General features: G+C 53.2%; 1 protein-coding gene across 1 annotated transcript; it reads right to left on the bottom strand.

The window, feature by feature from the left end:
* Nucleotides 1-15229: 15229 nt before the first annotated feature.
* TBX3 (T-box transcription factor 3) lies at nucleotides 15230-28778 on the bottom strand. The gene is made up of 7 exons (XM_051633618.1): nucleotides 27214-28778; nucleotides 25061-25328; nucleotides 23527-23673; nucleotides 21307-21383; nucleotides 19779-19936; nucleotides 17711-18414; nucleotides 15230-16939 (listed from the first exon to the last, which is right to left on the bottom strand). Exons 1-7 carry the CDS (start codon nucleotides 27606-27608, stop codon nucleotides 16493-16495), a joined length of 2196 nt encoding a protein of 731 aa, XP_051489578.1. The 5' UTR covers nucleotides 27609-28778; the 3' UTR covers nucleotides 15230-16492.
* Between the last annotated feature and the right edge of the window lie 41292 nt (nucleotides 28779-70070).

Raw genomic sequence — 70070 nt, 5'->3', positions numbered from 1 at the left:
CCCGCAGCCCGAACCGGCTTCTTCCTGGGGCCATCTAGCGGCACATTTTAATATCGGTCCTCACAGCAACCGCGTTCACCCGGGGTTCGTGCAAACACGGCTCTGGGAGAGCCTGATCTGTGTCCTCCTGCAGCTGAGCTGTCCCCTCCGGCCCTGGCTCCTGCCTCCCCCCAGCCCCTACCTCCTTCCAGCCCCCCCAAGCCCCTGCCTCTCTCCCAGCACCCCCACAGCCCCTGCCTCCCCCAAGCCCCTGCCTCCCCCCAAGCTCCCCAAAGCCCCTGCCTCCCCCCCAGCACCCCCAAAGCCCCCGCCTCACCCCCAAAGCCCCCACCTCTCTCCCAGCACCCCCAGAGCCCCTGCCTCCCCCTAAGCTCCCCAAAGCCCCTGCCTCCCCCCAAGCCCCTGCCTCCCCCCCAAAGCCCCCGCCTCTCTCCCAGCACCCCCAAAGCCCCCGCCTCTCTCCCAGCACCCCCAAAGCCCCCGCCTCTCTCCCAGCACCCCCAAAGCCCCCGCCTCCCCCCACGCCCCTGCCTCCAACACACCAGGAGAGGCACATGCTCCGTGTTCTCCTCTATTTACCATCCTTCTGTCCAGAGCAGAAGAGCTTCCTTAGTGCAAAAAGGCGCTTTCAAACCGAGGCAGCAGGCAGGTGACTCCTGAGGAAGCCACCTGGACCACCAAGCCTGGCACCTCACCAGGGCAGAAGGATCAGGGCTACTAACAAACACCACAGGGTTGTTCTCCTTCACAACTTCACCACCTATGCCCCTTCACCCATTCTTCTCCTCAGGCAGGCATTCTCCAAGCTACATTTCACATAACATGGATACAGTCATTTCTGTGCATTGTTAAGCCCTGGGTCAAAAAGAACCTCCTGACTCAAGTGATGGAAAGGCAACAGTTTCCTACAAATCCCACCCAAAGCTGGACAGCACATTCCTCCATCTAGATGAGGCTTCACACCAGTATCAGTGAAACATCAGTGGTTTTCCTCCACACAGCAGTGAAGCCAAGCCCTGATGATACCTGCAAACCCCAGGCCCAACAGGTGAAGTCACTGACTTGATGGCCTGAAGCAGGAGGACAAGGGCAGCCCCAGGCCTGCACACAGGTTGCAGCTGTGCAAAACTGGGCTCAGACCAGCTCTTCCCTTCATGTGCAGGAAGAGACACCAGCAGAGACTGGGGAAAAGAGAGTTCTTTGCAGAGTGCTGCTGGGGTCACCAGGGAAACACCACCATTTCTCTGGGCACCATCCCTCACAGAGCAAAGGAGGTTGATTTCTGAGCCCAAGAACAGCCAGGCCCATGGTCTTCTCCCCTTGCTCTGTTCCCTCAGTGCAGAGGTCTTGAGTCTATTTACCCATAAGAACCCAGCAACTGGCTCTTCAGCCCTCAGCTTTAAGACATGTCCATGAAGAACTCCCTCCTCCTCCTCTGAGATTGAGTGGCCATCAATAGGTCACCAGGAGGCCAACATTTACACACTGCACTGGGGGCAGGAGTGGTGTCCCCCACCTCACCCCCTTCTGGAAGGAAAACGGGCTCCCAACATGAAGGTAACATGTTATACTCCTAGTTTTCACTCACATTTATGCAGATGTAGACTCTTGGGAACATGACACAGCCTAGAAGGTTGTGGTGGAACCCATTCTTTAGTGCTCTGCAGCCCTTCCCACAAGTCTTATGCTATCCCCCCCCCCATAAACATTGGATCACCCCCACTTGTTTCTACAGTCAAGGAGGCCCAGGAGCCTCTGGAGTCAATGAGCACAGAAGATCATGGACACTTTGAACTCTGCCTCAGGAAGGCACCTCCTCCCATCACAGCCCAGATCAAGCAGGCTCTTGCTCAGAAATTGCAGCTAAAGCCAGTACCAAGCCCTAGGATCTTCAGGAAAATGCAGATTTCAGAAATGTGGCAAGAACAAGGCTGCTTTTCAGTAAAACAGACAAAACCAGGAGCTTTCCTCATGCAGAGCCTCATTTAGGACACCTCAAGGTTACATCCCCATATTCTGCAGAGGCAGGACATGGAGCTGAACTGCCCAGCTCCCTTTTGCAGGGCACTGAGCAGATGAGAAAGGGGGAAACTGAGGCCACCAAGCACATCAACAACCAGTGTAGGGAGAACACAAACTGAGCAGCCCAGGTTTCAGGCCAGCTTTGGAGACCACGATTCAAACCTCTACTCAGGCACAGCACAAGTCACTGACTCAGTTCCCAACCCATTTTGAAGTTACATCTCCCATCATAGGAGGCCCAGCCAGCCAAGCTGGGCACAGGGAAACCCACTTAGAGACACATAAGGTTATTCACCCAAAGCTGCAAGCTACAAACCAGCCAGGGTTAACAAGAGGAGACACCAGAAGTAAGATTACTTCATCCACCTTCCCCTCCACACCCTTCCAAGCTTTTTTCATGTTGCTACAGAGGCTACACCAGGTTGCTTTAAAGCCAAAAGGTCTCAGTTCCTTCAAAAAAAATCCCTGGTAGTTCCCACTCCACTTCAGAACACAGTGTTGAGCCAATGCCCAGCAGCTCCTAGCAGAGCTCCTACCATCTTCCAACATGCTGGTTACTGGGAGCACTTGCCCCACAGCACCCTCAGCCCCCCTGGGGCAATTGCTATCAGCAGGTGGCTGCCCCAGATTTACTGGGGTGTGCCCTGCCACAGAATGGGAAATTACACATAGGTGCTTTACCTGACTGAGGTCCTCAAAAGTAAAAAGCACCCTAAGTAGGCTGGGGACTTCTCACAGAAGAAAGCAGGTGTTGAACAGACCAGCCAGGCTGGCAGATGAATGCAGGATGACAAAAGGCTGCCAGGCCAGCTGGAGGCAGAGTGTCACTTGTTCATCAAGTTCCTTCCCTCCCAGCTATGCTCCTGATTCCAGAGCAGAATCTTTGCCACCCTCAGCCCCGAGTTTCAACATCCTCCCCCCAAATCCAAGCCACCTCCTTTGTTCTCCAGCCAAGGAACTCCAGAAATCAAAGAGCACAAGAGACTGATGCCACAGGACCCCATGTATAACCCAAATCATCTCACATCCACTTTCAGGTGCAGAACAGATTGGCTACAAGCTCCCTGCAAGGACACACTAGCACCTGGGGACCAAAAACCAGGTTGGGCTTGCTCAGCTCCAGGTTGAGTCCCACAGGCAAGCAAGGGTAAGTCTGGAAGAGCCTCAACAGGGAAAGAAACCAGCTAGATATCTGCACAGGCACCATGGAAAAACCTGGAGCCCCTTCTGCTCTGTAGCACTGCCTGCCTGGCACCCACAGGCAGGAGATGGGGGGCAGGAGATGCAGCATCAGCTGCAGGACACAAGAAATCCAGCAGCTCAGGGAGGAGAAACAGCACCACCAAGGAGCCTCTACCAGCCCCCACCACAACCACCCCCTCAGGTTTGCACAGACTGCAGATTTGCACAGAGCAGCTTTCTCCTCCACACCTCAGTTCCACATGAGTCCCATTCCTTGTATCTCCACTCCCCAAAGAAGCAAAAATCAGAAGCTCCAAGTCCCTGAAGCCCCCTGAGCCACCAGGAAGGCACAACCAACACAACAGGACTCCCTCCCACAAAGCACCCACCTCCCACCTCTCGAGAATAGCAAAGAAATCACACAACAACCATTTCCAGCATCAGCCCAACACCAAATCCCCTTCATGTTGCAACACAGTGTCCTACCTCCAGAGCAAATCCAGAGCTCCTCAGGGCAGCCATGGAGGTCCTCCCAACAGCCTTTCCCAAACCCTGCAATGCTGTAACCAGCTGGAAAAGCCCCTTCCTTGGCCTGAAACAAGTTTATAAAGACTCAGGACCCCCTTCCACACCCTGCAGCTAGCCCACACTTTAATTTTAACTCTATTAATTGCAGCTGGTTCCCTCTGCTCCTCCTGACTAACAGCTTGCACCTGTGCTGAGCCTGAGGACCATGGGGTGGTACAGGTGCAGACCAAGAGGTCTGTGGAGCCAGGGATGGGTGGCACTGGTGCAGAGTCCAAGGTCCACAGAGCTAGGGGTGGCACCAATGTAAAGCCTGAGGTCCCCAGAGCCAGGGGTGACACCAATGCAGAGCCTGAGGCCCCTGGAACCAGAGGTGCTACCAGTGCAGGGCCTAAGCTCCACAGAGCCAGGAGTGGCACTAGAGCAGAGCCTGGGGTCCATGGAAGCAGGGGTGACACTGATGAAGAACCTGGGATCCATGGAAACAGGGGTGACACTGATCCAGAACCTGGGGTCCATGGAACCAGGGGTGACACTGATGCAGATCCTGGGGTCCATGGAACCAGGGCTGACACTGATGCAGAACCTGGGATCCATGGAACCAGGGGTGACACTGGTGTAGATCCTGGGATCCATGGAACCGGGGGTGACACTGATGCAGAATCTGGGGTCCATGGAAGCAGGGGTGACACTGATGCAGAGCCTGAGGCCCATGGAACCAGGGGTGACACCAGAGCAGATCCCGGGGTCCATGGAAGCAGGGGTGACACTGGAGCAGAGCCTGAGACCCATGGAGCCAACATGCTGAGCAGGCAGCCAGAGGCCTGGCAGACACCAGCACTACAGTGAAGGTCCCCAGGGTGAAGCTCTGCATGGACTCACAACCAGAAATATGTCGGGTCCCACTCAAGGGTGGGGAGGAATTTGGGGGGGGGGGGGTTGTTCAAGTGATGTGCTAGGAATAAAGGGCAGCCTTCACTGCCCTTGCTCTCTGACCTTACAGAACGTGCTCCCCACCCTGTATTTTAAAATGAAAAATAGGGTTTAGCCCCCAAATGTGTGTCATTTCTGTCACAGCTCATTTCAACATAGAAGAACAGGGTGAGCTCAGTGTGCACAGTGCTCAGAGAAGAGCTGGGCAAAGCACCAAGGTCCCCAAGCCTTGAAAGCAGGTTAGAAACATCACTTCATCACTGTGTCCTCAGGGCAGGGGCTGAATCAGTCCCTGGCTGTTACTTCTTCCATCAGTTTGCTCAAATTAGCACCCAAATACCTGATGGAAACACTTTCTGAAGGGAAACCTCTGTGCACTTGGAGTGGTCTCACCCTCTGGTTGCACCGGGGTGATGTGATTCAAGTGGAGGCTGAAGAAAGCAGCAATTGATTACCCGTAAAACAGGGTTATAATCCAATAAATAAATGATAAATCAGCGTGTCTCCTCTTAGTGAGGAGCTGGAGACACAAAGTTCCCCTCAAAGGAGCTGAACAGAATATCCATTATCCCACCCAATCGCAGCTACCCAAGTGGAAAGAGCAGCTGTGCCTTCATGTTTCCTGACACTCCTGCTCTTTACACCACCCTCGCTGAAAACCAAGGGCTTTGGACTTGAGATAGCTCATGATGGAGAGGCTGGAAGGGCTGTTTTCCAGGTTACCTAAACCCTGTCAACGTGGAGCAGACCCTGACACCCGAGGGGCAAAGTGGGGTTACTTGGCTGCATCTCAAATTCATCCTTCTGTTCCCAGAGAAGTGGTTGTGAACACCCTCCTCCCAAGGCTCTGCTCATGCAGCTTCACCGACCGTTCAGATTCAACACCACGACCACCATCCTGCCTCCCCTACCCCCCCATTCCTGGGCTTTGACTCCTGGAAAAACTTTTCAGGCTGCTGGAACCCAGGAATTACCTTCCACACCCTCCCTGCCAAGCAGCTCTGCCGCCCTCCTGCACACACACAATCCAGGGGCCCTAATGAGAGCACGCACCAGAGACAATGGGCACTTCTCATCCCTCATCAGAGGCAGTGGGAAAGTAGGACAGCACTTTATTTGGAAGCTCTGCTGGACGTAGAAAGCCACTTCCCTACAGGAACCTTGGGATAATGTGTCCCCCCCCTGCACTGGGCTAGAAATTTCTCTCAAACTTGTGTCTCCTACCAGTTTCTTACCCAGGGTGAGTGTCTTTTTTTTTCCCCTGGGAAGCCTTTCTTCCCCATTGTGTGACCACTACACATTAAAAGGCAATCAATATCATTCCCATTGTTTACCCTGAAGTTTGATGCATGTCTTCCTGCTTTTACGTCCTTGTTCTCACATTTTTTGTGCCCCCCCCAGTTCCACCAAAGCGAGTTGATCTCTGGCCTGGGGCAAAGGATTTCATGGAAAAAAAATAATAAATGGCAGTTTCTGGTGAGGAATGGTTTTCTAATGAGGGAAGAGACAGAAAACAGAAGTAAGGATGGAAGACAAACTGCTTAGGAAGAATGGGTGGGTGTGTGAGTGAGAGAGAGAGCAAAAAGACAAATAGGAAGAGTATGAATGTAACGATGAAACAAAGTGTAAAGGCTGAGTTGTGTGTGCATTTGCACGTGTGTAGGAGTGAGCAGGTGTGAGGAGGCAAGCACAGGAGAAAAGATGGAAGCACAGAAAATAGCTCAGTAGATGTGGGGGTATGAGAGGGAGAGCAACAGAAACCCAAGGAGACAGAGCAAATCAGACCTTGTGCCACACAAACCAGCCGGCAGGGGCAGCCAGGGAGGGCCAGGGTTCCTTTTAAGAGCTCCCTGCCTCAGGGCAGCTCCAGGAGCAGCTCCGCACACCTGCAAAACTCGAGGAGGTTTCCTGCAAAAGCACCGGGCCCAGTCCCTGGGAATGCTGGGGTCCCGTTTGGAGCCTGCTGACATCCCCAGGAGCTGTCACATCAGTGCCGGTGACAACCTTGCTCACATGCTCTCCGCCCCAACCCCCGCCCTGTTTTCAGAGGGTGGGCACGTAGGTTTTCCAGAAGAGACCCTCCTTGTTCACACTCTGGAGAAGAAACACTTCCATTTCGTGTCTTTCCCTTTGGAATGCTGCTCCTTTCTCACTCCCAGCCACTTGGGGGTCACCTCCATCCCTCCATCCCCCCCCCCCCCCCCAGCCCCGCCGCTGTCCCCTCCCCTGCCAAACCTGGGGAGATGCTACCTGGGGAGGGGGAGCCGGCCGGCTGGTAGGGACCCCCGGAGCAGGGCCCTGCCGGTGCTGCCAGGCTGTCCCCACCAGGTGGCACTCCAGGAGCGGCTGAACTCGGCCACACGGCCCCGGGAATGGCACCGGGAACGGCGACTTGGGTCCCAGGGGCACCCCAAGCAGCAAAGCATCCTTCTCTCCTCCTCCTAAAAACGCGGGTGGCTGGTACGGGGCACCCAGGTCCTGCCTGCTGCCAGGAGTTCTGAATCCCTCGAGATCATTATTTCGTCATTTCGGGACGGCATGAGAGGTAGGGAGAGGATGGAGCCCCCTCCCCACACGGCTCCCCCAAGCCAGGGGCTACGCTCGGGGACAAGCCGGGAAGAAGGGAAACCCTCTCCCACCCTGGGTCCATCCCCCTACCAGCAGAAATTTGGAACCTCGGGATGCCGAGTCGGGGTGGGGAAAAAGAAGGATGAAATCTAGGTTTTATCTCCCTTCCCCACCCCGCCCCTGGTGAAATATTTGGCAGAGGGAACAAACCAGAAAGCCGGTTGGAAAAGGGGTGTGAACACAAGCAGCCGGGCTCCGGGCCGGCAGCCGAGCGGGGAGACTCCCGCATATTCCCCATCCCCAAAGGGGCGACCAGCAGGGACCCCCCTATAGCTGCCCCGGGGGTGGCGAGAGAGCATTGGAGCCTGCTGGCCGAGCAGAATTGACCCACACGGCAGCCAAAAGAAGGCAAAGCTGACAGAGACACAGCAAATACACCAGTTAGAGTCTCCCGGCCCCAACCTGGCTGTGCTCGGCCAGCAGGAGCAGAGCCTGGGAAAGCCGGGGAAGGGGTTTGCGGGGGCTGCGGGGGATGGAACCCCCCGTGCCGGGTGTCTTACACCGAGCACCTCTTGTGCAGAGGGGAAAAAAAAAGCGTTCACAGACTCATCTGTTTGCGTTGCCTTTATATAACGACCCCCCCACACACGTATTGGAACTTTATCAATACTTGAAATCCATCGAGCCGCTCAGCGCTTTCTGTACGGAGGGAGCTGTGCCTAAATCGGGTAAACCACAGCTAAGGAAAAGCTGTGGAGCTGTGGCCACGGTGTGGCTGGGACCGCAGAACAGCCTGCTTGTACCCACAGCTTCTCGGGGGGGTGTCGGGATCCTCCCCTTGCTCCCCGCCGGCAGCTCAACCGGGGCTGCTCCCGGACTCGGGCTGCTGCTCTTGCAATTGGGCTTTTTCTTTTGCCTCCCTTCTGTCGTTGTTTAAAAAAAATCGACATTAAAAATGGACCCCAAAAAAATCACCGTGTTCATGAAATAAAATCTCTGCTGGCTCGAGCTGCTGCTTTTCCCAAGAGCGAACCTTTCGGGGTGCAAAGCTAAGCCCCGTTTTCTCCCACCGAACCAGCAGTTTTTTCGGAGGGATCGTGGCTCGTTGTGCTCCCCACACGTGTTTTTTCCCCCCCGCCCCCCCCAATTCCGTGTTTCACCAAGCAGCGCTTCCCCGGGACAGGTTCTTCCTCCGCTTCCAGACAGCTTCCTGAGGAGAAATCGTATTTAAAACAAACCAAAGAGCCACAAGACCACCACCAGCCCCTGGTGCGGCTCTGGGGTTAACCCCCCCCCACCCCACTAATGACTGACGGCTGGTGCCACTGAGACAAATAAATACATCGTAAGGAGGGCAATGGGTCGCGAGTCGTTTTGGCCCTAAGGTGAGATTTAGCAATGACCGCCCATTAAAACAAGCTTTTCACTTTTCCAAGGGGCAGCCCGTACCCCCCACCCCCTCCGACAAGCGGAGCGGGGGAGCCTCTTGCCCTGTCTTAGGTTTGTATTTCAAGCTTGGGGTTGTTTTTTTCCCCTTCTTTTTCGGGCTCCGAGTCGGTAGAAACGGAAAACGGCTGAAACAGGACGCGGGAGCGAGGGGGAGTTAAAAAGCATCCCTTAAAAACCCACGGGGAAGGCCCCGAATTTCCAGCAAGGGAAAGATGGGGGGGGGGGAAATTAATTTTTGAGACCCCCGTGAAACATAAATGCGAGAACGCTTAGGAAAACTTGCGCGGCGGAAGGGAACCAACCCTGCCCAGCAGATCGCGGTGACAAACGTGCCCAGGAGCGCGATGGGGCAGCGCGGTGGCGGGGGGGGGGGGGGGATGCGGTGCGGAGCCCCTTCCCTGCGGAGCCACCAGCACCGCGACTTGCACAAAAGCTTGGAGCAAACCCTTCCAGCTCCCCTCCCTGCCCCCTCCTCCTGCCCCAAGAGCGGCTCCTTATTTCACCCATCCTTCGGTCCAGTCGCTGGGATGTCCCAACACGGATCCCTTCTTCCTCGGCCTCCTTTCCTTCCCCAGAGCCGCTCGTACCTTCCCTGGAAGGAGCAGGTCCAGGGGGGGTGAAGCACCCACTGGTTTCTTCTGTCGAGCTATTTTCCTTGATAACTTTATTTTGTCGGTGGTGCTTGGGCGGCTTGCAAGGAAATCAAGGTTGAAAGGATTTTGGAAAGGGGTGAAGCCAGTCCCAGAGGGGGCTGCCCAGGGAGGGGGCGGGGGGGTCGCGGTGTCCGTGGGGTCGGGCTCGGCACAGCCCGCTTGCCATCAGGGTTGGGGTTTGGTTGTTGTTGGGTTTGGTCGGTTGGGTTTGTTTGTGGGTTTTTTTTCAATTCTTACTCTAGGAAGGGCTTTATCGTGGAAGGGAAGCCGAGTTGAGTGAGCCCAACGTGAAATTCAGTGGGAATGGTGGCCGCGGTTACCTGTGCTAGAGCTCCCACAGTGTTTGGGCTGAGAACGTTTAAATAATTAAAAATAATTTTTTTTTTTTAAAGGATTTTCTCAAAAATGGTGGTGTTTTTTTTTAATATAATGTTGTTGGGTTTTTTGGGGTGATTTTTTTAAATGGATTAGAAAAGAGAAAACCCAAAGGTGTTGGCTGCGGGCTGATGCGGAGGTCGCAGCTCCGCAGCCCCGCAGAGCCCCTCACCCTGCCCGGCCTCGGGCTCTCCCTGCCCGCAGCCCCTTCCACTCCGGGGCGAGGAGCCGGAGCCAGGAGCTACAACACAGCCTTGTTGAACGGCCACTTCAAGCTGAGGGCTTCGCCGTGTTTTTACACGCCTTAATTGTTCACTAATAATGCGGGGTTTCGTGAGAAGCACGTGGGAAGTTTGGGGCTGGCTGGGGGGGGGGGGGAAATAATTAAAATAAAATCACAAAAAAAAAAAAACAACCCTAACCCAAACCAATCCCATGCATCCCCCCAGCAGAGCCGGCTCCCTGGGAGCCGCTGGCTTTTTCTCGGGAGCCTCTGGCTTTTTCCCTCCGCCCGCAAGTCCGAAAGCTCCAGGTGTAAAGGGCCGCTCGGGAGATGGATGCACGGAGGGGGAACTCAGGGTGATAAGGCGTTGGGAACCTCCAGCAGCACGGGCTGGAGTGTCCCTGTGAGGGGCTGCTTGTTCCCCTGCTGTGTGTGTGTGTCCCCCACCGTGCCCCTGGGGACAGGGGTTGCTGTTCAAGACGCCCATGGGAGCCGCAGGAGGGAGGGGTTTTTCTACGTTTCCCGCCTTGTTTTCACCCCCCCCCCAACCCCCTCCCTAGGCTCATCCCAACCCCGCCGTCCCGGCGCCTCCAGCACTGATCCGCCCGGCCGGCTGTCCCCTCTGCCCCCCCGGCCCGGGGGGGTGACAAGGACCGGCGGGCAGTGAGAAGCGGGGCGGGCTCCGCAGGGTGCCACGGCTGCTCGCCTCCGCCGTGTCAAGCACCAGCGCCTCAAGGCAATCGCCGAAATCAAACCGTTTACCCTCTCCCGAGACAACAAACAACCGCTCCGTCTCTCCCTCCTTCTCTCCATCTCCCGGCCAAGGCGCTGAGCACCGACCGGACCCTTCCACCGGGCTTCCCGGCAGCAGGAATCAAGCCCCAGCTGCAGGAACGGGGGGGGTGGCCCTGCCTGCCCTCTCTCTCTCTCCACGCACCCACTAATGCTTTTGGGGTTCTCTGGGATTCGCTTGCACGAGGGCATTTTGAGGGGCGCAGGTCGGAGCGCAGCCCGGACCCTGCAGACCCCGCAGACCCAGCGGGCTCCAGCTCCCACCCTCCAAGGATGCGGACGCTCCCACCGACACACAGCACCTACATTTCAATCAATCCCTCTCTTTTTTTCCTTATTCCCCACGCCTTTTTATTTCCCTCCCCCCCCCCCCCCGGCCTTCCTCCCGAGCCTTCTCTTCGCCTTCCCTAAAAGCTTTTCCCGGTGCAGCCCGAGGCGTGGGAGGAGGCGGGATGGTCCTTGCTTCCAAAACTTTGGCGAACAATCGTTAAAGAAATCTTTTCCCCCACCCCCCCCCCCCCCCCGCCTCTCTTCTGCGGAGGCCGGAGAGATCCCTTTGATCTCCGAGGCCTGGCGTGCTCCGAGCCCGCACGCCGGCTGTGTGCGGGAAAGGGGGGGCTCGACAGCCCAAAATACCCCCCACCCCCCATGCCGGGAGATGAAAAGGGGAAAAATAAAATAAAAGAAGTAAAAAAGAAGGGGGGGAAAAAAAGAAAAAGGGTGTCCAATGTAGGGGAGATCGACCGAAGGGCTTAAATATTTCATATTCCTGGAAGCTGTCAAGGCCAAAAACAACAACACGCCTCCCTCCCTCGGAGTGTTTGCAGAGCGTGTGTGCGTGCGAGGGGGCCGGGAGGTGGTGGGGAGGGGGGGATGTCATAAATTTTCACTTGTAATCAATCAATAATTAACTAATAGCGGAGCGTGGGTCGAAAGGGCCGGCAGGACGGCGGCAGCGGGCGGTCGCACGGCCGGGCGAGGGGGGGGTATTAGTGTCCGTGTTTCCCGACCCCCCCCGGGTGGCTGTAGCTTCGGAGTCAGTTCCTCCCCCCACCCCTCGCCTCTCCTCAAACCCCCTACTCACTCCCCCCGGACTGTCAGTGCTGCCTCAGCCCTGAAATTTGGCCTCAGATCTAAAATTCCCGCGGGTAAAACCCAGCTCTTCTCCTAAGGACTAAGGCGTCGAAGGTCCGGGGGTCGCGGGGGGGGGATGATGCCGACTCACCTCCCCCCCTCTTATTCCCACCCCGAGAGCTACCTTCCCGGTGGGTGCCGTCCCACGGGCCGTGGGTCTTTTCGGGGGCCGCTCCGCATTGCTCGGGCTGCCCAAGAGATGGCGCCGGCGCCCCGCGGGACCCCCCCCCGCCACCGGACAAACCTCCCCCCCCCAGCCCCAGCCAGCGCCGGGTCGCCTGCATCAGCCATAAAACCATTGAGGATATCAAGACAGGCGCCAGGTGAGTAATAGACAGGATAATCCAGAGAGATTGCTCCCTGTTTACCTCCATCCACAAGCGCCACAAGAGTTACTCATTAACGTTACTATATACAAATAAGATACACAAGAGATAAAGCCATTTGCAAGTCAGAGTTACACCTGAGGTACATGGATTTCTTGCAAGGGCATGGGGGAAAAGGGGGGGGGGTGGGGGGGGAAGGTCAGCATTCAGCCCGTGGAAGAGGAGGAGGGGGTTAAATCAATCAGGCTGCACCCTCAGCCTTAAAAAATAAATACATCGTGACCTCCGGTTTTGCGGCGCCCCGGGGCTGCCGGTGCTCGCCTGGTCTGCAAGCGGCTACCGGACCCCTGGACCGGCAGGAAAGGGAGTCGGGGGGAGGGGGGAGGGTGTTTTGGGGGTAGGTATTTGCTTTCTTCTAAACATCGGTAGCGAGCTGCTTCGCCAGCTCCGAAAAATCTTCTCCCCACATCCACACAGATCGCAACCCCGCTCCGTCTGTAAGAGGAATTTGGGGGACCAGCAGCTGGGGAAAATAAAAAAGAAAAGGAGGGGGAGGGCGGAAAGGGGTTCCCCCATCGTTCCTGAAGCCAAATAAATGAGAGGGAGGGGCTGGGGGGCAGTGGGGGTGTCTGTAAGACACTGGGAAGGTGCCTCTGCGCTGCCTCGAAGGCCGGGAGAAAAGCTGAAGGATGGTTTTACAACCCTGAGGAGCTGGGATCGTTCTGCCCCACCGCTCTGTTCCCCCTTCCCCGATCCCGGGAAGCCCCCCACACACCTCCCCGGAGCATCCCCAGCTCCCACCCGTAAGGAAGATCCGGATGGAAACCGGCTTGTGGAGCTGCAGCCGCAAGGCTGCCTGCCCGCAGGGGCTGCCTGGTTCCTGGGGTGCTTGTATTTTTGCTTTCTTTTACCAGCCCCGACGCCACCTCTGTCCCTAAAAGCCCCCACCTCGCCCAGGCCAGCTCCGAGGAGCATCAGCTGAAGTGACATCGCCAGCAGCCGTCGCCTCGGGCCACCCGAGGGTAGGAGAAAAGAGAGAGGGGGGGAAAACCCAATCCTGCTCAGCCCAAACCTTTCCCCCCGCGGCGAGCACCGTGGCATTAAAATACACACACAAGCTGAAACGAAGAGAGTCCCCCCCACCAGAAAGGGGGCTTGAGCAAGGTTTGAGGTGCAGGGGAAGGGTCTTGTTTAAAAATCGGGGAGCAAAAAAGCTTTTCTCGCCATTTTTACCCGCTGAACATCAATCTCTCAGGGGTAGGAGCCAGGAGCCGGGGGCCGAGAACACAGGATCCAGGCTGGAAGTGCATCCTTCCAGCGTTTGTTACTGAGGGAGGACGAGTCACTTTCCGACACACGGGACACTAACTTGTTGAAAAGAGGGGGGAAAAAAATCCCTTTCACAAGGAGGAATCTAGATGTTGTGCTAAAGGATGTGCTCAGGTACAGGCAGGGCTCCCAGTTCTCCTCAGCTCTCTTCCCAGTGTGACCTCCCAGGCCACTGGTCCAGCCTGCAGCCTGGATCCCTGTCCCCGTTTCAGCCATTTTCTGGCTTCATCTCAACAGATCATCAGCCCAAGGGAGAGAAGGAGAAGGAACGATTCCAAGAGAGGGGGGAAAAAAGCAACAAGCAACCAAACAAAACCTCAACTCCACGTATTTCCAGGTGACAACTAACTGGAAAAGCTAATTCCTCTGCCGGGACGGGAGGAAAAATGAGCCCAGCAACACCATCAACTCCTGAGCACTTTACCTGGAAACTTTGGAGGAGGGCTCTGCATTAAAATTTAACCGATCTATTCTCTTAATTCTTCACTTTTGCTTTATTAATTTATGATAGATAAAAGCATGGCCGAGCCTTTCTCATTAACTTTTCAAACGCCACTTAATATCGTTCCATTAAAAGAGGTGACTGAGTAGCCTCTGGATCGACTTGAAAAGCGAGAGGGATAAAAGACGGGAAAGGTACATTAAACAGTTTGCTTAAACCTCCTGGTTTCCCCCCCCCCACCTCCTCACCCCAGCAATACCGGTTGGTTGGTATTTTTATTATTTTTCTTTCCAGAAGTATCTTAATATCGGGTGGAGAAGAAAGGCAGAGGAGGGATAGATCACTTTCAAACCCTCCATCCTCCCAGATCACTTCAGGAGGGTTATTTATGGGGAGGGGGGAAGGTATTTCACAGTACACCCAAGACACTTCAATAAAAATTTATTGAAACTTCAGTGACTTTTTTTAAAAGGGGAAAGAAAAAAAAAAATCAAGAAGAAAAAATACGGGGGGGGAGGAATCATCAAGAACTTCTCAACATTTATATAACACAAAATATACCTTCATTTTTTTTTTTTTTGCCTTTGGACCAGCTCTGAGCACCTGCCTTTCAAGCCAAGAAAATATGCACTCACTCGAACAAAGACAACAATAAGCAGTAGTAAAACTCCATCGTGGGGTTGTTGGGTTGGTTGGGGTTTTTGGTTGGGTTTGGGTTTGCTTTTTTTTTTTTTGAAACACCAAGGAAACGGGAGGGGGGGCGGGGGGGAAATAATACAAAGTCAAGAAAACCCTAAAGTCTTCACCATTTTGGGTGGTTTCGTTGTGGTTTTTTTTTTACTCTCAAGCCCGTTGTCCTGTATTTAAGGTACAGAATTGTTGTTGTCGTTGACATTTTATACGGAAAACAGCACTTTGAACACTGAAATCGAGGATTAAAAGCTACCATGGCACGTTGGTTTTGCTTTTTCTCTTTTATTTTTTTCTCTATATATTTATTTTTTGTACAGGTCTTTGATTCATTTCGTTTGTTTCTGCTTTGCCTTTTGCATTCGGCTCCTTGACAAAAGGACGCGGGTTTATCCGGGGTGATTTAAGACACGAACCCTCAGAAACGGGGGGCGGGGGGGGGAATTTCTCCTCTGGGTCGGGGTGGATGTTTCAAGGCGTGAGGAACTTGAAATGAAAACGGCTAAAGTTAAAAACAGAAGGAAAACAACAACAACACCACAAAAAAAAAAAAAAAGACAGATGCAGTCGTATTTACAGAGATATGTACAATGTCAATAAATTAAAGTTTAATTTCGAGTATTCATATTCCACGTATTTACAAGAGTTATCAAATAATTACATAAATACTTTGTGTTTTTTTTTTTAATAATAGTGTCCGCTTTTTTCTTCTTCTCAGCACGTTTAAACCTTGTTATTGCATATACAATTAAAGAGGGAAAGCTGTGATAAACCTACAGTCGAGCTACAGAGGGGTTTAGATAAAATAAAATCGCTTTTTTTTTTGCCTTTTTTTTTTTTTTTTTTGCTTTCCAACTACACTTCTTATTGACGTTGCTACAGGGAGGATGTTTAAGGTAGAGGGACGAGGGGTCTTATTTTCGTTTTCCTTATCACTATTCATAATCCTGGGGTCGTTGTGTTGGTTTTTTGGGTTTGGTTTCGTTCTGTTTTGTTTTTCCCTGGGATTTGAAACGAGCGTTCAATAGAAACGACAAAACCCCACCGAAATAAAACCAAAACACATCCCCGCCCCCCCCCGAAAAAAAAAAAAGTCATTAAAAAAAGCAGACGACTATGGAACATGCAAAAAAAAACCAAAACAAAACAAAAAGCCACCGAGTGGCTCTGAGACATCACAAGAATATTTTAAACACACAGCTTCCCTTAATATTAGCTGAGGGGGTTGTCATTAACAACCCACCCAGGAAACAACTGTTTGAAGAACCAATATGTGAGTTACTTACACACTTTTCTTTCTGGAAGGGGAAAAAAAAAAAAACACCACCAAAAAAAATCACCTATTTAACTTAATTTTTAAGTCATACGTTTGTTTGATTTTTTTTTTTTGCTTTTAGGTGTTTTTTTCTTCTTTTTTTTTTCTGTTTTTTTGTTTGTTGGTTGTTTGTGTTGTGGGTTTTTTTTGTTTTACACAGTTGAAAAATAAAAATCAAGGAGGATGCCACAACCCCACCAGTTGCTCCTTATGAGCAGCCTCCAACCCAGCTCCCCCACCTCGGCTCCATTTCCCCATCCCTCACCCCTTCCCTACCCTCTCATCCCCCCCCTACTTCACCTTTTAGTTGACAAAACCGCTCACAACTCCGGGGGATTTGATATTCAAACGAGTAGAAAGGGGAAGAACAAACAAAATCGAAGAGGGGGGTAAAAAAAATCATCATCATCATCATCATATAATAATAATAATAATAATAAAATAACTCGCGGGTGGAGGATGTGGTTTCTTTCAAACAAAGTGCACTGCGAGATTGATTTGAAATGAGCTCCTGGAGGTCGGGGGGGGGGTGTGTTATGGGGAACCGCTGCGGGATCTGTCCTGCTTGGGGTCGAGCCCACTGACCAGGCGCTGGATGTTTTGAAGTTCACTGGTGGCCGCTTCTTTGTCCGCGCCCAGTTTGGGGGAGAGGGAAACGGAGCCGGAGGAGAGGGTGGATGAGCGGCTGGTGAGGTCCGAAGCGGAGTCCAGAGGGACGGAAGCGGGACTGGTGTTTAAACCCCCGGTTTTACCTTCGCTAGAGCCGGCGGCCAGGCCGGGCAGGGCGGTGGTGAGGAGGCTGCTGCCGTCGGGCAGGGGGACGGGCAGGGGGTAGGGGCTGTAGCGGAGCCGCGGCCGCACGGCGCTGAGGAAGGGGTGTCGGTGAACCGAGCTGGAAGCCGCGCTGGAGGCGGCGGCCGCCGCTGCCATGTAGGTGTAGGGGTAAGGGAAGAGACTTCCGAAGGGAGACATGGCCAGGCCCTGCGGGAGGGGAGGAGAGAGAGGAAAACGTTACCGGCATGCACAACCCCCCCCCCCCCCCCCCCCCACACACACACACACATACACATACACACACACACACAGCGGGGGATGCTCCGCGGCACCCCCGAGAGAGAGCTGAGGGCAAGCCAAGCCGCTGCTGCCCTCGGGAGAGGATGAAGACCCGTCCTCCCGCTGCCGAGGTCAAGACCACCCGACCCTCCCTGAGGCGTCGTGTCCCGTCCCCCCCCCCACCAAACTCCACCGAGGGGTGGAGAGGGGCGAAGCGAGATAAGGGCCCTGCTGACTCAGTCCCACCCTCCTCTTCCTTCACAGGGAGATTTTCCTTCCCTTGGGGAAACGCTCTCCCCTCTCGGGGGCGACCCCCGCGCATCTTCCCCCCCGCGAAGGCGGGAGCTGCGCGCTGGGACTGCCCGGGGAGCCGCCAAGTGCCCCCCCACACACACCCCTCGGCAAGCGACCAGAGAAGTCTGGCTCTGGCAGAGTGTTCCCGAAGAGCACAGGAGCTAGGGGTGGAAGAGCTCCGGGAGTTCAAGTTGGGCCACCCCTGCTCCCCTGGGTGGGGGGGGGGGCGGCTTTCCCACCTCCGACTTTGCCACCAAAGCCGGCCCCTGCCCCTGCAGAGAGGATGGGGAGGGCATGGGGGGGTAACACAGCGTGGAAAATAAAAAGGGTGCCCCGCTGCCCCCACTTCGTCACCAGGAACGGAGCCCCCCCTCCCCCACAGCCGCCCCGCGGGGGATGCTGTACCTGAGAAGCCAGGACATGCTGCTGCAGATGGAAAGGTAAAGCAGCAGCCGATGCTCCCGAGAGTCCCTGGGCCGCCGCCGTGGCCATGACCGTGTTGTCCAGTCCAGAGACCCCGGCGGACGCCCCGGAGACGGTGGCGAGCAGTGGCCCCATCCCCGCGGCCATGCCGGAGAAAGCCCCCCCCATGGCGAACTGCCCGGGGTGCAGCAGCAGCGGGTGCCCGTTCCCCAGCGGGTTGAAGAACTGCTGGCCGGCCAGGGCTGGGGGAAAGCCGAGGTTTTGCAAGTGTCCCTGGCTCAGGTGGGCCGTGCTGTCGGTCTGGACCGTGAGGGGGGTGAAGGGCTCTTTACCCAGCAGCCGGTTCTCATCTACTTTGGGACCATCCCTGAGGGGGCTTTTCAGTTCCTCGCCGCTCAAACTTCCCCCTCGAGTGCTGGAAGAGATAGTAGCCGGGCTGTGCCGGGAGTCCGGAGGGGCTTTCTCCGTCCTCTCTCGGCTTCGATTCCCCGCCGAATCACCGGGGAAAAAGTGGCTTTTGGAGGGGCTGCCCCCCTTTTCCCGAGGGTCGTCTCCCGGGGCCGCGGCGGAGCTGGCGGGGGCTGGGGTGGTGGCGGTGGTCGTGCTGATTTTCCCGGCCTCGTTGCCTTCTAGCAAGGGATCGTCTTTGCTGTCTGCATCGCTGTCTCCCTCGCTGGGGCAGAGATCTGCAAGACAAAAGGGAGCCCGGGGCTGGGATCCTGCACTGCACATCCCTAAATACACCCCCCGCCTCGGGCTGGGATAGAGGGGGCAGAGAAGCTTCCTGGCCGGCCGGAGTTTTCAGTGGAAATACTTATCTCTTTTTTTTTGTTTTAATTATTATCTCAATAAATACACCGTCCGCCCCATCCAGGGCAACCGAGTTTTACATGGCGTAAGCAAAAGTGGCTACGAAACAAAGCGGGGGACCCGAGGAGCGACATTCCCCCCCTCCTCAGCCGACCCCCACCCAGCCGGCTCCGCTCCGCCGGGGCTGCCCGGGCCAGAGGCACCCACCGAGGCCCGGGATGTAGGGACCCCCCGGGGTGCTCCCCCCGGCCACGGCAGGGACCGCACCGTCCTCCCCCTGGGACTGGAGAACCTTGGGGATGTACCTCCTAAGAACTTTTCCGAACTTTTCAGCCCTTTCGATGGGCAAATTTTAAACACAGAGACAGGCGCCCCCGCCACCATCACCCCCTGGACACCCCCTCCCTCCTCTTCCTCCTCCCCAAACTCCTGCGCGGCTTCGCTGGATTCCTCTGCGCTTCGTCTCCTAATTTCAGCGCCCCAGGTGCGAAGCTCTGGTTTGCTTTTTTGGTTCCCTCCCAGCTTCCCTCCCCTCCGCCCGGCAGGACTTTAAACAACCCAGTGCAGCAACAACCAAAAAAAAAGGTTGTTTTCTCCTCCCCCTGCCTGCCCCCCCCCCCCCGCCCCTGGATGGATTAATACATGTGAGGGAGCTGCAGACAGTTCCCAACCCCGCACGGAGAGAAACCGAGGGTGACTTTTCTGTAACAAAGTTCGGGGCTGTATCCAGGGGAAAGATCCTTCCTCTAATAACAGATTCAGAGAGGAATATTAATGGAGTGACTCCAGTTTTGAACTTTTGCCCCGTGGTCTGTCTTTGCTCCCTTGACTCGGAGCTGGCTCCTTTCTGAACCAAGGAGGGGAGGAACGAACGGGGAGCAGGAGGAGAGAGAGGCCGGGGGGAGAGGTAGAAGGAGAGAGTAAGAGAGAGACAAGGGCAAGGAGGGAGGGAGAGAAAAAGAGAGGAAGTGGGAAGGATAAAAAATAAAGGGAAAAGAATGCGAGGGAAGGCAAGAAAGAAGGAAAGAGGGGAAAATAGAGACACAGATAAAAAGAGCGAAGGGGGAAAACACAAAAGAAAGAAGTGAGAGGGAAGAGAAGGAAGAAAGAGAGAAGACAGAGGAAAAAAGGAAGGAAGATCGGTGCCAGAGGGCAGCGGTGCAGGCCGGGATCTGTCCCCCTCGCGGAGGGGGCTCTCCCGGGGGGTCCCGAGGAGGGGTCTGGGGGCCGCAGCTCTCACCTTTGAGGCTCGAGGTGCCGACAGCAGGCACGGCGGGGCAGGAGGACTGGGCAAAGCACTTGAAGGCCGTCTGCTCGTTGGAGGACTCGTCCGAGGTGGGGTTTTCCTTCTTCTGCCTCTCGTCGTACACCCGCATGGACTGCAGGGTCAGCTGCTTCCTGCGGGCACAGGCCTGCTGGGCCAGGGGACCCCGGCACCCCCCCGGGTCACACCCCCCAGGGACCCCCCCAATCCCGTCCCCAACCCCCGCTCGGGTCACTGTTTGAGGATGAGCAGGGCAAGGGAATGAAGGGCCAAGGTCCCCTCGAGGGAGGGGGACACACACACACACGCGCTTCTGGCAGGCAGGACTTGGCTGCTAATGAGAGGAGATTTCTTGGAAGCAAAGAGCAAGGGCAGATACTAAAGACAAGAGGCGGAGGGGAGAGGAAAACATTCCCTGGAGATTAGCTTTTAAAACGCGAGGATGTTCCAGAGATGTGAGCCATCTTAATGGTTGCTAAGATTGCTAGGAAGTGGTTATTTTGTTAGGCACTTTATGTAATCTTTTCACCAACAATTAACCCGGAGTAAAAAATCTATTTATATTTAGAGAGAAATTAGAAATCATTTCCGTCCCGTGGCTCCAGTGTTGGCTTTATTTTCACACTGACAAGAGGAGCTGGCGTGTGTTTGTGCTGGGCTAAGTGCTGGGCAGGGAGAAAAGCCTCTTGTTTTACACTATTTCCTCCCCCCCTCCTTTTTTTTTTTTTTATAAAAAAAAAAGAAAGAGGAACCGATTGATTCATTTTCTAAACCTGAGAGCAACCGGCTAAAATATCCTGTAACAAAACAAAACCAAGACGTATTCCCCATCAAAGGAAAAAAATAAAATAAATTTAAAATTCATCGTTTTATTTTCTCCAATATTAAAAATTTAAATGTTGAGTCCCAATAAACGAGTTCTGCCCCTCTGTCTACCTGGGGCACAAATTGTGTCCTGCTGCTTTTGGAAGAAAAAATAATAATAATAATAAAAAAGAAAGATCTTCTATCATTACTATCATTAATTACTTCCATATTCACGAGACCCCTCTGTCAAAACAGTTTATTTCTAAGTTTCTCCTCCACCCTTTAGTCTTTTTTAGACAGCCCCCAGGAAAATGCCAGAGGAGATTCAACCAGGAGTCAAGACCTGCCCTCACTTCTCCTTCTATCCCAATCCCAGGCACACGCTACAAGGTAAAATTCCAATCAAAATTTGAAGGGAAACTCCTTTCTCCGCTGACATTTGCTTAATGCACCAACATCTCTTTGGTGTAACCATCCCCTGCAGTGTGAAAATTAACCGTGGAAAACAGGAAAGAATTCCCATGCAACCAGTTTGGCCTTCTTAATGACAAGATCCTTACGAATTTTGGCAGGGGGTGGGGGGGGGCGGGGAGAGAGAGGGGGAGTGTGATTTGGAAGCAGGACGAGGTGATTTTGACCTCTGCTCCTGTTCTGAGTTATCCCCAAAAACCAAACGATCTAATGGATCCCGACTCACCTTTTTTCCCTCCTTCCATTCCCGGTGTCCCGAAAACCTTTGGCAAAGGGATTGTTGTCAATTTTTAATTGAGTGATCTAGAGGATGGAGAAAAACAAACAAACGAACAAAAGTAGGCAGGGGGTTGGGGGCAGAAAGGAAGAGATTTTGTATGAAACACCACCAAAAAAAAATAAACACACCTCTCTCCCCAGTTCCCCCAGAGCCGGCAGGAGCAGGACACACACAGCGGATAAATGTCTCTGTTTTGGGGGGAATCTCCACGTTTTCCCGAGCTGCTTTGGAGGCAGCTCGTCCCCCGGGCTGGCCGGTGACCCGGGTTGTGGTGACAACGGCAGAGCCCCCTGTTGCTGCCACCGCATCGGCATGAATTTCCCCGTGCAATGCGACCCACGCAAGTTATGCCTGCGCTTCAAACTCCTGAAATGCCATCATGAAACCGCAAAGGAACCGTACCCACCCCCTTACTATAATAAAATACTTCACATAATCGCATTATGCTCCTCGTGTGCCTGTGTGTTGGGGCGCCGGGGGTGCCAGGAGCCACTTGGTTATTTTTGAGGGGGGAGCATGTAAGTTTTAGGGGGAATATCGGGGGGTTTCCTCGGGATTCGGGTGATCGGAGGGGATGGGTGTTTCTTCCTGACTTCGGAGGGATGGGGGGGTGCAGGGCACCCCGCAATTCCCCCATTGCGATGCTCGGAGGTGGATTCAAAGCTTCCCTCGCTATAACGGGATGCGGGAGGGGGGCGGGGGGGGGGTGGGAAGACCGGCTGCCCGGTGCGGGTTGGAAGCGCAGGACAGGACCTCGAAGAGCAAAACCCCTGCCTGCAGCCGAGCAGAACCGGCCCCCGGCTCCCCAGTTCCTCCCCCCCTCTCCGCACACGCGGGATCAGAAAAGAGCAGGAAAACCCACTGCTAAAAACCAGCAGGATTTTTAATCCAGGTGATCTCGGCCGTGCCTTTTGACCCGCGGCTCCCGCAGCGCCGGAACCCGGGCTTCCCGCACGCCGCTTTCCAGGCGATTTCATGGCAATCAGACAAATATGCTCCTTTCTGTCCTTCAAACCAAGCCGGCCCCAGCTGATAGACCGGGGCGAACAGCCCTACTGATAAGTCTCAAAGCAAAGTCTACTCTCTGTACACGCGTTTTCCTCCCGTTTCCTCGCAAGCGTCCGCCCGCAGAGAGGACGGGAAAGAGCCCCAACCCCGAGAGAGAAGCGGCTTTTTTGGCAATGGAGGGCAGAAGAGTGCAGACCCCCTCTCTTCACCTCTTAATTTGGACTGGTGAAGGGTGGGAGGGGGCAGAGGCAAGCTCGGCGAAGTTGCAGCGAGCGGGCTCTGTCTGTCCAGACCCCCTGCGCTCAACGCACACGCACCCGAAGTTATAGGCAGAAAAATACTAATACTAATAAATAAATTAAAAAAAAAATCAAAGTCCTTTCTTTGGCTCCTTCGTTTCCTTCCACTTGACTTCATTACCATAAATTCGCCGTTTGCCACCCTGCCAAATATACCACCTCGGTCGCAAGCGACAATAAAGCAGCAGAAAGAGGAAAGGCAGCGACTGCAGCGCTGCAAAACTTTCTCACACTGCTTGGTTCAGACCTTCCAGCTAAATTCAACCGAGATACCCCTCTCTGATCAGAGCATATTTCTGCACCACAAAAAATAATAAAACACTGCAGGATGCGAAAAAAAAAAAAATTCATAATATAATAATAATAGAAACCAGACGTGAGCTCCAGCCTTATTGCCAATTGCTGTTATAGGAGCTAAAACAGCACAAAGGCCAGGAAGAATTACAAAATCTCCAGCCTGCTGCTCTCCCCCCTCTGTCTTTCGACACACGGAGCCGATTCTTTTTCTTTTTTTTTCCCCTGATGAGTCTTAGATTAAATCCACGCTGAAAGCTGCCACCCCCACCCCATCCTAGCCCTTTCCCCATACCGGGGAGTGAAAAACACACTCTAAAACAGCCCCCCCACACCCCTCGACGTCCTTTTTAATTGCCTTGGTATTAAGAGAGTGCCCGACCCCCTCCCCCGGCGCCGTCCCGAAGTTGGATCAAGGAGGTTTTTGGGGGGAAGAGGGGGGAGAGTGAGAGAGAGAGAGAGAGGAGAACGGGATGGGCTTCGTGATTTTTAAGGGAACAATGCAGAGTAAAAGCTCTCTTAAAAGCCAAAACACGTAAAACAAATCCTTTCTTAATCTCCTTACCTTATCATTCTGGTATGCGGTCACTGCGATGAATTCAGTCTCCGGGAAAACGTAGGTCCTGAACGTGCTATAGGGAAGCTTGAGAATATCGTTGGCTCGGACGATGTGGAAGCGGGGCTGGTACTTGTGCATGGAGTTTAAAATGGTCTGAAGGTTGGGGTGAGGAGGTTTGGGGAGGGGAGGCAGCGTCCGGCAGCAGAGCGGGCAGAAGAGGGGGGAGGAAAGAAGAGGGTCAGCTGCAGCAGCACCCCCCGCCTCGCACTTCCCCCCCCCCCAGCCATCGGCACTTTCTCCTCCTAATTTGCCTTCCCCTCTTCTCCTTCCTCCCCTCACTCCTCCTCCCCGCCGTGCACACTCCAAACACACGCACACGCCTTGCAGCATCCAACAAAAAAAAGCACTGACAGCTCCAGCTCGCCTGGGTTTAGGCTCTTCGCTGGGATCTTTCGGAGGGGGGGGGGGGACGACGAGGGGGAGTGGGAAATCCCAACAGGGCTCTCCTAGGAGAGGGGGGAGAAGTTGTCTGGGCTCCGGTGGCTTTGCCTTTTGATTTTAACGTGAAAAAAGAAATAATAAAAATAATAAAAATAATAATAATACTAAAGAAGTAGCAGCAGCTACAACAGCAGCAGCACCGCGAGAGCCTTGGCCAGGGCTAATTGCTTGCCCCAATCCACTTAAGGCCTTCTGCGAAAGGCAAAAATGTATCGTCTAATCAAATCACAGGCAGCAAATGCAATCTTCGGCACATTAGAGGTCCCCCCGACCGCGGCCACCACCAGCAACCCCCGGCTCCGAGGCGGAGGTTTTCCCAGGAATAGAAAGAAATGGCAAGGATCGGCAGAGCACTTATCAGCAGGTTTGTTTGATTTCACTCTTAGGGGAAGTTTTAATCTCTGCCCGCCCAGTCAATGTAAAGGAGTGGATAGACACGAATGGGCAACTTGACCTCTGATTTTGGTCCCTGTTTATTTTCACTCCGGCTTGCTTTACATTACCCAGATTAATATATATTTAAATGTTTGCATACTTAGGCCTTTAAGCCCTTTTTTACACATATGCATATCATTTTCCTATGCTTAAAAAAAAAAGAAGAAGTGTGATAGACTTTCATGAAAAAAATATAGAGAGGCAGATCTATAAAGTCAGCACAGCTCCAAGAAATATCGAGTGGTTCTATGCTGGAAATGTAGCTTTAAAGTTAATGCTGAGTGGGCACGGAGAGGTTAGGGAATGAACTCGAGGGTTTAATCCTGAGCTCAGCAATAAAAAAAAAAAAAAATCAAGGAATATTATAAACCGGAGAGATGCCCGTCCCTGTGTGCGGAGGGTGGTGGTGAGGGGGTTGTTCCCCGTTGTTGTTTTTTTTTCTGTTCCCCGTTTTCCCGCATCTCGGCTGCCCCGGGAGCTGCGGCCGCGGCTCCGGCCGAGCAGGAGCTGCATTCCCGGGCCGATCCCCCCCGCCGGGACCCACCGCTCCGGCCAAAGGGGGAAAGAGGAGGGGGAGGCAAAGGAAGGTGTAAAAGGCACTCACAAATCCGTGCTTGTCAGAGATGTTGTTAGTGAGCTTCAGCTTGTGAAAGGTGACGACTTTGGACATCCATTGTTCGCCGGTGGCCGGGCTGTCCGGGTGGATGTACATTCTCTTTGGCATTTCAGGGTCAGCTTTGCCGGCTACCATCCACCGGGAATTATGGAATTTGTACCTACAATCATCAGCCGCCACGATATCCATCAATAAAATGTACTTGGCCTTTTTATCCAGTCCAGTGCACCTCACTTTAAATGGAGGAAACATTCTCCTATGGGCAGAGAGAGGGAGGGGAGCATAAGGAAAAAGACAAGACGAAAAAGAAAATTAATTACAGTGGTTCAATAAGCTCCGGAATCTCAGTAGCACGTCCACCAAGCAGTCGCTTCAGCTCTCAGAAGCAGAAAGGACGTGTGTGTGTCCCAGCAAAAAAAAAAAACCAAAACCAACAGCTTTCCCCCCGCCCACAGCAAGAAGGTTTCTCGAACGCTGAAAAGTTTCAGGAAAAAATGGTCCCTGGGATGGGAGGCGGAGGGGAGAAGTACGTGTTCCCTCGAAATCAGCAGGCGCCTACCCTCTGCCATTCCTCAACAGCAAAGCCTCATCTGGGGCTCTTAGAGCTCTCCTTATTTCCCTTTTTCTCCGGCCAAACAAAGAAACGAGAGCAGATCGCACCCCGATAAAAGAAATATTCCGCAATACCCTAACACACTGCACCGCTGGAGAGCGGAGAGGGTTTGTTTTTTTTTTTAATTTATACAGGAGAAGAAAAAAAACCAAAAACCAACCCTCCAGTGAGGGCAGGGTGGCTGCCGTGGCTTTCCCAGGGCTGTAGCCTCCCGGTGATAACCCAGCCGGGTTCCCTGCAAACCCCGCACCCCTCCGCTCCCAAGGCCAGCTTGAAACTGCAACAGGATACCACAAATTTGCTGTTTATTATATCGAGTGTTTGGCATTCAGCAATCTCAACTTAAAAGGAAACACATGACTTTGCAACATGTAAGAGCGCTTCACGCTCGCCGAGGCTTCCGCGCAAAAACACTTTTGACCACAATTAACAGAGAAAACTTCGGGAGAGCAGTAAAATGGGCGAGGGGGATTTATTTTTTTTCCCCCTGCTCTTAGGGTTTGTTGTGCTGTTAGGTTTGGGTTTGTTTTCCGTGAGCCTGTAGCCTGCAACTGGTGCTCTGCAAGTAGGTGAAGCTCCAGCAAAGCAGCTGAAGGCCATCTAAGAAGACTTTTCAGGAGTGGCTTCCTCGAGTAATTCTCCTGGCAAATTACATGCGAATTGTTTGGGAGGTTTCTAAGAGAGCCCCTTAAATAAAAAACACCGGGGTGAGAAGGGGTTTTTTTCTCCCAACGTGTCATCACAGCCATAGGTAGAGTTGTAAAAGAGCCCGGGTGTCAATGAGTAACGAATTTAGAGAGGGATTTCAGGCGGGTAAACCTATAAAAAGCAGAAATGCCGAGAGTGGACGCGCCGTGTATATTCATTCATTCCCCCGGGAAGGTTAGAGAAATACAGAGACAGTCAGCACCGAGCTGCAAAACCTTCCCTGCCACCACAGCAGCGGCTGCAGGACCGCTGGGCATTATTTGGTCAGCTTTTTGTGCATTTTCAGATAGAAGCAGGCAGCACAAACGCACGCTGAGATCCCAGCAGAGAGACAGGCAGGAGCGGAGCAACTGATAAACTGAGCCTCTCTGCCCTCCCACAGCTCCTGCCCCTCCAGTAGCCTCTCCAAAGCGTTTTCCCTTGATTCCCCCTTTTCCTTAAGGAAGAAAAAGTAGGTTGAAATCAAGCCAGCTCCTTTTCCAAGCCCCAAATCTTTTCCTTTCTGCTCCCAGTCTTCTCTAGAAAGTATTAAGCTGCTGAACCATGAAGGGACCCTCTTGCCCCTGCACACGCCGAGCTGGGCCGGGTCGTGGTTCAGTGGTTGAGCTTTGCCGAGGGTGCCCGAGATGGGCTCGGAGCTCCAGCTGCCTAAAACTTTCCGTAATTCCAGATGAAAGGAGCTTTTTATGGAGGAATTTAGCAGCGAAAGAGCCTTGCTCCCGAGTAGCCTGCAGAGGTGCAGAGACCGAGGGCTGGGGGAGAGGGGGGGAAAGAGAAGAAAAGAATAATAAAAGGCACCGACCCCCCAACCCAGACCTACCTTCCCGATTTGGTAATCACCATCTCCGTGCCTCTTTTATGGAATTGCTCCCAAAGCTCTTTGGCTTCCAGATGCACTTTCGGATCGTCTTCCACCTCTTCTTCTGGCTCCAAAGTTTTTAAAGGCCTCAGATGAGCTGCTGCCTGGTGACCCAGGGAAGAAAAGGGGATACCAGTCTCTGCAGCTCCCACTAACTGATCCATGATGGGTTTAGCCAGAGCCCCGGGAAGGGAAAGGGCAGCTGCCCCGTTGGGAGGCAAAGCCAGGGCCGGGAAGAAGGGAGGCTGGTGTCCCAACACAGCGCTCATGGCAAAGTCCGGTGCCCGGTGAGGTAAAAAAGGATGATAAGCCATGCTTGTCCCAGGGATTACTGGATCTCTCATCGGTATATTCATCTACTCCACTCCTCGGTCTTCCTACTGCTGGAGTAGTCCCGGAGTGGTTTCTAACAGCACATCATGAAGAAGAAAAATTAAGATAATAACAATAACAGCAATAAAGCACCAAAAAATAGGGTGGGGGGAAAACAAGCTCTAGACAGCACAGTACATGGGGGGGAGAGGCAGAACTTCTACAGCCTACAATTTCCCGAGCCGGGGCACATCCCCAGCCCTCGGGACAGCGGATTAACAGGATTGTTCATTATTAGTCTTGCTTTTTTTGTGTGTTCGGTCTCTGCAGGTTTTGATTTTTGTGGTGTTTTGTCTTCCTGAGTGAAAGTCCTTGCGCTGGAAAAGAAACGCCGAAGAAGGGGGAGAAAAAAAAATCCACCGGGTTCGCTGTCTGCTCCTGTTGCCGCAGAAGGGCTGGGCTAGCCGAGATCCTTTTTTTTCTTCTTCTTCTTTTTTCTCTTAGTCTCAATCCCCTTTCTCTTCTTTCGTGGCGGAGGGTGACGGCTCGAAGCTGGGTTTTCTTTTTGGGTGGTTGGCTTTCCCCCCCCCCTCCCCCCCACCCCTCCACCTTTCCTCCGTACGGTCAGGCTGCAGAGCAGAGGCTGGGAAGGGAGGGAAAGCAGAAAGAAGCAAACAAACCCACCCCCCCTCGCCGACCGAGGAAGGCTCCTGAGAAACCTTCAGCAGCAAAAACTTGTAGGGAAATCTCGTTTCCTCCTCGCCTTCCCCACTCTCCCAGCAGGAGCTGGTCAGGGTGCCCTGATTTCCATCAGGATCTCTTATTTCTTTCACCCTCCTCCTTTTTTTTTTTTTCTTTCCCTTTTTTTTTTTTTTTTAATTTCCCCCCCTCTCTTTCTCTTTCACTCTGCTCTAAAAATAAAATCAAATCTGGAAGGATTGTACTTTTGTCTCCGCTCCAGCAAAGGACAGAGGGAGAGAGAGAGAGAGGGAAAGAGAAAGGAAGAGAAAAAGGGGGAGGGAGAAAGAGAGGAAAAGAGAAAGAGAGAGAGAGAGAGGGAGAAGGAGCCTCTCAGCTCTGAGAATTCCCTGTGAGTCTGTGCTCTGCGTGCACCAGATTGTATGGATGTGTTGTGGGTTACAAGGGAGCTGGAGCCTCCTTGATTGGCTCTTTGACGCTTTCGGACCAATTGTGTGGCTCCATAGGCGTGGTTTTGACAGGTCGAGTGGAAGGGGGACAGAGCCGAGTTATAAAAAGAAGGTGTCGGAAACTGTAACGCTGCAGCAAAGCATCACTAGTACTCCGGGCCGTGTGAATATGTCAACATGATCAGAGGGGAGGGAGCAGGCAGCGCCGGGGAGGGCGGCCGGGAGCACCCGCCTCTTGAAAGGGGGGCAGGGGGGGGTTCGGGGCCGCCTCGCCCCCCGGCCCCGGCGCTATGGCAGGCTGGGCATTTGCAGTGCGCTCTCCTCTGGTTTGCCTGCCCTGGTAGGAGCTTCTGAAAAAGCGCTGGAGAAGCGGCGAGGACGCGCCGGGTTGTTGTTTTTTTTTGGGGGGGGGTGGGGGCTCCACGCGTGGTGGTGGGGTCCGGTTTGAGGTGCCCCCTCCCGCCGCACCGTACCCCAACCGGGCAATGAGAGCTGGGCTCCGGCAGTTGCTTCCCGGCCCTCGGTGAGGGGGGCACCCCGGGTACCCCCCTTTCCCCACCCGCCCCTTCCTGGAGCTCGGTGGGCCCCGCCTCGCCTCTTGCCCATCCCCGCCGCGTCGCGGCTGCCGCCGGTGCCCGTAACGACCGGGGTTGGTGTCACCCCCTTCCCGCTGTCCCTCGCCGCTCTCCCCCAGCTCCCATTCAAAGTTAAACGAGACGGGAAACCTCCAGGCCCGGGGCGTTTTCCTTCCCCCCTCCCCTCCGCCAATCTGGGAGCGATCCCCGCGGGGGTGCGAACCGACCCAGGGGGTGGCTCCGCGGGTTCCCCCCGGGATTCGGGGTTCGGCTCCGGCTGCTCCAGCAGCCGCGGCCGCCGTTATTATTGTTGCGGTGGGCGGCTCGGTGGGCAGGGGGGGCCTCTCGGTTCAGCCCCGGGGGCTGCCTCAGCGCACCGGGCAGGGGACGGGGATTGGGGGTGGGTGTGCGTGTAAAACGGGATTTTCAAAATATAGATGTCTTTTTTTCTTTCTTTCTTTGGCGCTGAGGATTAAGGCCACTCGGCTGGCACCGGCGCCGAGAGGGTTACGCTCCCACACCCCTCCTCTTCCATGAGGTGCTCGGGGAGGAGACGGGAAGTGCGGCTTTCCCTGCGCCCGGGCAGCGCCGGGGCGGGCGGGGGGAGCCCATCCCTGGGTGCCCCCGTGCCCGGGCTCGTAATGGAACCGGCAACCACCCACCCCCCCCCATCCCCCCTCCCCCATCCTCCGGGGAAAAGCATCACGCGTGGGTCTGCGCCGGCCCCACGGAGAGGAAAGAGTCGGACATGGATTCCCCCCCCCCACCCCGGGAAGTTTCTGGGGAGACATGTTCCTCGGGGAGTGATCGTGCGGGGCAGCGAGACGGGGCTTGGTGGCGGGGGAGCCTTGAGGGGGGGTGGGGAGGGGGGGCACGGCGCGCCCACGCGTGTGTCAGGAGGGATAACCCAGCGCTGGGAGATGCCTGATTATCAACCTCTCTTAACGCCCCCCCCCCCTCCCCCCGGGGGGATCTCCCGACACCCCCCTATCCTGCTTTAAAGAGGGGAAGATAATCCCCCGGGAGCGGAGCGGCGGAGCGCGGGGGCTCGGCGCGGGCTGCGCGCAGATGGGAGCGGAACCTCTAAAGTGATTAGCTCTTCTAACATTGCATTTTTGACGCACATGGTTAAGAGCGCTTGGCGCCAGCTTGGTGAAGTCCCTGTAGTAACCAGCGTCTAGGATCGCTTTGCATTCACCAAAATATCTCCCCTTTAGTCGGGGGGTGGATGGAGAGAAGAGGAGGAGGGAGGAAGGAAAGGAAGCGGGAGTAATGCGTTCAAAGAGGACTGGGGGGGGGGAGTAAGACAGGAGAGGGGGGGGCACGTCTGATGTGTTTCACGAAGCCAGGAGCTTTGCTACCCGCGCAGCGCTCCGCTGTGCTGTGCAGCTACTTATCAAGGAAGGGAGCGAGTCTTTCCAACCTCTCTCTTCGGAACCGGTTCTCGGGCTCCTGCCTCCAGCCGCTGCCGCCGTGGGAACCCCCAAACCCTATGCCTTCCCTTCAACAGAGCCCACAACAAACGCCCGGCGGCTTCAAGAAGTTGGCCATCATTTACCCCGACCCGGGCCGCCGTTTATCTCCTGAGGACCAGGAGGTGCCCGCGGGCTCCCGCAAGACAAGCGCAACCGCTCCCGGCCCCGCCGCTCCCCAGCTCCCCGCGCCCGCCCCGCCGGTTCTCGCCCTCGGCGCCGCGGCTGAGGCCGGAGCCGCTGCCGCCCTCCGCGCCTGCCCCGCACCTTGCACCCCCGCACCCGCGCAGCGGCCGGCGGAGGAAAATCAAATGTTTGCCCGCTTATGATTCCCAATTTCAGCGTCTGGCTAATGGCGTGCAAACTTCCGCCAGTTCCGAGTGACCTCCCCGACGAAGCCCCCTGGAGACTCGTATTATGAAGGGAGGCTGCACTAATCTAAGATCAAAAGCGGGAAGGTGCGAACAGTCTTTGTCTCTCTTCGGCCGCCTCATTCCCCCTTCTGTGTGTGATAAATCTACCCTGGCGCCGACTGCGCGCTGGATGATTAATTTGCAAGCAAACAAAAGGGACCTGATGGCCAGCCATCTTAGTTAAATATTGGCCACTGCTTCCAGCTACTTGTTAGCCGCCTCTTTGCCAGAAATAAATAAATAAGCGAGGCGCAGAAATAAATAAATAAGGAGGCCCGCAGAAATGAGTGGCAAGGTGAAGGGGTGGAAGGGGGGGGAAGGGGGAGGGGGGGAAGAAAAGAAGAGGTCAGAGCGGCCGATGGCGAAGGGCTGGGAGCTGGGTGGAGGTGGGAATGGGGCTGGTGGCGGGGGGAGGCAGGGTGATAGCACGCTGAGATAGCCGGCTGCCCCCGCGCCTCCCGGCCCGTCTGCTGGCTGGGCTTGCACCAAGGCCGACACTATCTTGGCTCTTCAAAGAGGCATGAAAGGTCTGCGCTGTCTCCCCGCAGAGCAGCCAGGCCCGGGCTCTATAATCTCAGAGCGCAAAGAGCGGGGCGGGGGGGGGGGGGAGCAGCTCCCAGCTCCCCTCCGCTCCCGGATCCTGCCCCTGCCAGCACCTCGCTGGGGTTTCCTTGGTTCAATCCAGGCCGGAGAGAGATCTGAGCTGGCCAGACCCTGGGCCTTTTGGTGGCTGAGAGAGCCCCGTTTGCTCAGATTTCACCCTCCTAAGCAACTTCTAGCATTTGCACGAGAGCTTGGGGCGTGCAGCGAGCCTGTCCCACGCGTGTGTGCTGGAGGTGTGGGAGGAGAGAGGCTCTGGCTTTCTCCCGGTGGCCTGAAGAGCCAGCTGAAGCAAGAGGAGAAGAAAGGCAGCCTGGTTTTTTGGGCCCACACGTCTTCTCCCAGGCCTCGGGGAGCAGCTCCGAGGCGTGTGTGTGTGCGTGCGTGGAAGGGCTGCGTGTGCTACACAACCCCCGTGTGGACGTGGAGATGCCGGGTGGGTGTGTGCAGCCGGGAGGGATTCGTGCCCGGGGGCTACACCGCGAATCTCGGCTCCCACAGCAAAGCCTGAGGTGTCCCCTGCACCCCCCGCGTGTGCTGGGTGCTCCGCAGGAGAGGACGAGCCCCGGTGCAGAGTGAGCAGGCCCAACGTGCACAACCAAAGTAGGGGTTTGCATCCTAGCTCTGCACTTCCTTATCGAGCTGCCGGTCCTCAAGCATCCCCGGGGGGCCCAGACCCGTCCTGCCTGCCAGCCCCCCCAGCACCCTCCAGGATTCATCCCACTCCTCTCTTCCTTCCCCCCCACCCCCGGTGCCCCAGCCCCTGATCTGTCTCCAGCTCTTGGAAAGGCAACACCCCACCATGGCCAGGCTGTGTTTATCCAAAATAAAATGCAGGGGGCTGGTTTCCTTTGGCAGGTTTGCAGTAAATGCCGGCTGGAGTGCGAGGGGGGTGACTGATGACACTCTCCTTTCTGAGGGAAACTCTTTCCAGCCCTGTGCAGGCCCTTCCCCAGCCCAGCAAAAAAAGGTGACACAGCTCCATCCCAAAGTGGCACTGCAGGTCACAAGGGTAGTGAAGCAGGTCCCTTAGAGAAAGAGTCTATACACTCAGACTATATAAACTGCTAGGGGGAGAGGGGGGGGGGTGTCACTGCAGCAGCTCTTTGCCTGCCCCTTTGGCAGTCCCTTTCCTTTAATTGCCTGTTGAATTTCAGGGAAAGCCTGGCCTGAAAACTTTGCAAAACAACCTGCCCAGGTCCAAAAAAGCACAGTGAGGCACTGGAAATAACGAGAAGAAAAAAAAGCCCCCCACATTTCTCTCTGAGGAGGCTGGGGCCCATCGTGTCCCACCACATCCAAAGGGGCTGTTCCCATTTCTCCAAATAGAAGGAGAAGGGGGGGGGAGGAGATGGGGAATAGGGTCCCCTCCCCAGCACAGCCAAGCTCAGGGCTTTGCAGGACCGGGGGGAGCTCAGATACGGCCTCACATGTGTTTTGTTGGAGCACGAGAGGAAAAAACAGAGAAAAGCAGCAGCTGGAGAGGTTTCTCACCCTCCAGCCCATGCTGGGATGTGACTTTCTGGGAAGGGCCTCTCGTGCCACCAGCACAGCCCAGCCTGGTGGGAGCAGCACAGCCCTGACTGTGGTAGAGCCACTGTAGGGTCAGGTAACAGCATCCCCCCAGCCCGGGGTTACCTTCCCTGGCTTCTCCTGAGACCCCCGGGCTTGGCCCAGCCCCTGCCAGGAGCCAGTTCTGGTGACTCCAGGCTGATGACACGGGTGCTCTCCCCTCACAAACATCACTGGTGCTCAGGCCCTGTCCCAGCTCCTCCCCTCCCCACAAGACCTGTGTTCACCTTTTCCCTGTGCCCAGGCAGCTCTGACGCTTTCCAGACACCTCCACTTTGCCACTGATGGGAAAAGAAAATAAAGGAGCACCCAGAGCCCCCTCCCACAGCTCTTCCCTCTGCCTCCTGGCCAGGCCTGGCCCCACAGACTGGGACACTTCTGGGCACAGCAAGGTTTGGGGCCAGTCTTCTTCCCTCCCCAGCTCACATCCCTTTTACCTTTTCGACCCTTTTTTGTACCATTCGCTTTCTCTTTGCCACAAACCATCACCCCGCAGCCCTGAGGGCCCTTTCCCACCCCCCCCCCGGTCTTGTTCTTTTCACTGGTGTGTTGTTGGCAGAGGCAAAATGAAAGTCCTGCTCCCTCCCTCGCCCTCTCTACACCCATCCTTTCTGCTTCCACCACCACTGGCCGAGCAGAAATTGCAAACAGAGTTCACTATTTGGATAAGGTTCGGGGTTTTGTTGTTGTTTTAAATCACCAGGCATATACATAGAGTTTGCAGCTCAGGAAGTAGCACTAATTGTCGTTTCCTATAGTCAAACAGATCTATCTTTTCAATGCTGCCTTTGTGTGTGTGTGCCTGCGTGCGAGGGGTGAAGAGGGAAGGAGTGGATACGTTTATTCAATTATTTAAACACACACACACACACAACACAACAACAGGACCGAGGAGGGACGGCTCCTCCCGCAGCAGCCCTCCAGCTCTCCAGATGCGGCATTGACCCCCCACCTCCCACACTCCCCCCCGCTTCTCCCTGCAGACCAGTAGAACAAGGCACTCGAGAGCACCCGGCAAAGGAACCGATTTTATCTGCTTTGACCATCAGCCCTGTTCTTTAACAACCCAGAACCGGAGCCTTTCCCACCTCCATCCATTCCCCCCCACCCTCCTCTCCCTGGGGTCTCCTCTGCACCCCCAGCCCCATGGGGTGGGCAAGCAGCATCCCAGCGGTGCTGGAGCCCGGGCAGTGCTGAGCACCACGGGCACACGGTAAATGCCGGGTTGCATCAGAGCAAGGAAGAGATCCGGGAGCCTCTGGCACCGACGCTGACACACACTTTGCTCCAGTTTTCTTCAAGATGCCACCAAGTCACCCGGCCATCGATTGATACCTCGGCCCGGGGGCAGAGGGGGGGTGGGGGGGAAGACCAGCTGTTGCAAAAAGACATGGTAAATCTAATAGGGGCTGCTGTCAATAGAGAAATGACAGGAGAAGAAGAATCGGCTTCTTAAAGTCTGCTGAACTAACACTCATCATGTAGCCGCGGACACGTATTCTCCATCGCAGCCTGGTATCCATTACCATTTTCCTTACTAGGTTTCAATTAAACAGAGCAATAATCCCCACACGCACACCCCGAGGCAGGAGACACATGAAAGACAAGAGGAGGCAGCGGACAACTCCTGTACGCGACGTATGTTACCAGCCCTGAGCCCTTATCATACCCAAGGCGAATCTACCCCGAGCTCGGGCCGGGGCAGAGCCGGTCCCGGCAGGACCCGGCACCGCTCCCTCCCCGGCAGCAGCTCTCGAAATGAGCTCCAGAATTTCAAAAAAACTGCTCAAAGTGGATGTTCCAGATGCATTTGAGCTCCGGTGAGGGAACACGACGTGACCGTGTCCCAAATAATTTCATTTCACTGAACTCAAACTATCCCCAGCCCAAAGAAATACATGTTTAAAACCCCACCGATTTTCTAGGGAAGGAGGGAATCGCTTTATTCTTCTCAATGCCCCAGTTGGGAGGTTTGAGGGCGGCTGGGAACAGGTTTATTTTTCCTCCCCTGCAGCTCCTCGCTACGTTTGACCCCTGGCATCTGCCTGCGTAGGGCGAGGGAAGGACTTCACCCATCCTGCCCTCCCGGGGGGCGGGGGGGGGGCTGCAAAAAAAGCAGGCGGAATAGCCCAGCTCGGCCCTGGGAAGCTTTAGGGTAGCGACAAGTTGCTCTGAAGAACTTGGCCGCTTCGAGCTGATATCCGAGAGGCAGGGGAGAGGGGGTTGCGGACTCCATCCCAGCGGCGCTCCCGGAGATGGTGTTGGAGAGAGAAAGTTCTCTCCTCCTTCCCCACCGCCTGCCAGTTCTCCCTGCTGCAAGGGGACAATTCCCCTCGGGGGATGCCAGAAGCCCAGACCCTCACCCCTGCCCGGGACGGACCCGGGCAAGCAGCCCTTTGCCCTTCACCAGAAAGCTCCTCTCTCTACACACGATACAGCAAAACCCTCTGGAGAGAATTTCCGTGGGGAGCACAAGAAGATGGAATTATTATTATTTTTTTTTTAAAAGGCAGACAAGAAAAATAAAAAGGGGAGGGGAGGGGGGGGGGGCTTCTCTCTGTCTTTAGGGCGTGGGAGGTTTCGCAGCGCTGTTTTATTTTAGCTTACTATTTTGAACAAACTTTAGATGGGTTTCCGGAAAGCGCAAACGCGCACACATGGGAAAGTGAAAAAACCGGTCCTTCGAGGTCATCGGAGAAGGGGAGACGGGATCTGGATACCAACACCCCCCCAAAAAAAACAACCCCAAACCAAAAAACCAACAAAAACGAACAGAAGGGGAAAGATCCCACGTTTTTTATCGTTTCAAACCACTTTGAATTATTCGCTTTTAATGGCACACGTGGCTGCAGAAAAGACAGGCTCTGCTTTCGATCTTGCACTTGCTCCTTGCTGTTCTACACACGTGTGTGTGTGTGTGTGTGTGTGCACATATAGAAGCGTTACAGCCCCCACTTCATGGTCGGGTTCCTCTCTCCTTGTCCCCCTCACCCCCCTTGCTGCTGGACCAAAACCAAGTCCCAGGCCACTCTTTGCTCCTACGGTAATTACTCTTCCGCTGGGATTCAGCAACACGGGGAGAGGCGACTTTTGCCACAGCGTTTCTGTGGAGCAGCAGGGGTGTTGTGAAAATTTATCAAACCCAGATGAGCCGGGAGTTGGGGCAGACGGAAAAGGTTTCCAATTAAAGCCGAGCGGAGCAGAACCCAGCCAGCTTCGCCTCGCAGGTGTAAACAACATTTCTGCCATCTCCTCTCTCCGCTTCCCGAAGCGGATCCTTCCCTCTCCTGTGTCTGAGATTAGAGGGAGAAAACTTGGGTTTGGGTTTGTTGTTGTTTTTTTTGGGGGGGGGGGCTGTTTTGGGGTGTTTTGGGTTTTTTTTTGATGGGGAGGGGGTTGTGGGGTTTTTATTCGCAGCAGGTTTTGTCGGTGAGTCGCGGTGCGGAGCATCCATGCCCCGTGGTGCGGAGCATCCTTGCCCCGCGGTGCGGAGCATCCTTCCCCGCGGTGCGGAGCAACTTTTCCCGCAGTCGATGCCCGGTACCTGCAATCCCAGTCCCGGGTAACCGGCTGCCACCTCCGAGCGCTGCAAAATCCCCGCTCACCTGTTGCCGCAGCCGCTTCTTTAATAGCAAGAAGGATTTTACGGGGAAGCTAAAACGCTCACAAGGCGGTCTCGGAAAAGCGGCGGCGGTGGAAATTATTCCAGTTAAACGGGAGATGGGGTGGGAGAAAATAAAAGGGGAGCCGGGATATCATTTCTGATCCTCTGAGTAAGAAGGGGAATGCGCTCCGGGCAAGCGGAGCCACTTTCTCACCACTTTGATACCAGTTCATGGAGGTTTTAATTCAGCCGAGAAAGTGGTTCCCGGTTCATCAAGTGCATCCAGGCGCCCAAATCACCTCGGGGTCCGTGGGACCCTCCCTCCCAACCAGTTTTTTCCTCGTTAAAGTGAGGCTTGACACACGCTCGGCGCACGGGGCACCCTGGTTTCTGAGGTTACAGTCTACATAAGGGAGAAAAGCATTTAATGAATGTTTAATCCTTGTTTTCTTTAAATACCATTAGGACAATTGTTCGGCTCCCAGGTCAGGGAAAAATGCTGTTCGGTGGAGACAGGAAGGCGACGGGTTGGAAGGGGAAAGGGGGATTTTAAGAGGGAATATGTGGGTGCACCGTGCATGGAGATCACCTTCTGCAAAGACAAGGCGTGATTAATGCTGGCCACTTGTGTAGCCGTTTGCCCCTGCCCTGGTGCAGGGTACAGAGCAAGCACAAATCCTGCTGCTCGTCCCCCGACAGCGAAGTGAGCAAAGAATATTGTGAAAGACTGTGTCTGCAGGCTGGGACGGGAGTGGGAGAGGGGGAAAAAACATCCAAAACCAACAACAAAAAAAAAGAAAATACAAGACAAGCCCGTCCCAAGAGCTGAAGTGGGCAGAGTATTACATGTACAAACATCCAAACAAGATTCGAGCAGTACAAAGCGTCGGAAAATCCAGAGCAGCCACATAAAAAGAAAAGTTAAGTAGGAAGTGGTGTAAAAGTGTTGTCATTTATTTTGCCTTCCCTTACAGATGTTCTACATAAAGCCCTATCTTAATGAGAGAGGCAGGGAGGGAGAGAGGGAAAGAGGGAGGCAGAGGGGAAGAGGGAGGGAGAGGGGAAAGAAGGGGAGAGGAATGTAGGGAGGGAGAGAGGGAAAGAGGGAGAGAGGGGAAAGGGAGTGAGGGAAGAAGGGAGACAAAGAGGGAGGGAGAGGGGAAAGAAGGGAAGGAGAGAGGAATGCAGGGGGGTAGAGAGGGGAAAAGGGGGAGAGGGAAAAAGGGAGACAGAGGGAAAGAGGGAGGCAGAGAGGAAAGAAGGGAAGGAGAGAGGAATGCAGGGAGGGAGAGAAGGAAAGAGGGAAAGGGAAAAAGGGAGAGGGAAAATGGGAGACAGAGGGAAAAAGGGAGGGCGAGGGGAAAGAAGGGGAGAGGAATGCAGGGATGAAGAGAGGGAAAGAGGGAGAAATGGAAGGAGGGAAGGATGGAGGGAGAGGGGGAAGGAGGAAAAGGGCAAACGCCGGCTCCGCGCTCCCACCGCGGGCGGGGAGAGGGCTCAGGGGTCCCCACCGCCGGGGCCCGGGAAGGGCCGGGCTGGCCCCGCCGATGGCTCCGTGGGCTCCGGCCACGGGATGGCGCCGCGGCCGCCCGCTCCCACCTGCCGGAGCCGGGCTCACCTGGGCGGCCCCGCTGCCGCGGCCCGGGCACCCCCAGCCCCGGCTTTGCCCGGGGAAGGGACGGGGGGGGGGGGGATGTGTGGGTTGGGGGAGGCCCGGCTGGAGCAGCGGCCCCGCTCATCTTAACAGATCGCAATAAAAGAGCTATTAGAAGTGACAGCCAGGCGTTTATGGGCTGAGAGACAATGCGTGCCACGGCCGAGAGCATCTCTGCCTCCTCCGCGGGGTCACGCAGAATAACCGGTCCCGGGGGTGGGTGGTGGGGAAGGGGGGGGAGGAAAGGGGGATCGGGGACGTTCAATTCCAGGCGGTGAGAGTTTGGCTGTCAGAGTTAGCAGCGCAGGAGGCAGCCCCCGAGCTGCAAAGCTCGTCGTAAGGGCGAAATAAGGCGGCGGGGCAAGGGAAGCGCTAAAGCGAGCCTAGGGAGCGGGAAGGGGAAGATCGAGTATTGCAAAACAGCTCGACAAAAATATCCAACCCCCCCTCCTCTTACATTTAAGGCTGGGCGAGAGCGGAAGAGATGGAATATTTCAGGTGATATAAGTAAACACCCTGCCCAAAGCACCTCTCGTCCCGTCACCTCCGCCGAAATACAGTGACCAAGCCCCCCCCCCCCCCAACAAGAAAAAATATAAAAATCACAAGCAAAAAAATCCAAAGTCAGATGAGGGGGTGGGGGAAATCGCGTTTCATGACCCCTGCTCGTCCTGGGAAAACCAGGAAAGGAGCCGGTCGCTCCGGAGCCCATCTCTGTCCCCTTCCCCCGGGCAGGTGCCTTCAGGTGCCCCCTCCTCGCTATGTCACGACAGTCCGCAGGAAAACGCTGGGGACGGTAGCTGGGTTTCAGCAGAGAAAAAAAAAAAAAAAAAGCAAGCCTGTTTGCTTCTTTATTAGTGTCGAGCCTACTCTAATTACGAGAAATCGCTGCTCTCGGGCTGAAACGACGTGTTGTCTTGTGCTTGTAAAATACATTTCAAGTAATTCTTCTCTGTCTATAAAATACAGTGGGGAGGCAAGGGGGGAGAATATAAATAAACCGCTGTCCATTTGTTTAATGCTATTTTAGCCAAATTGACTGGCCGGATTGGAGTTGGACATAAAAGCTTTAGTTTGCAAAACATCCGCACTGTAACGTCTGGGAGACAGGGCTTGAGCTCCAGCTCGACGGGCACGTTAACTGCATTAAAACCCTTCCATACATTTTCTAGCTGTTGCTTTTCTTTCCCTTTTGCAGCCCATCCACTCGCTCACCTCCCCGCCTCCGGGCGCCCGCGCCTGTTTTTCTCCAAATGAAGTATTTTACGTGATCGATGGAAGGAGTCATTTGGCCCATAATTAGGTCAATAAAATCAATGTTTATTCCTCTGATGGCCTGAAAGCTAATAAATTCCTCTTTTATATTCGCTCCCTTCGAAGATTAGAAACGAGCTGCCCCAACCCCAGCCCCGGCCGGAGGGGATCGCTCTGCCGGGGAACCGAGTTCCCCAGCCCGGGCACCAACCGAGCCTCTCCCGCGAAAAAGACCAAAAAAATAATTATATCCCACCTTCCCCCCCCCCCCCCAAAAAAAAAAAAAAAGCCTTATCCCACTCCTATCCCTCTCCTCTCCCGTTTAATTTTCAAGACGGGGCATTTCGCAGCGAATCCAGATTTGCTTTAATCCCCCCAACACACACACACGTTCCCCTCCTGTCTCGCAGATAACTTAATTTCGCTTGATTTCCCTTTGGAACCCCTAATAAACCCCCCCCCGAAACCCCAAACCAAGCCTTTTCATGAACACTCGGAGAGGTTTGAAGGCGACTTGGAGAAATCCTATTACACTCCGGGAAAGCCAAGCTTTTGGGACCCAAAAAAACCCACCAACCAACCAACACCAAACCCACGGCGACCTTTTTATTTTGCACGAAGCACCAGCGAAGAAAAAGTATCCCCGTCCTAATCAGATCAATATAGAGACACACAAATCTTTGCAAAGGTTCACCAGTTTACAGTGGGTTCCAGACCTTTGACATACATTGCGGATTAATTGGGCACTGTCAAGAGGGGTGGGGGTGGGGGGGACAGGAGGTGGGATTCCAGTTAATTAGTCGAGAAATGAATAAAAACTAAACATTATCGGAATTGTCTGCGGGTCCCGGTTTGTTAGTGGGGATTTGGGGATCAGCTTTTGTGCGCCGTAAATTGGATCTGAGTAGCGTGGTGCTGTCTTACACTGTCGTTTTGTGAACTGGCGACAGCTCGAGTCCATGGGAAAACTTAAAGGGAACCTGGGGCTGGTCACAGAGCCTCATTATCTCATGTCGGATACCATCTTTCGGGGAGAGCGTTTAATCAACAGTGGCACACAATCCTCCCCTCGCAACCTGGGCAAACCACCCCACCTTCCCTTCCCTCCGCCCTGCAAACGGTCCGTGACCGCAAGACGAAAGAGAGAGAGAACAAAAGAAGAGATCCCTTTTCCCGAGTGGGTGGAAAAAGTCCTACGAGGCTGCGGTGGAGCCTCCAGAGCCTCCCCCCCGCCCGGACTCCCCAAGCCGGGGCTGCCCGCGGCGGGTCCCCAGCAGGACACGCGGGGCTTCTACCCTGCTGGTGTTTGAAGGGCTGGGTCTTCCCGCTCCTTTGCTTCCTCTGCCTTTCCCTAAAGGGCAGGGAAGGACCCAGACCCGTGTCCGGAGGGAAGATCTTCCCCTCGGAGATGGACGGGGCGGTCGCCGTTGCCCACCCGTGGAGCAGCCTCGGCCGGCGCTCCCCACCGAAAGCCTGGCACCGCCGGCTGCCTTCTCCTCCTTCCCGGCCTGCTTTCCTCAAAGAAGCCCCGGTTTGTCACCCGCTGCCTTCTCGGTCCCCGCGGGCGACAGCGGGGCTCCCCGCCGGCGGGCAGGGCAGGCAGGGCGGGCAGGGCTCCGAGCCCCGCGGACCCCGGCCCGAGGAGTCCTGCTAGGGTGTCATCCCGGCTGGAGGAAGGACGTTTCCCTTCTCTCTCAGCCAGGTGAATTCCCAGGCGCCCTCCCACCTTCGCCGTCTGCTCTGAAAGGTCCGGCATAAAGAGGGGGAAGAGGGGAAAAAGGGACGGGAAGGAGGACGCAACACCTTCCCTCCCGCCGCGGGACGGTGGTCGTTCCGGGGGGAACACCTTCGGCAATGAAGGCAAATGTTACTCCACGTCGTGCTTGTGCCCCGAGCACGGGGGCTCCGGGGGCAGCAGCCGCACGCCGGGGTCCCCCGGTTCTGTCCGGGGCCGTCGCGGAGCCCGGCCGGGCTGGAGCGAGGGGAGCAGAGAGGGGGAGCCCTCAGCCCAGGGAACTCACAGCTGGGTGTGGGTTCCCCTCCCCGAGCCGCCTTCCGTGCTCCCAGGTGGAGAAGGGGACCCCGCTATCCCCCTGGGAGGGGTGACAAAGCGAGGGGTCTCCCGGAAGATCTGTCGGGGGGTCAGCCCGTGACTCAGGCTCCGGTGACCCAGCGGGAGGGGGCCGGGAGGCACAGGAGAGCGGGGGTCCAGTCGACAGGGAGGAGATGGTTGTAGTAGGACGGCGGGGCCAGGTCCCCCACCAACCGGGGTGGGGCTGGAAGAGCCCGAGGGACGGACATTCGGACCTTTCCCACCGGGAAAAGCCGCTGCAGCCCGTTGCTGCAGGCAGCGGCGGGGCCAGAGGGTGATCCCCGTCCCTCCGTGCACACCGCACCCCTCCTCCGGGGCTCAGCAAGGCAGCCGCTCCCAGCGTTGCTACTGTCTTCCCTGCCAGCTCCAGGGCCTCCAGGGCCACCGGGGACAGACCCCGTCTCTCTCCCCCGCCCCCAAGTCCCGAACCGGAGCTTGGCACAAGGGGGGTGACATCCCTCCCGGAGCGGGGGCAGAGAGAGGAACCTTCGCGGGATGGAGGGAAGGTGAAAATGGTTGGTTTTGTTCGTTTGTTTGTTTTTTTCGGAAGGAGAAGCTTTGCAAAAAGATGGCATCGCATCATCCCAGTCCGTGCCCGGGAGCTGCCCTTCATCTCCCACACCTCACCCCCTGAGAGGTGGCTCCGAGCCACCCGCGGCCACCGCCGGGGCCGGCGACAACCCAAGCACAGCCCGGAGCATCCCCGAGACCTCAGCTCCTCCAGGCCAAGTAATTGGGTGTGCTTAAAATCAAGCCGGCTAACAAGCCTGTTGTCCTCCTCACCCCACCCCCGCGTGTGAAACATTGTCATTAGGCGTCTAATATCTCCATCGCTTCCAGGGGGGAATGGGAAGAGGCTGCTCGGAAAAAAAAAAACAACACAACCAACAAAAGAAAGTGTGTGAACTCCCAGCGCCCATATGCACAGCACAATGCAAAGCGGGTTAATATCAGTTAGCAGTTCTGCAGTGACCTGTAAAGTTGCCTCTCTGGAAAGATTCTTGATGTATTACTTAACATGGCTACACAGTTATCTGTCTCTGCATTAATGCGTCCATTAAATCACTGTTGAGTAGCATCAACCTACTCCTGAGTCTTTCCGTCCCCTGGGAATATGGTTTCTAAACAGGATCAAACATGTGATGCTGACAAGTCATGAGATAAGTTATAATTAATTAGAGTTTGCTACATCCACAGAATGGGGACTTGGGGGAGTGGGGAAGGACCGGGCCATTAAAGATTTCAGCCGGGGAGGGAGGATCTATAATATTGAGTTGGAAAACAAGAAGTAATAATCAAAGGTGGCCGAAGAAAACTGCAAACTTTTAGCTTTCAGGACTCAGTCAAGATTAAAGTCGTTCTTGATGGGAAACACACCATCCCCTTCTTAATGAAAACCATGGGGAGGCTGATGCTGCGGACGGCTTCTTAAAGAGGGAGAGAAAAAGCCTCGCTCCGAGTTGGAGGACAAAAATCAGCGGCACGACTGGCGAAAGGGAGAGGAGAAGGAGAGGAAGGAGTTGGGTGAAGGGACCTGCCTTGCCTGGCTGAGCAGGGAAACCGCATCCAGAGGTCACGTCCCCACCCGACACACACTTTGGGGTCGTTTCGCAGATGTTCCCCTGATTCAGAAAGGCCCGTAGCATCCCACCCCCACCACCCCCCGCCTCCTCTTCCCCTGCCCCAGAGCGCCCTGGAAGCTGCTGAAACCCCTCTCCTCTTGGCAGACAAATGGCCCCTCTTGCCCTGGGCTGGGGCCAGCCTCCAGCCCTCCCCCTGCCCTCTCTCTGCCGGGAATGACAGTTAAAAATCAGGCTGCAAACAAGTGGATTTGGGGCTGAGCCGCAATAGCCCTTGTTTGCTTTGCTTTAACAAACAGCTTGCGGGGGTGGTACTTTCAGGCTGGCTGTAAAAGCCCCGCACGGGAGGGGAGAGGCAGAGGAGGGAGGTGAACAGGCTGCGCGGGGTGTCTTTTCATGCCCCTTGTGATTCAAAGCGATGCTCGGCTTTTATTTGCTTGCTCTCTGCCATTAAATGGGAGCCCTTCAGGTGAGAAGATGCTGGCAGGGTGGAATGACAGGCCAGATTTACACCTGTCCTTACAGCTTACTCTGACAACCCCTAGAGCCTACAGAAATGACCAGTGGTGCCGTCTTGTCTGGGGAAGCCAGCAGGTTCACTCGGCTTTTTTGTAGTTGTTGGTTTGTTGTTTTTTTTCCCCCCTCTTCCCTGTTCCCCCTCCCCTCCTGCTCCTTACTCCCTTTCTCCTTTTTCTCACTGCAGGACATGAAGCGCAGAGAGATGGCCCCGACTGACAGGCTCCCTGCAGCCACCCCCTGCCCCAACAAGACAACCGACCCCAGGGGCTCCTTCCCTGCACCTCCTCGGTGCCACAGGGTGCCCAGGCTTCACAGCCACCACACCACAGTCCCTTGCTGGACCTGTGGGGACAGCCAGGCAATGCCATTTCATTGCTGGCCTCCCCCAATCTTCAGCTCTCCCCTCCCAGCCAAGAAGGCAGAGAGGAGATAACCCCCCTTACGTCCTGCCTTCCCCTACCAACCACCCCACCTCGATGACAGAGGCTGTCCAGATGCCTCTGGAATCTGGCTGGACCTGGCTGCCATCTTCATCTGGAGAGGACAAAGGCTGCATTCCCCATCTCCCAACCCAAGGGCCTGTTGCCACCTCCTAGTGCCTGCTGAAAGCCCTCCTCAAAGCCAGCTCTCAAGTGTGGCGTCTGATGGAGCCAGGACCACTCAGCCTCACCTTCAGCACTCCTGGATGAAGGGTTGGCTGCAGCCATTCAGGCTGAGAGGGCATGGGGGTGTTGCTGAGGGTCCTGTCCCCTCTGTAGAAAGGAGTGGAATGGGTTTCAGTAGCCCCTGGCCAAAAACATCTTGTGAGCAAGCAACACAGCCCAACATCTCATGCAAACACCACTGAACAGGACCTCTGGATGCTCCCTGTCAGCGTGGGTGCCTTTAGTTATATTCAAAAAGCCAAATATAAAAGCTCCCATGACATGGCAGCACCCAACTGAGATCTCCTGATGGATCCCACATGCCCACGTTTGGTCCCCATGTTCCCAGTACAGAGCTCCTGGGCAGCAAAGTGCTCAGATGTAGGATGTAGGACACCACGCATGGAAGCAACACCAGGTCCTGAGCTGCTCTAAACATCTTCACCTCAAGTTTGACAGGTGCCATGAGATCTCCAGCTGCAGTCCCTTTCCTGCAGCAGGCAACGGAGCCAAAGCTGAAAAAAACCCAGAGCAGGTTTCTCATTTCCCTGTACCTTTTCTTAGGCTCATTCCAATGATGATTTCCCAATTACAAAAAAGTCAAACCGTTTCAACAGAAAAGACAGGGAATGGCTCACAGGAGGACTCTTGCCTCCCCGGGGCTAGGAAAGTAGAGAGAACCTGACCCAAATGAGGCAAGCGTGGGGATTTGCAAACAGGTCCCTCTGCTCATGGAGACAGCCCTAAGCCCTGGGCTGGGGTTATAGCCAGGGGCAAGCACTCGAGATGCCTCTAAAATCTTTGGGAACATCTGAGGGTTCGGCACTTCTGAAAATCTCTTCGGGCTTCTTCAGATGCCTGGAGAGAGATTTCACAGCTTGCTTCCTCTTACTGGCTGAGTTTCGAGTCGCTGGCCAGAAAAATAGGCTGTGCAACTTCTGAGCACCCTCTCTGGGTTAATTAAGACTAATCACTCACCATTTCACCTCTGATACACACCATCATTGCGCAGTAATCAGGAGATAACATCTTCCACGGTCAACCTCAGCCCTTCAGTGAAGGGCTCAGAACCTCAGAACCTTCTTCAGTGAAGAAGATGAACAAAGATACCACCAAGGGGTGCAGGGGATGGGGAGAGGACTCAAAACCTTCTCTAGCCTGGAAGGAACAAGGGTGACTTCCTCCTGCGTTCCCTCTGGGAGGCTGAGGCTTACTGGGATGATTCTGCCAACGTTGCAGGAAGCACCGAGGCCAAGAATATAATTTGGAAACTTAACATTAAATAATGGTTTGGGGTAATTTTTGCTTTTCCATTACGTTGGGGTTTGTTTTTTTTTTGGATGCCGTTTTTTTGCAGGCTGGGCACAAGGAGCAAAACCAAGGCAAGAGTCAGTGCCCAGATAACAGGGGCAGAGCAGAGATGCTGCTGGTTTCTCATCTGCAATGCGAATGTTTCAGCTCAGCAATTTGCATATGATTACTCGGGACAGCAAAAGCCTCCAGGGAAGGGGCAGAGATGATCTTCGGGATCGGCAGGGGGAAGAAGAGGAGGGAACACAATGCTGAGGTGAATCGTTTCTTTTCCAGTTGACAGGGGGACATTTCAAGGGAGGCATCGATCCAGGTGTGTCACCACGCAGGGTCAGACACCACAGTGCATCTCTCCATGGCCACTGCTGGCCAGAATTTCTGACAGAGGGGCCACTGCACTTGTGCTTGGTCACCTGGGATCAACCACAAACTCAAGGTCAAGGTCTTGTCCTTATTGCTTTCAATGTCCTGGACCTGCCTCTCAGAGGAACCACTTCCCCCTGTCAGGCTGAGACCACTGGAGGGGTTGGAGTTTATACCAGGAGGAGGCAGAGAAAAGGGGGATTGCTGACAGCAGGCTTTGCCCAGTGAGAGACCCTTAGCAAGACAACCCACTTCTCACCTCCCCTCACCAAAGCCTGGATGTGGTTACCTCCTGGTGGAGATCCACGTTGGGTTTTTTTCCATCAAGGATTTAATAGAATCGTAGAATCATGGAATGGTTTGGGTTGGAAGAAACCTTCAAGACCATCTAGTTCCAACCCATCTGCATGGGCAGGGACACCTCCCACCAGCCCAGGTGGCTCCAAGCCCCATCCAACCTGCAATTCAACACTGCCAGGGATGGGGCAGCCACAGCTTCCCTGGGCAACCTGGGCCAGGGTCTTACCACCCTCACAGCACAGAATTTCCTCCTCATGTCCAACCTCAATCTCCCTCTTCCAGTTTTCATCCATTCCCCCTCATCCCATCCCTGCCTGCCCTTGTCCCAAGCCCCTCCCCAGCTTTCCTGGAGCCCCTTCAGGCACTGGAAGGTGCTCTGAGGTCTCCCTGGAGCCTTCACTTCTCCAGCCTGAACACCCCAACTCTCCCAGCCTGTCTCCAGAGCAGAGCTGCTCCAGCCCTGGGATCATCTTTGTGGCCTCCTCTGGACTCTCTCCAGGAGCTCCATGTCCTTCTTGTGTTGGCGGCTCCAGATCTGGACACAGTACTCATGTTTCCCAGATGGGGACACATAAGTGTTCTGCCCTGTCAGGTCCCAAACATGCTGAATTTCTTTCCTGCTTACTCCTCCCCTTTTACAGAGCACACACACACACACCAGAGGCACCCCAGAAGCTCTGGGTTTGCAGCATCCCTCCAAGACACAACCTATCTGCATATATTCAATGACCACGTCTGGGAAGTCTGGAAGCGTTCAGCCTAGACATAATTTCCAGGCATGGAAAAGGGTGTGCTCAGAAACCACAGACATTTTCTAAGCCTACTCAAGACCTGCCACGATCAGATAGTTTGCCCAGCTAAAGAATTCCTGAAGATGGAGCACATGGCTGGGAAACCTCAGATTTGGAGGAAGTTTGGGACATTCAGAAGACAATTCTGAATGTGCAGTTTTTCTTGCATGACACACAGGGTCACTCTTGTCAACAAATACCCTATTTTAATATTGCATTAAACTTTCATGGTGTACTTTGAGTCCATGATATAGGCACAGTCAACAAACCTAAAAATCAATTAATCAGTCCCTAAGTGAATACCCACTGAGAGAGAGAAAGGCTCCCATTAATTCCTCCAGACTTCAGGTCAAGCCCTAAATGTATAAAGATCAAAAGACCTGGTGATTAGCATTGAGCAAAGTCATCAGTGGGGGGATTTCCAAGGGCCACACTCAGCCCCAGTGAGTGGAAGAAGGGCAAAAAAATATTGACCCAAGATCTTTTAGTTCCCTTTTTCATTTTTTTTTTTTTTCCCTTTGCAAAGAGGCAACTCTTGATTTGCTTGGGTTTGCTTTTTTTTTTTTTTCTTGTCTAAAGAAAAGAAACGGTGAAAGAAGTTGTTTGCCCCTTTTCACCACAAGTGGTAGTTTTCCTGGAGGCCTTGCACACACACACGTCCACACACACATCACTCCTAAGCTCCTGAGAAGCTGAGTGACAGCCAAATTGCCTTGAAGCCCTGGCTCTTTGCACACCTCCCCTGCCAGCTTTGCACCCAGAACAGGTGGTTTTCACACCTAGCACATATCTTCTCCTGGCTGAGTGTTCACAGTGAAATCAAAGCCTTTCCTTTGACCGAGGAATTTTGATGGGAGAGGGGAAGGGTGTCTTGTTTGAGGGGGTGTGGTGCTTCTTTCTGCAGGAACATTTATCATTTCTCTGCTGAAAAAGAGACCAATAACTCCTACCCCCGTGCCTGTTATTAGCCCGTGAATTCAAAGGTGTCTCGTTTTTAATGGGCCCTTAGCAATAATGCAGGCACCTCATCATTTATCATCTCGTGCTGACATCTTCCTTGATGCACAAAGCTCCTGAATGGCACTTGTAAAAGAGGCTTCAGCAGGAGGAGCCGTGAGGGGTCTCAGAGCTTTTCCTACAGCCAAGCAAAGGGAAGACCCCAGGTGTGTTTCATGCCTCTGTGCAGGAAAGAGTGACAATATCAGACACCTTATGCTCTCCTCTCTACTTTGTCTCTAACACCCAGGACAGCACAAGGGATGAAAATCAACCCCTGAGGGCCACATCTCCCTCTTCAGCGAGGGCAAGAGGGATGAGATCCAGTGGTGTGGGCAGGAGAGCCCTGGCTCTCACCTCCTTCCCACATCCCACCACCACATGGGAGCCACCAGGGCACAGAGATGCCCCCTCACAGGGGCAGGACTGCCCCAGATGACTCCCCCTCCCTCCCAAAGCAAAGCAGAAACGAAGGGGTGAATCACAGCTTTGACCTGCAATTTGAAGCCTGCTTTTTTTCCCAGGGCTTTAAGGAAATCTCGTGTTAAATCCATAACCGAGTCCTAAGGGAGACAGGCAAAACATCCTCTGACACAGCTGACCTCCTTTCTCTCGCTCCAAAAAGATGTTTTTGGAGGAAAGAAGCCAAAAAATGCAGCTTAGGGAAACGAGCAGAGCTTGGCTGGGTTGGAAGGGCTGAGTTGACTTCTGCCAGGCAGGAGCTGTCTCCTAACCTGCTCGGATGCAAATCCCACCAGCTTTGGCACAGCTGCTCTTCCCCTCCTGCCAGCCAGGTTTGTGCAAACACAGCCTGGCCACGAAGCCATTTGCAAGGGCCTCAAAATGACAACAGCTGATTTTGATGCTGGCAACGGCAGATCTTCCATTTTTCCCCTCGGAGGGTTTGGCAGCACAAGGTTGATTTTCTTCTCCAAATCTTGCCTGGCAAAGGTTTCCCTATCTCACAGCCTCATGCAAACCCCACGCTCTGTAATTACCCAGAGTCTTTCATTCAAGTGCCTTCAAGGACTTTGAAGCATGAAGAATTTTGACTCGGGGGCCCCCCAGGCAAAAAGCCCAAGGATTATTTTGCCCAATTTACTTATGAGTAAACTGAGGCACAGCAGGGAGGAACCTCTAATTTTCACGAGTCTGTTCATTCAAGGTTCCTCCTTTTCCGCACTCCCAACTCAAAAATGTCCTAAAGGCTTCAGTATTCCAGGCTGCTGAGCAGCCAGATATTTGGGCGGCAGGATTTTGTAGTGCTCCAGAAAGTCAACTCCATCATCTCCCAAACCACCCACTCAGGAAAAATCAGGGCATCCAAAGCTGGTGGTTTGTTGCACTCAGCTGATAATAGGGTGTGTTATTAATGAGCCCCAAATCTCAACCTTTCTGCACTTCCAATTGAAGAGATATCTAAGGGAGGAACAGGAAAGCAGGTGATATCTTCCCCTTCTTCTGCCTGAGAGCTCCGTGTGGGCAAAGGGTGGGAAGGACTTCCAAACAGCTTCAGAGTGCTCCTCTGTCACAAGGAGCATGTAGGGCCACCAGAGCAGAAGAGAAGGAGCGTGGCTTGATTTCCAGCAGATCTGCACCCAGTGTTGATCACCTGCTTCAATTAAGCTACACCAAGGCTCAGAGATGAACCCTTGGTTGTCCTCAAGGGTTCTGCACCAGGGATGGTCTTGCTGTTGAGTGGGGTTCTCCACAGTCCACTGACATGTGGACACCAGCTTTATCACCCACTCTGGGTAGCAAGCAGCTGTCCCCAGTGCAGATCCTCCTCAGGCCTCTCCCCAGAAATGAGTTCTTGCTGTAACACCCACTGCTTTAGTCGGAACCACTAATGCTCTCCTCCTTTATTTTCACAGAAGTTGTGGGCAACAGTCACCCTTTGGGCAACTTTGACTGAAACCACCATTTGCATTCAAAAGGTACCAGGGGAAGGGAATGGAGGAGAAGGGCAAAGCCACTGAAACCTCCTTTTCTTTAAACAGCTGCCTGGAAAAAAAAAATTGAATAATCGTGTATTATCCACATGCAGCCAGAGAAGAAGCTGCAGGAAAGAATCCATCAAAGAAAGGAGTTTCAGATATTTAAGAAGGAGATTTCCAAGTTGACTTATGATTTTTTCCTCCAGGATCTCGTTGCAATAGGCACTGTGCAGACACACAGGGAGAGACAATTTCCTGCACTAGATAGATGGGAATCCAAGCTGCAGAGGCAGAAAGAGTGTGGGAGGGAAAATGGGAGGGTTAAGACGAATTGAACTGCCTCACCCTGAGTTACTGATCTGGTCAAGAACAGAATCAGGAAGAAATAATCCAAGGCTCCAGAGGGCCAGTCCAACACCCTGTCCTTCAGACAAGCTCATTCCTACCTACTCCTTTGATCTGCTCATAGCACCAGGGAGCAAGGGCCACCTCCTATCAAAATGCCAAGCTAGGCAGCAGCCAAAGAGCAGCAAATGGAGAAATACCAAGAAAAAAAACCCCACTAAGAACATCAAATACTTGTGAGAATAAAGTGTCTGTTGCCAACAAAGCAATGAAGGTGTCATGTGCAGGCTGGAGGACATCAGGATGGTTGCCCAGCAGCCAGGGCTCTGCTCATTAAGCATCAGCAGGGTCTGCTCCATGTTATCAATCACTACTGGAGTAGAGGGGAGCTGGGAGCTCAGTCAAGGCCATACCCCAATTAGAAGAGCACCAACATGTGGTCCCAAGCCAGTAAGCTGGATGTGTCCAGCAGGGAGAGGGAGGGGTGATAAAAGGAGAAAATAATGCCAAAACAGTGATGGAAATTAACCACTGTGAGTAAAGGAAAAGAGAGAGGAATCCGGTGCTGGTAAAGGTGAATTAAACCTTCCTTATCCCTATGAACCCCTGAAAGAGTTAACCAAATAGTAGGAAAAGGAGAACAGAGATTCTAATTTATGGAGAGGTTCAAAGGGCTTTTGATAAAGCCCTTCAGTAGAGTCTCTGAAGGAAATTTTATAATCATGGGGTTGGGAGATAAAGTGCTGTCATAGATTAAAAACTTGTTGAGACAGAAAACAGAGGAGAAGGAAATAAATGGCAAATGACCAGCATGGAAATAATTTAGGAGAGGTGTCCCCAGGATGAATTTGGAAAGTGGTTAACTGTAGTATGACTTTATGACTAATAGCAATTAGACCTGGTAGAATAATAAACAGACACATACTAACAAGGTGGCTCCTGTACCCATTGCCTGCATGTGCTGCAGAGAAGGGTCTGATCCAGAACAACCCATGGGTCTTTTTTGATCATTTCAGAGGAGGGGGAAAAAACCCAACAAACAACAAACCAGCGTTATTATTCCCATTCACTCCCCAAAAAATTAAGAACAGGAATGTTTCGGTGCCACCTCTCTGTCCCCATCCTCCCTCCATGGGCAGGCATTTCCAGAGTGCACTGACAAGGAATCCCTGGCACTGGGAAAGTGGAGGAGCAGGATTTTGTTGGCTTTTGATTGCAAGAAAGTTTTCAGCTTTAATTCCCTCCCCCTCACTTCTCCCTCCCTTCACCAACTGCCTTTCCTGAGCTCGTTCAGGCGGTGACCCACCAGCTGAGAAAAAAACCCTGGCAGAAAGCAAACACTGTGCTTCACTGGCACCTAAAAATGGGTTAGTCAAGTCGAGCTTAGGTGAGAATGCTTGGAAATACCAGGGGGATCCGGGAGTATTATAGAGAAAGGGGGGAGAGCAGCAAATAAAGCTGAGCAGGGACCAGTTTAAACTGGGCTCCCCTAAATCAGCCTGAGTTTGAAAGCAACGCCAAACTTCTGCAGGTGCCATGCATGGCACGGGCACACCAACCAACTCCAGGCAGCTTTTACCAAAGAAAAAGGGGGCAGAAAAGACAAGGCTGAAATGCCCTTTTCCTGTTTTCCAAACCCAGGAAAACACCAGCTACCTGGGCTGGTTCCTGCACACGGGCTGCCCCCCTGTCCCAGCACCTCCGCTCTGAGCTGCAGGGTTGGGAAAAGTCCTTTGCACCAACTCCAGCCCCTTGTTCTCCTGGGGGGGAAACCCCAAAGAGTTTTCATCTCATTGTGGAGATGAACCAGATCTCACCGGACCTTTCAACCGGCCTTTAATCAAGTCATGCGAGCTCAGGATCCTTTGGAAACAAACGAAATGGATACATTTTAGGCATGCTGAGGGCAGGGGAGGGGAAGGCTGGAGGCGGCTGCTGCATGGGCATGAAAGGAGGCAGGGATGGTCACCGTGGGTCCGTGCCCTCCCCATGGCCCTGGGGACGAGCCAGGCAGCTGCTCTCAGCAAGAAGGTGCCTGGCATTTTAAAAGGACTGGACTCTTGAGCACGGAAACAGTTGCAGGAATATTGATTGCACAAGATGGCTGATTGCCTGCCTTGGCTTGGTGAGTCTATTTTCTCCCCCCCTTTCCCCCCCCCCCCTCCTCCCCAGCGCACCCACAACGCCAGCCTCTTTTATGACAAAATGATTTTTGTGAGCCTAAACACAATGTGCCTCCCAGCTGTAACTCTGGGACTCCTCGAGCAGGAATCATATGATGCACAGAGCTGATAGAGGGGGCAGAGGCATTTGCTTCGTTTCCAGACAGAGGGATGGAGTCTGACTCCATCCGGCTGAACCAGTGCTACCACTGCTCCCTCACCTTTTTCCAAACACCACGTCAGAGCAGGGCCAGGTACCTGGAGGAGCCCTGTTTACCAAAAACCACCCTCCCCTGGGTTGATTCCCCTGGGGAATCCAAGCCCGGCGCTGCCGTCGAGAGCTCCGGGCGTTCCAGCCCCTGCTCTCTTGCAAAATCTCATGACCTCGTGGAGGCAAGGCCACAAAATTCGCTTGTTTGACTTCATTCTCAGACTTCTATTGCGTTTGACTGGGGGGGGGGAAATAAATAAATAAAAATAAAAACAACCCACAAAGTATCAGATATAAAAATAATCCCAAAGGGAAAGGAGTTTGCGAGGAGGGAAATCGTGCTGCCCTTCCCTCCTGCCTGGAGCTGTGGCTGTCAGGGACCTGGTGGCAGAGGCACTGTGAGCTGTCACTGTGAGCCATGGAAAGACTTGAGGGCAGGATCTTGCCTATCCCAGGCAGCCAGGCACTCTGCGGGGCACTGGGGGGAAGCAGGAATGGGCAAACTGGGGGTGACGGCAACTCACTGGGAGATGGATCCTCCCTCCGGCCGCAGCCAAGGGGGCCACGATGGCAGAAGCCTCAGCAGCAGCCATCAGGTTTTATCTTTTGGTTTGAAATAGCCACCCATTCTTTCCTTCCTTTCTAAGCCCTGAATGCAGCTATCCACATCTCCCAAAAGCAATAAGAAAATCTTGGGATGGAGATTTGAGAGTCTGGAAGGACCTAAAAGCAAGCACATGTGCCTTCCTCTGACCAGGACTGTGCATTTGTCCAAGGCCCAAGACACTGACTTCAGAGAAACCACACGACCTCAAGACCACCTTCATTTTCCTGAAGCAGATGCTCGTGACACCTTTCTTCACCCATTTGGGTGGAAACCAGCACTGTCCTCACCATCCTCTTGTTATACAATGCATCTCCAACACCTCCCTTACATTTTATTTATGTAGCCTCCCTCAAAAGGTCACGGGCACAAAAAACACACCAGTTTTACTGTTTGCAGGTCATAGGATTTCACAGGTATGAGTGTCCTTTTATAGCATAGAAGCAAACAGCTAAGAACATATTTTGATTACCCTTTAAAACTTGCAATAAAGGTGTTAAAAGGAAAGAGTGTTTTTACGTGCCATGTCAAGCTGTAATCTGCTCCGTATCTCACACGCACACTCTTCCAGCAGAGTGCAGTTGTTTTAAGTCTGCCTCCAACGTTTTTTGGTTGGTTTTTATTTCACCCTCCCCACCCCAAGTAGTGCTTGTATAACCAGCAAAGGCAAAACAGAAAAAGCCTCTCTGCGACTGGCTTTTTCAAGTAGCAATTCAAGGTTGCTACTCTCCTGCCCCAAGGAGTTAGGTGTGACGCTGCTATTGCCTTCCCGTGGGAGGTGATAAGAAAGTTAGGGCTCAAGTTACCAGCAGAAGCACTGGGCTGGTGGCAGAGAAGCTTTAGTGTCCTGCTAGCCAGGAGCAGCCGTGCTCCTGCTCCTCAGCTCCAGCACTCAGCTCCTTCCTAACCTGCTGCGTGTGACTCCCTAGGTCCCTACACCTCAAGCTGTGGGGTCCCTCGGCGTGAGGGTCCTGCAAAGTGCCCAGCCTTGTTCCCAGCCCCATCGACAACAGCAGACGAGAATTAGGGGGCCTACAGCTGGAACCAGAGGAGCCAAAGAGCTAAGCAAGGTGGTGGGAAATACTTTGGAGATAAGCCTGGACTTAGCACTCAAAGCCTCCCTGAGCTGAGAGCTCCAGCGGCAGCAGCACGGAGCAGAGCCTTTCTTTTGCCCTTCAGCTGTCTGTTGTAAAGTCAGGGGAGGAGGATGCTGAAATGCCATAAAACCATCCCCTAATCCCCCTCCCACTGGAGAGAGACTTGTCAGGAATGCTTGTCTTCCCAAGCCTGCACCTCAGAGACACAAGCAGCGTTCACCGCGATTCCCAAATGACTCCCAGAGCCCGCGCATCCCGCGCTGCCTCCGTGCTCCTTGCCCTGACCCACAGCTCAGGGGCTGCCCACAACCTCTGCCAGGGATGTCCCTGCTCCCCTCCCCTGCCTGCCTTAAAAGCCACCAGGCAAAAAAAGCCACCGGGCAAAAAAAAAAAAAGCAAGCCAAAAAAAAAAGCCCCAAGGCAAACCCGCCTCAGCTCCCGACCCGCTGGAAAATAAACAAACGGCGACTCTCCTAAACCAGGGGAGCTCAAACAAATAATTATCACCTCCCCCTTGACTCTGGCGAGCAGGGCCACAGAGAGCTGGCTGCTCTTTCTGCTTCTGTGTGGTCTGCCTTATAGACAGGCGAACATAAAGGACTAAGTCACTGAAACTTAACGAGTTACTGCTCGTTAGCTGAACCGCATTAACTGCCTGCGTGCGCGCTCCCTACGGAGAGCTGGGGGGAAACTCCACTTGATTTGCCTCGGGAAGGGGCTAGGACAGCATTTTCCAACCTCGGAGCCTAGAGCTGCTTTGCAAAAGTCACCGGAAAGCAAACCACTTTGTCACCAGGGTTAAACCACTAACTCAGGGCTCCACACCCAGTGGGGCAAGGGGGGGTGGAATGAAGTGTCAAAGGGCTGGCAAGAGAATGCAAATCACCGGGCAGGAGCATGCCGAGAGCAGGTACTGGGCTGGTTAATGCAGCCCTGCTGATACCTGGTAACTCCTGATGGTTAATTGCATGCGAGTACCTGTCCCTGCTTTTATTCCCCGGGTGTGAGGAGCGCCTCAAGAAGGTGCCGATTGCAGCAGCCGCTCTTTGCTCTACAAGCTTTGCAAGGGCACCCAAAGGGAGAATAAATAAATAAGCAAGCAATTAATATGCCCATTTCAGAGGAAAGTTTCCACACCGTTGGAACTGCCAAAGTCGGAGGCTTTGCCTAGTCTGGAGAAAAAAAACACAACACAACAACCCCAACAAAACAACACAAGTGCTCCAGCTATTTTTAATCTATTTCTTTCAAAATGCTGCAAACGGCGATGCCTTCAAAGCATTTTTCAAGAGTGACAAATGTTTTTAGGAAGGGGGGGAAAAGGCGGAGAAAGTGACACGGGCTGAAAAGGGAAGGAGGAGGTTCTGCTCCGGGTGACTTCCCACTTGGGATGGGGTAAGAGCAGCCCCACGGACAGTTAGGGCTGAGCAGCTGACAGGCTGTGGCTTGTTGGCGTGGCCCTGCCCCTGTGTCAGCAGAGCTGTAGCCAGATAATTATACTTCTCTCTCTCTCTCTCTGGACATTTGCACAGAGGCAAAGCTTGAGGCACAAACCTAAAGCAAATTGCATGGTGGCATCTGTGTGCTAATAAGATGCCTTAGAAAGCGTGAGAAATAAACTGTCTGGGCTTTCAAAAGCAGGAGGGTGAAGGGATGACAAATGCTGTCCTTGGTTCATCACAGGGGGTGGGTGTCCCTGCTTAGGAAGGGTTTCAACACAAGTCAACCTGTCCCCTGTCAAGGCCTTCCTGCCTTCCACCTCCTGCAGGTGAACTTGGGGCTGAAGCCCCTCAACATGCAGGCATGGGGGTCTCAGGTGTAAGACCAGGGCTTGGACATGGGGCTGCCACCTTCAGCAGGGCTGCTCGAGCCAGGAGGGATTTATTTTCACCAGTAGGGTTTGCTGGGTTTTTTTTTTCAATCACCAAAGCTTTCAGAGAATTGGATCATTTAGGAGTATTTGAGATCTCTGGGTTGCTGATTGTTTTACACAGCCTAAGTCAGTTGGGATCTCTCATCTTCTGTAAAACACTACAGTTTTCTTTCAGGGTGGAAATTTCATATGAAATCCAAATGTACTTTGTGATTCATTTCTGTTGCCAGCTCTTTTATTTTTAATAACTTCTGAGATCAACAAAGTGATGCTGTTTTCAGAGAACGTTTTGTACAATCTGTCCAGATGTTCAAATACCAATCTAGAAGCAGTCCAAAAAAAAAAAGTAAAGTCCTCTTTTCTGTCATGACAAGAAATATATTTGCTATCACATTATTGACAGATAACTCCTCTTGGTGATCAGCAGAAGGAAACATCCATTTTTATTTGTATTTTTGTAGCTCTTGCTCTATGCTATCTATCTAATGAACTCACCCCAAACATCATCTCCAACTGGTGCTGCACTATCATTTATACTGCTGAGCTAATAATTTAATTGTCATTAAGGGGAGAGGGGGGCAAGATGGAGGGGAAGAGATGATTTTACTAAATTGCTTCACTTTGGATAATGTTCATCCTCTGGCCACTTCTGATTTATATCTGCCATTGACATTTCCAGTTTCTTAGAAATTAATTCCCCTATTTGAAAGGAAGAAAGATACTCTGGCTGCAAAGGGAGGCAGGGACTGCAGGGTGCTTGATAGGACTGGACCAAGAAGGATCAGGAAAGCACCTCCTGCACACTTCCAAGGCTCCAGTGGAACAGGAGAGAGAAAAACCCAACCAAGGTGCCATTAAAGTTAATTGTTTTTATTGCTGGTTTAACAGTGTCTTGTAAATCTTTTTATGACCCAGCTCAGGAACACCAGTGAGGCCTAAACTAGAGCTGGAGAAGGATGAGTAAAGGAGTGAGGACTAAGGAAGAGCAGCTCTTGCTCTGGTGTCCCTTCCTGATCCCTGCTGGGCTGGAGAGCTGCAAGTTTGAGGCTGGGATGCCCAGAAAAGACTCTTGACAGCACAGAAAGGGGATGGAATAAATATTCCACATCCCCTCACCACCCAGACAAGACCTGAACTTCCCTTTTGCTCCTGTAGGAAGCTCAGCTGGACCCATCCAAGTTTGTTCCTCACAGAAATGCTGCAGGAACCCAGGTCCTGCAGCTCGTGGGGACATCACTAGGCACAGAGGAGGAGCAGGGACACCTCACTAAGGTCCCCACAGAGCCCGGGAAAACCCCTTTGATCTCTTGTGCTGGCAAGGAGAAAGCTAATCCCATGTTGTGATATAAGTACCAGATGCTTCTTGGAAGAATTATACTGGGGCACAGGGTTAATGCTCCAGCTTTTCTTTAAAGTGTCCTGTGGATTATTCCCCGATTAAAAGGATTGTTCCCCAAACGCTTGGAGTGTCAGCCCGGCTGTTATTGTTTGTTGTTGATACATGGGGAGGGAAAAAGGACATGGGGGGGAACAGGGTGTTGGGATTTATCTCTTGCCTCAATAACCTTTCGCCCCCCACTTTGCCCGACCCCTTCCCTCCCTTACGAGCTCACCGGGGGGGGCGGGGGGCGGGGAGGTTGGTTCCAGGAGTTGCTCACCCAGGAGGGGAGGGAGAGAGGTTGGGGAAAAGGGTGCTGAGAGGGGTTTTTAACGTGTTGATTTTGGTTTTTTTTTTTCCAAATCCGCTGTGAAACCGGGAGGGGGCACAACATGGATAAAGCACTCAGCCCCCGCAAAACGGGGCACCCCGCTCCTGAGCCCCCAAATCATCCGTGCTCAGCGTGAGGGAGATGAGGGGAACGCAAGGAAAGAGGGGGAAGGAAATGTTTTCCCTCTTTCTGCTCCGGCTGCAGAAGGCGGGGGAAGCTGCAGGTCCTTCCCCCGCGGGAAACCGCACCTGAAGGCGGGAAACCGCACCTGAGGGCAGCCACCCGCTCCGCGCCCGCGGAAGGGTCCGCATCCTTCTTCCTTTCCCCTCCCCCCCCGCCCCAGCTCCGCTTTTATTTTGTTGTTCTTTGGCCTGATTTGAGTCCCAAAACCCAGTCACCTCCACCCGTATCACTTGGAGCATCCCCTTGAGCCTTCCCTTCCAGCCTCGGGACGCCCCGGGGTGCTGCCAGGGTTGTGAGGGGGAGAGGATGCTCCCCCGTGGGCTGGGGGGGGTCTCCCCTGTGGGCTGGGGGGGGTCTCGCCCGTGGGCTGGGGAGAAGAGGGCTCGGTGTCGGGCTGGGCTGCAGGACAATGGGGTCCGGACCCCACCCCCACCTCACCATCCTCCCCGGTCATCTCAGTTTAACCCCCCCCCCCCGTCTACCCCCCCAAAACCGAAAGGTATCGGACACAGAACGCTGCGAATATTTCAAACCGGGGACGGCGCCGGGCTTGGAAGCAGAGGAAACAGCATCTTCCCCAAAGCAGAGAAAAAGCCGCGTTCGGAGGAGACTCAAGCACAGCATCCCCCCCCCCCCCACCGGCCAAGGGGCTCCGGGGGTCCCCTCCTGCACCCCAACTCCCTCTGCAGCACAAGGGGGAGATCAACAGAAGATCCGCCGTCTCTGCCTTAGGGATCATCCCACCTTTATTTCCTTAGAGACATCAACGAAATCGCCCCCCGGGAAGGGGGGACAGGAGAGTCCCCCCCTCCCGGGGCTGCCTGAGCACCGGGGCTGGCTCTGCGTCCCCGGCCCCTCGCTCCCATAGAGCCAAGGCTCCTTCCCTGGGGCCTTCCTCCCTCTAAACTCCCCCCTTCCTTATTGAATCCTTTAAAAGAAGAGGGTCGACCACCCCCTTACACCTCGGGATGCAGCAGTTTCCTTCTCCTGGCCCGCTGCCCCAACTCCGCGGGGCTCCGCGCCTCGCCGAGCAGGGCCTGCTGCTCCTAAACACCAGCGTTAGGGGCGATTATTCCTTGTCTCCTAAAGGATGATGATCTCTCTGTTCCGTTCCCCGCCGCCGCGAAAGCTCCTCAGCTATTTCCATACCGCCCCTGCGGAGCGGTGCGGAGCTTCTTCCTGGCAACGCGAAGAGAGAGGCCGGGGGCTTGGGATGCTCTCAGGGACTCGCGGGGCTTGGGATGCTCTCGGGGAACCAGGGTGCTACGGGGGCTTGGGATGCTCTCAGGGACTCAGGGGGCTTGTGATGCTCTCGGGGACTCGGGGTGCTCCGGGGGCTTGGGATGCTCTCGGGGAGCCTGGGTGTTCTCGGAGACTCGGGATTCTCCCAGGGACTCACCCCGGAGATATTCCCAGAGCCCTGCGGGCCGGATATTTCCTGCCCCAGGAGTGAAGAGCCCCTCGCCAAGCCCAGCCGGGCAGCCCCCGGACCTTGCCAACCCCCAGACTAGTCAGTCTCCACTCCCCTTTTGCTTCCCAAACTCTTTCCATCCACATCAGCATTTTCGCGTCCTTTCAGCACGCACGGCTCCCCCCCACCTCCCATCTACATCTGCAGAACCACATGTTTGATGCACCGAGCGCTCTAGAGAGCTCCACGTGCAGCCAGTGCCCGGCTGGCAGTTCGTCCCCTTTTTGCCACTGTCCCTTTTGCCACCAGCTCCTGCCCTCTGCCTCAGTCCTTATGTTTTCTCCTTCAAGCTTTCACAGCTTTTGCTCCCTATCCTTTATTTTTTGGTGGGGGCGGACAGAGGGGAATGATAACCGTGTAAAAACATCAGCCAGGGAAGGAGGAGACACAAGAGAACCGCTGAAAAGAGGGGGAAAACATCAAGGCCTGATAAAAAGGGGGACAAAGCCATCACACGTCCTAGCAGAGACCTTCAAAACGAGCTATTTCCCCTCCAGTCGAGCAGAGAAAGAGACATTTTTTTTCCACATTAAGTGTTGGGAAGGCAAAACCAGGGTCCATAACTGGGAAATTATAAAAGGAAGTAAATCCATCAAAGCAAATGCAATTGGGAATACAATTAGGCAGAGAGGGCTGGAAGGACACAAAAGGAGGGAGGCTGGAGGGGGCTCTGCCGCTGAGTGACAATACGCAGGCTGCGCGGCGGACAAACCCCCCAGCAAACGCGATTTGATGCTGGGAGGCTCTGGGCGAGGAGGAAAATCGATGGGAAGGCAAAGCGGGGCTGGCGGGAGGTGGGAAAGGCACCGCCACGGCCCCCCCCCCCATCCCGAGGGCTGCTTCTTAAACCTTTTGTTGTGGTGGTTGTTTTGTTGTTGTTTTTTTTTTAAATCATCTATCTATTTATTTCTATCTTGGCAGGCGGTCCGGTTTCTAAGACAAAAATCAGCTTTTCTTTTTTTGGGGGGAGTGGGTGATGCCGACGAGGCGGGTGGAAACTGTGGGCAGCGGGACAGCCCTGGGGACACGGGGGCAGGGGATACAGGGACAGGGGATACAGGGACAGGGGACATGGGATACAGGGACAGGGGACACGGGGACAGGGGACACGGGGACAGGGGATATGGGGACAGGGGATACAGGGACAGGGGACACGGGGACAGGGGACACGGGACACAAGGACACAGGGGACACAAGAACACAGAGCCCCGCACCCCGCTCAGCACCCCCCACCGGTGCCGCTCAGCGCTATCTCCCCCCACCCCGGGGAAGGAAAGGGAGAAAAACGCCACCCTGGCAACCTAAAATCCAGCCTTTCCACCCCGTAATCCCTTTGACCAGGGATCCCTCTCCCTCCTCTTCCCGCAGGTAGCAGGGAAAAGCGAGAGCTTTGCCCCAAGCCCTCCTCCCCGCTGCTCCTCGCACCGGAGCGGGGATTTCGGTTCGAAAAGAAGCGAGGAAGAACTAAAACGATCCCAAACTCTCCAGACAACGATTACCCCCCTTTCCCCTGTTCTTGATTTATTCTTTTTTTCGGGACGGGAGACAGGAAGGGCTGGACGGACGGTACTGAGAAAAAGGAGCTTTTCTGTGCCGTTATCTAAAAAAAAATCAACCCCAAACCCCGCAAATCCCACGAATTTTCCTTTTGCTCGTCGTAAAACCTACAGCCCAGCTCTGAACACTTAAGGAAACTCCTTCTACACCTTCGTGCAACTGTTTATACAGCCTCTAATGAACACACATGCAGGCGGGCAGAGCCTTCCATGACATTTATTGTTCAGACCTTGCTTAAAAACAATACATCTCCCGTCAGAACTTCCTACTGCTTCAAACTCATCATCCTTTCCATTGGCGGGGGGGGGGGGGGGTAAACGTGTCAGGATAATCAGCAGTGTTTGGTTTTGTTGGTTTTTTTCGATTAGGGGTTTAAAAAAAAAAAAAAAAAGGAAGAAAAGTAGTATAAACACGCAATTATATGTCGGGAGTTACTGCACAAATGAACTTAATGAGTAAAATAATAGTAATAATAATCTGTAGTTAAAGGCTTTGCCCCTTCGCTGAACCAGATTAAGAGTATTGGATCCTTTTTTTTTTTTTTTAACGACACGGAACTGCCAGTAATGAAAAATAATCTTGACATCCTTTAACTTCCTGAAGGTATCTTTCCCCCGCAGATGCTCTGAATGCTATTAAAGAGATGAGACGAGGCTGTACGGAACTGCTACAACGCTCACTTTCATCAGAATGAGACGGAAGGCGCTTAAAATAATGATACGGGAAAGCTCCAATTAAATATATATATATATATATATAAATTAAATGAATTAGTTCCTAACATCAGCAAACTTCAGCATTACCAGCCCGCTGATAGAGCCCGAAAATTTGGAGGACGCAAAAAGGCTTAAAAAAAAAAATCTCCTTTAAAACCTCTTGAATAAGAACACACCGGGGACCTCGCGCACCTTCCGCAGGGTGCGGAGCCGCTGCTCGGTCCCGAGGAGGGGGGTGGCAGCCCCTTCCCAGGCCGGTGTCCCCCCTTCCCAGGTCGGTTCCCCCCTTCCCAGACCGGTCCCCCCCACTTCCCAGAGGAAACCTGGGCTGAAGCGAAAAGTGTCTTTAGGTCCTTGTAGGAAAAGAAACGTGACTCGGACAAGATAAGGGAGTGTCACAGCATCCCGGGGAGTCATGTCAACAGCTTGTCCCTCCCCAGGAGGACCTGGGAGAGGGGAGCTGGAGCACAACCCCCCCTCTCGGCTCAGATCATAGCAATTCGGGCAAATTTTCTTCCAACCTCAAGTGTTTTGTGGAGCTGCCAGGGGAGCTGGGGCTGGAGCAGAGGGTGGGAGTTGAGTTGATGTTGCAGCGCCCAGTGGGAATAAAACCACCCAGCAAAGCGTTGGAACCAGATGGGGTGGGGGTTGTGCTCCTGCAGCCGCCGGGACACCCCCACACTATGTCCCGGGAGGGTCCACCCAGCCCCTCATCTGCAGGCACAAGTGGGTGCCCACGCGTGGCAAGGACAGCCCGCCCACCCGCAGCTCGGTGGAGTCAGATTTAAGGGTGTGTGTGGGGGGGGGTGGGGAAGAGAAACAGTGGGAACTTTTCTTGTTGGGGAACAATGAAGAAAACCCCAAAGAAACGAAAAAAAAAAAAAAAAGAGTAACAAAAAAAAAATTAAAAAGAGGAAAAAAAATTTAAAAAAAGAGGGAAAAAAAAAGAAGGAAAAATAGAGTTAAAAATAAGAAAGGAAAGAGAAAAAAATAAAAGAAAGAAGAGAAAAAGGGAAAGGGAAAAAGAAAAAAGAAGAAAACAAGGAAAAAGAAAATAGGAAAAATAAAAAAGAGGGAATAAAAGGAAAAGGAAAAAAGAGGGGAAAAAGGAAAAAAGAAAAAAAAAAAAAAGAGATTAAAAAATACAAAACCAAACCAACTGAACCCCAACTCTAGTCCTTAGAAGTGCCTGGATCCAGCCACCCAGTCCTCCCACCACTCTGTAATCCAGAAGAGAAGTCCAAGGAAATAAAAGGCAAATAAAAGACAACCCTCAAACCCCACCCCCCCGGAGCCCCCAGCCAAGGCTTGGCAGGCTGGGGAAGGTGTAGAAGCCATGAGCTGAGGTGGGCAGTGGGTGTCAAGTGAAGTGGGGGGGCCAGGGGAGCTGCCCCCCCAGCCCTGGGCACCTAATCCCAGAGATCTCCCCCCCTCCTTCCCTCCTCCAGCTCTGTTTTCTCCAAGGCAAGTCACAAGGTAACCACGACTGGCTGTAACCTAAGACCTGAGGATGGCTGGGAGATTATTTTTACATTAAGAGCTGCCTGAAGACGCAAACGTGCCTTCTGATGAGTTTTGCACTTTGGGTTTTGACCCAGGCATGTGTAGTCATCTCCTGCCCCACGTCCCAACCCTGGGACTGTGCTCACACCCACCCACCCAGTGCAATCCCCAAGGCATGTGTACCCGAACAGAGCACCCAAGGTATAAAAAGAAATTCAAGCTTCTGCTCTGAAACTGATCTCCTTTCCCCTGGATCACACTTTTGATCTAATTTGTTTCTCTGTCCAAATGACTTGGCTCAGCCTTCCCCCTGAAAATTCGGTGTACAGTTGACATCAATCATGTCTCAGTCTAGGGAGGGATAAGGATAGAATATCAGAGAGGTGACCATGCATGCCACATGATTCAAATCATCTCAGCATTGATTAATTGGGTTCAATCTGAGTTTCAGAATCATAACAACTGTTGTTCCCCTTCACATAACATCAACAGGGCCTTTAAAGCAGAGTATCCATTTACTCCAAGGCATGTGATGCATTAGGACCATCATCTTCTATTAAACCTTAAAGGCTGGATGAATTTTAGACAAACTCAATTAGCTCAAGATGGTTCTGCAGTGATTAGACATTGTTAGCTCTTCCCCTTCATCAGGGGTTTTTCTACCCCCTCTACTTTTTAATAGAAAGGGCAAAGCATTTTGACATATGGAAGATGCATGTGCACCCTGGGCCTGTCCTGCTGCTCCTCTGACCATGCAGGCAACCTGCTTAAATGAGAGAAAATCCCTTCTAAGACTTGCATAGGAAATATCTCACCAGAGCTTGACCTTGATTTAAAGAAAAACTCTTTGGATCCCTGAGAGTTGGGGTGTGAAGTTGTTACCAAGAGGAAGAAGGAGCAGAGAGAAGACTTCATGTTCCTGAGTTGACCAGGAGAAGATTGTACCTTGAGCTCAGAAGAAGGGAAGAGCCAAGCAGGACTCCAGACCCTTAGAAATGAAGTCATCCCTGCCCAGACACCCACTAAGAAGTTGTTAGATAGTTGCTCCTCAATTAACTACAGCTAAAACAGGACAGAAACACCGTTTGGACAGACAGGGGGTGATCGGGGTTGGAGATGAAGACTACTTCTGCAATTCAGGTTTCCATATGTTAAGAAAGATGAGACATATTTGTGTGTGTTTGATTCTTATCTACCAGCTGGGATCACTCATCCGGGTTGTAACTGAAATAATAATGATTAAAGCAAAGCATGCCTGCCTTGTAATGTTGCAAGTATGGGCCTCCACATCACATCTCTTCAGCCCCAATTGAGGAATGACCTATCACAAACACAGCCTTGAGCAATCAGAGGAATATCATTTCTAATTACTGCTCTGCAAGCTGAAACCCTATTAAGTACTTCCCTGTTGTGCCTATTATGGCTGGTTCTACACTTAAAACAAAAGCATCTCTCTTTTTTCTTTTAATTGTTCCACTTTGCGTGGGAGCGAGATCATCGTAATTCCACTCAGGGATTGTTTGCTGCTTTTTTCTCTTTGCTTCTTAAGAAAAGCTTGGAGGCTCTGGTTGGGAGAGAGCTGAGAGTTGTATGGATGATCCTCCTAGTGGGGGACAGGCAAGCTAAGAACTGGGCTTAAATCAACCCCCTGATTTAAGGCACGAGGATTTTCACGTAGGGAAATTCCACAACCAGGCTTGTAGGGGAATTTGGATCAGTTGAATTTAAAGCTTTATCTGCACAAACTGTCCTGCTACGAGCATGGCAGTGAGGAAAGCAGATTATTTTCATGTTATATAAATGGATATCCTGGAGCAAAACACGGGCAGCAGAGTAGGGCCTTGCCAGGCAGAGCAGCACCTTGTCCTCCAAAGCACCAAATGGTCACGTTGCCAACCCAAGCCCATCCTCTTGAGCTGTATAGCTGGTTTCTAGTTTTGACTGACTTTACCACTAAAACCAGTGCAGTGGGGAATGAAACCAACCCCAAAGAAGTGATAACATTAAGTGCAGTACTGAAAAGCACAAGCAACGGTGAGAGATGGCAGCAAACACTCTGCAGGGACAGCCAACTGATATTCAGCTTTGGGACCAGGACTCTGCAGTAGGGAACTGTCTCTGTGTTCACATAAATTAATTAAGTGAATTAATTAAGCAACTTGCTGTGCTGACTTCAGGCAGGATACGAAATTAACTTGGTCAAATAACAGAAACTGTTGTCCAGACACTTAACCAGGTCTGCAGGCGTTTTACTTGCACTGAGGCAGAACCAGAGTGTTGCTGTCTCTGGCTTCCACAACCCAAAAAAAGACAATTCCACTTGTTCCTTTCACACATCTAAGCCAGGGGGACAAACACACCTCACAAATACCTGAAGCCACATTTGAGAGCCATGGTATAAACAGATGAGTACAGAAATCTGGAAAAATCTTAATTTTGAGGCCAGGACCTGCAGCTGGGGCAGAGCAGCAGCCAGTGTCCATCACTGAACGTGTGTGAGACCTGTGGGACATGTTGTGATCCCACCCCACGGGGCAAACCTGGCACAGATGCCTCCTTGCCCTCAGTCAGTGACTACTACTGCAATGCTGGAGTAGTAAAAGACCATAAAAAAAATAAAGGAACTACTGCTAAAAATGCATCAGCCCCAATCATTTCACATGGGTTTATATATCCTGAACTAGCAGACACTTTCAGTTTTTCTTTCTCACTAGACAGACCCAGAGTAGCATCCCTGTATGTCCTGAGTTGAGGGAAGAAACATCATCATTTGAGGTGCATTTGGACAGAAGAGAAAAAACAACTGGAGATTCCCATTTCAGCCTTTGCATCCAGCCTGGCAGGAGTGAGGAGGATGGGGACCATGAGACAGCAAAAGGCTGCTGAGTCACATTTCCCTCCTGTGCTCAAGGAGGCAGGGCTGGGGACAGAGCTGGGCATTAGAGACTGAACTGTACATCACCCACAAGAGAGGGACCAGTAACCCAGCACCAGTTACTGGAGTCACCAGTAACCCAGTACAGGCATTGCCTGGCCTGGCAGCCTTAACAAGTCTGTTCCAGGGTTGCAGTGGAGCAGCAGCAGCATTTCCTACAGGAATAAACACCTGGAGAATGGTCTGCTGTTCTGGAGAAGTGAGATTTTTCCCCAGCCCTCTGGGATGGAGATCTCATTCATGTGCTGAGTGGATAAATCCAAATACTGAGGCTTGCTATGCTGAAAAAGCAAAACCTCTTTCCCCCCCCACCTCCTTTTCCCCAACCCCTAACTTGACTTACAGAGGAAAGATTTCCCAAGCCCTGACACCACGTCAAGAGGTTCTTCATCTCCCTGTAATACAAACCATCCATCTGTGTGGAGTGGATTCCTTGAGGGTTGTTTATTCTCTCTCACTTCTTTTTCCTTCTTTCCCATCAGCTGCCCTGTCCCTTCCCCCAGCTCTTATAACAAGCCTCAGGTGGGAAAGTGGAGATGGATGCATCCCTGAGAGCAACGTCCATATATCCTACTTTGTGCTGGGAGGAGGCACCTGCACCTCTCAGGATGGGCTGAGTCTTGGAGATGACCCTCACGTTTCTCCCTGTAATGATACCCACTGTCCATCATCTCTGTAGGCTACAAGTTCCCCCTTCAGTCCCAGCAGGAATGGAATAAGTACTCACAGTAGACTCCTCCAAAGCAGCTGAACTCAAGGAAATGAGAGAAAGAATGTACTGAACCAGACCTGGATTTGAACTTTTAAGTCTCCCTCTTGCTAAGCATAACTTTTCACTTTGAATTTGACTGATCCAGTAGCTATAAGCTATGGAGAAAGAACACATATGGAGGGATCTATCCATCCCTCTGGACTTTCTGGGAACTCCAAGCTGGTGCTGCCCCAAGCTTCTTCTGAGCCTCAATTCCTGTAGCATTCGCTGAGTGAACTATGCCAGGAATGTGCAAGGATCAGTCCCCAGAAGAGCAGATTGAGAAGGGGGGGCTTGGGAGGGGGTGAACAGCAAGGTATTTCCCCCAGCTTTTTCAAGCAGATTTCTTCTCCCTGCCTTCCAGCCAACTTCCCCTACGTGACCTGAGAAGTTTCCCTAATAAAAATATAGATGTAACCTTATCTAAACTGAGTGCAGCAAATGTACTATGGATAATGTGTAATTAATAACAGAAAAATAATGTTTCCCCTGTTATTAAATCAAGGCCTCCCCTGACCTCTCACCCTCATATAAGTGCCTTCAGTTTTATGACAAAGTTATTGTGTGTCTGTGTGTGCACGCACATCCTAGCTGGCAAGGGGCTCACCTAACTAGTCCTGGAGTTAGTTCAGGGATTTTCCTCCTCTTTTTTTTTCCTTTTTTTCCTGTGTTTTAAGGTTAAAAAAAGAAATGCCTCCTGTAGTTTCTACGACGCTTGGCCGGGGAATGAACTCAATCAGTGTATGAAACTAATCTGGTTCCACTGAGGAGAGATTCTGCCTCTTGGTCTCAGTGTAACAATATCTATTTACACACACACACACGAGGATGGGGGTTGCTCTGGGGCTCCCTAATGCATTGCCAGGCTCAGATGGATGCTCAAGGAATGTATCAATATTTTTATATATTTGCAGCGTGCAAAGTGAAAACAAAGAGCAGGCGAAGTCCCTGGAAAAGCCCAGCATTTCTGGAGGGTTGTAACACAGTCAAGTCTTCCCTGCACTTCTTCCCTGCCTCTTTTCTTCTTTTAATACTTGCAGACACCCAGCCCCCACCACTGACAAAACCATATTTATACACAGGGAGAGATGGAACGAGGGAAAATGAACAAGTTTGAACCTGAAAGTGCACCAAGACTTTCAAAGAAATGATTATTAAATAGGAGGCCAGCTTGGTTTTCTCTGCAGTCCCCCCTGATTGTCAGTAATGCTATCTAACTCCAGAGGTCATCGGGCTCTTCTGATGTATGGGCTTCCCTCCTGATTCATTACGTTTGATGCAGGGCTCCTCCAGGAGTCAACTCAGCAAAACCCTTGGGTTAATGGAAGCCACACCAGCTCCTAATCCAGTAGCTTTGAATCCTTCTGTTTGTGTTGGGCAGGCGCTGCACGAAAGCCCAGGGTCAGAGAAGTTCCTTCTGATCATCAACAGCAGTGAATGTGAATCCCAGGTCACACGTTTTCCACCAGCTCCTCAGAAGCTACCAGACAGCACCAACAGTGCTCCTTGGCCCTTGCCACACAGCCAGGGACCTGCTGCTCCCCAGAGAGAGAGGGAAGGGACAGGACTGTGTCACATTTGGACACAAGCCCCCTCCTATTTCTGTGCATATTTCATTGCCCTTATTTCAAGGCAACTCATTTCAAGGCAACTCATTTCAAGGCAACTCATTTCAAGGCTCAGCCCAGAGCTCTTCCTCTCCCCCCAAGCATTTTTCTCCTTGTCACTCCCTGGAAGTGCTAAAAAAAGTGGCAATACTGGATTTCTTCTAAATGGTTCTGCCCAACATTTTCCTTACTGAGGTGGGAAACAGTTTGCCTTAAACACAGGGTGCAAGTCAGCCCATGGGTCTCAGTTGTTACCTGCACAGCCCCTGTGGTTGGAAGGTCTAAACCTGTGCAGAGATAAGTGTGTCTTTGACATGCCAGCTGGGCACACAAGAGCTCCAAGATAAATGCTCCCATAAAAGTAGGTATTTCCTGTGCCCTCCTTGCCCACACATCTACCTGGCATGGCTTCTCCAGCCTGGCCTGCAGAAGGGTCAACATGACTCCAAAAGCCAGGAAAGCAGAAGCTCCCTCCTCTTCAAGATTCACAGAATCATAGAATGCTTTGAGTGGGAAGGGACCTTAAAGATCATCCATTCCCAACCCCCTGCATGGGCAGGGACACCTCCCACCAGCCCAGGTTGCTCCAAGCCCCATCCAACCTGCCCTTCAACACTGCCAGGGATGGGGCAGCCACAGCTTCTCTGGGAAACCTGTTACAGGTTCTCACCACCCTCACAGCAAAGAATTTTTTCCTAATATCTTACCTAAACCTCCCCTCTTCCAGTTTAAAGCCACTACCTCTCATCCTATCACTACACTCCCCTGTCAAAAGTCCCTCCCCAATCTTCTTGGAGGCTCTTTAGGTAACAAAAGGTCAGTATAAAGTCTCCCCAGGGCCTTCTCTTCTCCATGCTGAACAACCCCATGACTCACTTTGGTTGAATCATTCAATCTGGTTCAGTCCCACCACATTCCTGGGACAGAGGATCCTGCACCAAACTATAAATATCATGC

Source organism: Apus apus, chromosome 16, assembly GCF_020740795.1.
Source record: "Apus apus isolate bApuApu2 chromosome 16, bApuApu2.pri.cur, whole genome shotgun sequence".
Classification (NCBI taxonomy): Eukaryota; Metazoa; Chordata; class Aves; order Apodiformes; family Apodidae; genus Apus; species Apus apus.
This window is presented reverse-complemented; position numbering and strand designations above follow the sequence as displayed.

What these genes read in the sequence shown, in the direction of transcription:
- TBX3 (XM_051633618.1), bottom strand. Translation starts at nt 27,608, where the DNA reads ATGAATATACCGATGAGAGATCCAGTAATCCCTGGGACAAGCATGGCT. An exon ending in GTGATTACCAAATCGGGAAG is followed by an intron (nt 25,329 to 27,213) that starts GTAGGTCTGGGT and finishes CTCTGCCCATAG; the next exon opens with GAGAATGTTTCCTCCATTTA. An exon ending in AGCATGTCCTGGCTTCTCAG is followed by an intron (nt 16,940 to 17,710) that starts GTACAGCATCCC and finishes CCCCTCCCGCAG; the next exon opens with GGCCTGGCCATGTCTCCCTT.